The sequence below is a fragment of the Myxine glutinosa genome, chromosome 5, assembly GCF_964187855.1.
Source record: "Myxine glutinosa chromosome 5, kmMyxGlut1.1, whole genome shotgun sequence".
Taxonomy (NCBI): Eukaryota; Metazoa; Chordata; class Myxini; order Myxiniformes; family Myxinidae; genus Myxine; species Myxine glutinosa.
The window spans coordinates 11,938,406-12,001,146 of record NC_136265.1 but is presented as its reverse complement, the minus strand read 5'-3'; the positions used below and the strand labels follow the sequence as shown (position 1 = coordinate 12,001,146).

At 44.7% G+C, this 62,741-nt stretch overlaps 1 long non-coding RNA gene across 1 annotated transcript; it reads right to left on the bottom strand.

The window, feature by feature from the left end:
* Nucleotides 1–14,069: 14,069 nt before the first annotated feature.
* Nucleotides 14,070–21,260, bottom strand: LOC144891996 (uncharacterized). The gene is made up of 2 exons (XR_013623318.1): nucleotides 21,066–21,260; nucleotides 14,070–15,074 (listed from the first exon to the last, which is right to left on the bottom strand). It is a non-coding gene; the product is annotated as an uncharacterized LOC144891996 (long non-coding RNA).
* Between the last annotated feature and the right edge of the window lie 41,481 nt (nucleotides 21,261–62,741).

Genomic DNA, 62,741 nt, shown 5'->3' with positions numbered 1-62,741 from the left:
CCACAAACATTGCGGTCCATATGGTGTATCGATCCAAGCAGCAAGCAGCGAAAGTGCAGGCCCACAACTGCGGAGCCAGCACCTCTCTCTCCTCTCTCCTCTCTGCCACAAAGCCAGATCCTCGGAGGTGGGAGACAAAAGAAGCAGACAAGTGAGTAAGGTGTAAGGGCGCAAAAGTGCACGCAACACAAGGTAATGCACACTAGGGGCACATGGGAACCAGGTGAGACAGGTACGTTCCTACTGTACGCTCCCCCCCCCCCACCAGGTAACCTACATGGCCCCTCCCTTACCCCTTACTGTATCCACAAAACACAACACCTACCCATAAACATCTACTTTACAAATCAACAAACATCCCCTACTGTCTTCCCCGTTCCTCCCATAAACCAAATTCGTCTTCTCTCCCTCCTAACCAATCAAATTTGCCATTTTCAACTTTCATCAAATAGCGAATCTCTCAGAAATAGCATACATACACTCTCCCTTATTGCCATTACCAATTCATCATCAGTCCCTCCGAGGGAGGGAGAGATGGAACTCACCCACAATGTACTCATCCACGTCGTGATTGCGTCTCACCAATCCAACAGCAAATCATGCCTTCCTGCACGAAAACAATTAAAACACAGGCTATTTTAGCTGAGTCATCATCATCACACAGGTAAGTGGCTGCGTATGGTGCGACAGGTTCATCAATCCTAACTATTTCTTAAATGACTTTAACAACTTTACACTACCCGGGGTCTTTCTCCGGCCAAACATGGCCCTCTTACACTATGGGTTCTAAAAACCCAATTCCCATTGGCCAAACTGTGGTGCTTTTCAATTTGGGGGTCTCACTCCCCCGATTCATCTCCCGGTGCCCTCGCACAATTTCTGGGCTGTGGCGTGTACCTCTCCCAGTGGGTCTACCCACCCTGCACACCTCCACCACTGCAGTTGCCTCCGAGCTTACCCTGCTCCTTACCCTAACCTAACTACCTGGGGAAGGCCCTCTGGCGCTCTCCCCACTCGGTGCCCTCTCTGGCACTGGGCTACCCGGGTCCGTCCTCCGGATCCTCGGGCCCCATCCACAACTCTACCGGCTCCCAGAGCCCACCTGCGGCCTCACCTGGCCGACATCCTCACAGTGGTGGAGTGCCCCAACCAACTACACACACTAACAGGCTACACGCCCAGCCATTTCCACGACACTAATGCACCCATCCACAATACCATTCTGCAACCGCACCACAAATGCCAATATCCAACCACAATTTACCTATACCCTCTACCTAACACTTACACTACCCGCCCCGGGTACCCGTGAAAGGGGTCCACTCTTCCCCCCATCCACACCTTCGCAACCATGCACACCACTCCGTACCACTTACTCCAACTCTCTCCACACACCTTTACTTGCACACCTGTGCTCTCACACCTGGTGCCACCTGCACCCTTCTCTCCCCAAGCGCATTCGCGCTGATCCACAACACTCACTACTCACACACTGCTCCACACACCCTGCCCAGTTGCACACCTGTGCAATCACACCTATTCAATTCTCACACACACGGCATCATCTCAGCTAACTACTCCCTTCTGAAACTTGCGCTTCCCAGTCGTCCCTTTAAACTATTGCGCTCCCTCGTCCATTATCATCCATACTAATCTACCTGCGTCCCCCCTACAGGTATCAGTCACTAACTAAACTTAACGTTACCTAAGGTCATCTTCGCTAGATCCCCTATCCATATAACCTAACCCACCCGGGCTAGTTTTCACTGCCACACACCCCATAATCTATAGCGCATTTGCCCCACTTGGGAAGGGTGGCAGGGATGCCAGCCTTACCCACCGGGCCCATCGCTCACTACCAATTTTGCACATCAAATTTCAACAAATTAAAAATTTGGCCAATCACTACCCATCATCTGCCAATCACTACTGCCAATCCCTTGCCAATCATCAAATTTTGTTTTTCTCTAATTTTGGGTCCAAAACACTAACCTCATCACCCAGTCTACTCACTAATGCCTCTCGGTGCGCCAATTCCTGTCCAAAGCCCGGCTTCGTAAAGCCAAGCAATGACTGCGGGTTGTGTGGTGCCAGCGGCTGGATACGTCCCGCATTCGGTGCAGGGAAGGAGGTTTACCCGGGCCGAGATCCCACGCACCATCTCGGCGTGGAGCCATCCAATGTCCCGATCTCGACCTGCCGGCACCTCTTAACAAAACGTGGTCGCCATGACGACCCTTCCTATCCAGCCGCCCGCTCCGCCTAGTGGAGCACGGACGCGGCCGTTCAAAGCGAGGCCCAGCACGCACCGAGGGCCCGCTTCGGCTAAAAGTCGCTCTAACCTCTAACCCGTCTAACGTCGATGCTTCACCTGGACGCTTACACCCCGCAGCCCGTTCCTTGCTCACACATCCAGCCGTTCCCATGCTACCTTTCCTTACACACCCAGGTACACCCATTCCACTCACAGCCTTGGTCACACACCTGACCACCGAACACTTTGGCACACATTCGTTGGTAGCACACCTCACCAACACACCTCTTCGCACCCCCTCCTCTGTCACCTCCTCTGTGACAATCACAGGTGTGCTCTCATTCGCACACCCAACCACGTGCCTCACTACCAATTCCAGCGTGCATTCCCACTCACGCTCTACCATTCCAGGTGTGCATCCTTCCATCCCAGGTGTACATCCTCGCTCACCTGTCACAACCAACTCACGCTCCTTGTCACTCTCACTACTCTCACCTCCATTCTTGACCGCGCACTCACCCTTACTCTCGACAGCACACCCTTTCCTCATGCTCCTGTCCGTCACACACCTTTCTCGCGCACACTCTCCCGTTACACCCTCTGTAACACTCACCACAGGTGTGCATTCTTCCTTGCCTTTGACAGCGCACTCTTTCCTCATGCACCTGTCCGTCACACACCTTTCTCGCGCACACTCCTGCGCACACTCTCCCGTCACACCCTCTGTAACACTTACCACACCGCGCTTCCATGTACTCCCTCGCACACGCGCTACGACCGACTCACTCTCGCCAGCACCCTCACTCCTTGGCACGCACTTTTTCCTCACACACCCCAGAGTCGGACTTTCTTGCACACCTCCTTTTTCGCACACCAGACCTGTCGCACACTTCACCAACGGCCTCTCACGAACACCCGGGTCCATCTCGACCCCCAAGCTTCTTAAATCCCCTGGCGCATCATACGCACGACCATATTGGTCACCACTTACACCGGGTCCTCTTCCTCTTCGCTTCTCCTCCATCACCTGCGAATCCCTCATCCGGTTAATGAGCACACCATCACGATCCGAACACAGACTTTGGACCAATTCTTTTACTTCCTCTTTTATCTCTTTGTTATCCCCTCTCCATCGCTTCTTAATTTCGCTCACCCCTTCTTCCACTTCTTCTAATTTCTGCTTCACCTCTTTTATTCCCCGGTACGTCTCCTCAAGCTCATCCTCTAAGGCTACCTTGACCGTTTCCATGTGCGTCCTCACCTGCCGGTCCTTCGTCTCCATTACCTCTATCACCTCGTCCAGCCTCGTTGTCAGTCCCTCACGTACCATCTGACATTCCCTCTTCGTCGCTACCAAGTCATTTTTTAGGTCATTTTGTGTCGCTTTTAAACCTCCTAATACCGCAGTGTTCCTTTGAACCTGCTCCACTAACTCCGTCTGTCCCACCGTCAGCTGCTCCACCTCCTGCGTCAGGTCCTCTCTGCCCCCTTGTAACTTTACAGTCCCCTTTCTCACCTCCTTTTCCATGTGCTCCTTACAGTGCCTCACCTCCTCGCGCACTCCTCCGACCTCCTCACTCACTCCTCTTCTGATCTCCTCTCCCATCACTTGCATCTCCTGCCCAGATGCCACCCTCATCTGCTCCATTTCCTCCCTGTGAGCATCCAGTTTGGTTTCTACCCCCATTCTGACCCCCTCTATCTGCTGCCCCATTTGGTTAACTTCCCTTTCCGCTTGGTCCCTCATGTCCCTCAATTTGCCTTCCATCCTGTTTTCTAACCCCTCTAACCCATTTTTCACTTCTTTTATCCCGTTGTCTAACCCCTCAAATTTGTCGTCTAACTTCCCAAATTTCTTGTCTGAACCCTTAAAATTATTGTCTAACCCCTCAAATTTGTCGTCTAACTTCCCAAATTTCTTGTCTAAACCCTTAAAATTATTGTCTAACCCCTCACCGGTACCCCTCGCTTCGTCCCTCATTACCCCCATTTGCTCACTCTGAGCCTCTATCCGGTTCCCCATTACCCCCATTTGGTTTCCCATTACCCCCATTTTTGCTTCTAGCCTCTCCATAAGGGCCCCCATTTGCAGGAGGAAAAGGTTCGAATCCACCAGGGGCGCTGCCACGGTCGCGGGCGTGGGCGCCGTGGCCATGTGCGAGGCGCCATTTCGCGCGCCCGCCATGTCGGGCGCAACGACGCTAATTTGTGCGTCTGCTACCCTCGCTGCTTCGCTCTCCTCGCGTCCCTCTATTTGGTCCTGGACCGACCCTGCCTCACTCTCCTCTACCGGAACCCAGCTGTCTTGATCCGCCACAGCGCGACTTTCAAAATTCGGGTTTTTATTTTCGTAAAACAAATTCAAATTTCGCCTTTATAATTTCGAGCGCGTAAACGCGCTCCGGGTCCAATCTCACTCCTCGACACCAATTGTTACTGACACGACTTTGATGTTAGGGTGGGCCGAGCGGAATGGCCGCCGTGTCCGCACAAGTTACCCGATTATACTCGAACGTTGACGAGTCACGCTATGCTAAATCAATGATGGAAAAGACACAACGGCTGGGATTAAAAGGACACGACACCAGGGATACGGTTCTCAAGACCCCCGGAGGAGGTTATATTATGGCGGAAGGTTAGACTACAGAGATGAGAGGTACAGCATAGTAAGATAGGCACTTAGACACACTCTTATAATAGCCCCGACAGACGACAGATAAACAGGACAAAAACTGACTCACACGGGGATTGATGGCAAGGAAAGGCGGGTTGGTCGATGGCTCAAGGTGCACTCTTGGCTCAGGGACAAATCGACCCGGTCCGGTCCAATAGATGCGGGGAGGTATCGTCGCGCTGGGGGTGGCGTCCTTTGCTCTCCGTAGTTCAGGCGCATCTGACCTCACATCCGGTTAGTCGTCGCGTATATCCGGCGGGGAGTGACACGCCCTCGGCTCGTTAGCTCCGCCCCAGATGGAATCGGTCCGCCCTTGTTATTGGGTGCGGGGGGGTTACCAGGCTCCGCCCTTGACGAGGAGCTGACAGGGAGCCCCTTCGTGGTAACCCCGTCGGAGCGCATGGTCAATGGCGGCTAACCGAGCCGGTGTGAGGACGCACACTACCCCCGCGCCGCGCCGTTGTTGTAGTTGTTGTTGTAGTTGTTGTTTGGGGAAGAAGATGGGAGGAGGTATGGGAAGGTCCTAAACTCACTACTGGTGCCATATAATCACATTCTGGTGCAACGAAGAGTCAGAATTAATGGAAACGAGTCCTTAACTGACATAGACTAAGAATAACTAGCAAGATGTCCTATAGTTGTCTACGTGAGATGCGGTGGACCTGGGCACGACATTTAATGGGGGAAAAAGGGGAAGGTCGGTTCTACAGAGTGTTATTTACAGGCAATGGGACTAGGGAATGGGGGATTGGGGATAGTTGGGGAGTATTGGGGAAATAGGGGAGTATTTACAAGCGGATATTGAGGCCAAGTCCCATATCCGCAACATTGCACCCTTCTCTACCCTCGGGGCGTCCCGACCCGATAAATTTTTACCTATTTTAGTGTGGCACTCAGATGTAGTTCCCTCTACTATTAACTCTACCCTGAGTGCGACAGTTTTACAGATATTCACAAATGAGTAAATATGTCCCCCTGCGACATTGCACCCTTCTCCTCACAGAAACACACCCACAGGATAACCGAATCCAGAAAGAATTCGCAAACTAAACATACAGCCGGTAGGGAGCATTATTTACAAGACTACGCTGCTATTTACACTACGATCCAGGACCTGTTTTTGGAGGAACACATGCAGATGTTATGCATAGAGAGAGCACGCATGCCAGCATCGATACACCAACCCACGAGTGCTCTGTGGCCTACGGCCTTTAATAATGTGCAGAGCACCCCTTCCCAGCACCAAAAGCACCACCCCAAGCACCAATCGGTGCAGTCACCATTGTTCATTAAAATAAAAACAACAACCCCTAACCCTGCAGGTGTCTCTTGCTCTTCGTGTGGTGCACGTGGCCTTCTGGCTTCTTTCAAAAAAATAAAGAAAGGCGCCAACCGCGTCCATTTCCTTATTGTGGCCGTCAGGGTGCCAACTATTAGTGGTTCACCTGTTTGGCATAGGTGCCACGTTGACCCATAGGTCCTTCCACGGGTGGTGCTTGGCCGCAAAAGAACTGCGGTCCATTGTGGGTGGCCACAAACATTGCGGTCCATATGGTGTATCGATCCAAGCAGCAAGCAGCGAAAGTGCAGGCCCACAACTGCGGAGCCAGCACCTCTCTCTCCTCTCTCTCTCTGCCACAAAGCCAGATCCTCGGAGGTGGGAGACAAAAGAAGCAGACAAGTGAGTAAGGTGGTAAGGGCGCAAAAGTGCACGCAACACAAGGTAATGCACACTAGGGGCACATGGGAACCAGGTGAGACAGGTACGTTCCTACTGTACGCTCCCCCCCCCCACCAGGTAACCTACATGGCCCCTCCCTTACCCCTTACTGTATCCACAAAACACAACACTACCCATAAACATCTACTTTACAAATCAACAAACATCCCTACTGTCTTCCCCGTTCCTCCCATAAACCAAATTCGTCTTCTCTCCCTCCTAACCAATCAAATTTGCCATTTTCAACTTTCATCAAAATTTGCCATCTCCAACTCAACATCATAATTTGCCATTACCAATTCATCATCAGTCCCTCCGAGGGAGGGAGAGATGGAATCACCCCAATGTCTCATCCACGTCGTGATGCGTCTCACCAATCCAACAGCAATCCTCCTTCCTGCACAAAACAAAGAAAACACAGGTGTGGAGTCATCATCATCACCACAGGTAAGTGGCTGCGTATGGTGCGACAGGTTCATCAATCCTAACTATTTCTTAAATGACTTTAACAACTTTACACTACCCGGGGTCTTTCTCCGGCCAAACCATTGGCCCTCTTACACTATGGGTTCTAAAAACCAATTCCCATTGGCCAAACTGTGGTGCTTTTCAATTTGGGGTCTCACTCCCCCGATTCATCTCCCGGTGCCCTCGCACAATTTCTGGGCTGTGGCGTGTACCTCTCCCAGTGGGTCTACCCACCTGCACACCTCCACCACTGCAGTTGCCTCCGAGCTTACCTGCTCCTTACCCTAACCTAACTACCTGGGGAAGGCCCTCTGGCGCTCTCCCCACTCGGTGCCCTCTCTGGCACTGGGCTACCCGGGTCCGTCCTCCGGATCCTCGGGCCCCATCCACAACTCTACCGGCTCCCAGAGCCCACCTGCGGCCTCACCTGGCCGACATCCTCACAGTGGTGGAGTGCCCAACCAACTACACACACTAACAGGCTACACGCCCAGCCATTTCCACGACACTAATGCACCCATCCACAATACCATTCTGCAACCGCACCACAAATGCCAATATCCAACCACAATTTACCTATACCCTCTACCTAACACTTACACTACCCGCCCCGGGTACCCGTGAAAGGGGTCCACTCTTCCCCCATCCACACCTTCGCACCATGCACACCACTCCGTACCACTTACTCCAACTCTCTCCACACACCTTTACTTGCACACCTGTGCTCTCACACCTGGTGCCACCTGCACCCTTCTCTCCCCAAGCGCATTCGCGCTGATCCACAACACTCACTACTCACACACTGCTCCACACACCTGCCCAGTTGCACACCTGTGCAATCACACCTATTCAATTCTCACACACACGGCATCATCTCAGCTAACTACTCCCTTCTGAAACTTGCGCTTCCCAGTCGTCCCTTTAAACTATTGCGCTCCCTCGTCATTATCATCCATACTAATCTACCTGCGTCCCCCCTACAGGTATCAGTCACTAACTAAACTTAACGTTACCTAAGGTCATCTTCGCTAGATCCCTATCCATATAACCTAACCCACCCGGGCTAGTTTTCACTGCCACACACCCCATAATCTATAGCGCATTTGCCCCACTTGGGAAGGGTGGCAGGGATGCCAGCCTTACCCACCGGGCCCATCGCTCACTACCAATTTTGCACATCAAATTTCAACAAATTAAAAATTTGGCCAATCACTACCCATCATCTGCCAATCACTACTGCCAATCCCTTGCCAATCATCAAATTTTGTTTTTCTCTAATTTTGGGTCCAAAACACTAACCTCATCACCCAGTCTACTCACTAATGCCTCTCGGTGCGCCAATTCCTGTCCAAAGCCCGGCTTCGTAAAGCCAAGCAATGACTGCGGGTTGTGTGGTGCCAGCGGCTGGATACGTCCCGCATTCGGTGCAGGGAAGGAGGTTTACCCGGGCCGAGATCCCACGCACCATCTCGGCGTGGAGCCATCCAATGTCCCGATCTCGACCTGCCGGCACCTCTTAACAAAACGTGGTCGCCATGACGACCCTTCCTATCCAGCCGCCCGCTCCGCCTAGTGGAGCACGGACGCGGCCGTTCAAAGCGAGGCCCAGCACGCACCGAGGGCCCGCTTCGGCTAAAAGTCGCTCTAACCTCTAACCCGTCTAACGTCGATGCTTCACCTGGACGCTTACACCCCGCAGCCCGTTCCTTGCTCACACATCCAGCCGTTCCCATGCTACCTTTCCTTACACACCCAGGTACACCCATTCCACTCACAGCCTTGGTCACACACCTGACCACCGAACACTTTGGCACACATTCGTTGGTAGCACACCTCACCAACACACCTCTTCGCACCCCCTCCTCTGTCACCTCCTCTGTGACAATCACAGGTGTGCTCTCATTCGCACACCCAACCACGTGCCTCACTACCAATTCCAGCGTGCATTCCCACTCACGCTCTACCATTCCAGGTGTGCATCCTTCCATCCCAGGTGTACATCCTCGCTCACCTGTCACAACCAACTCACGCTCCTTGTCACTCTCACTACTCTCACCTCCATTCTTGACCGCGCACTCACCCTTACTCTCGACAGCACACCCTTTCCTCATGCTCCTGTCCGTCACACACCTTTCTCGCGCACACTCTCCCGTTACACCCTCTGTAACACTCACCACAGGTGTGCATTCTTCCTTGCCTTTGACAGCGCACTCTTTCCTCATGCACCTGTCCGTCACACACCTTTCTCGCGCACACTCCTGCGCACACTCTCCCGTCACACCCTCTGTAACACTTACCACACCGCGCTTCCATGTACTCCCTCGCACACGCGCTACGACCGACTCACTCTCGCCAGCACCCTCACTCCTTGGCACGCACTTTTTCCTCACACACCCCAGAGTCGGACTTTCTTGCACACCTCCTTTTTCGCACACCAGACCTGTCGCACACTTCACCAACGGCCTCTCACGAACACCCGGGTCCATCTCGACCCCCAAGCTTCTTAAATCCCCTGGCGCATCATACGCACGACCATATTGGTCACCACTTACACCGGGTCCTCTTCCTCTTCGCTTCTCCTCCATCACCTGCGAATCCCTCATCCGGTTAATGAGCACACCATCACGATCCGAACACAGACTTTGGACCAATTCTTTTACTTCCTCTTTTATCTCTTTGTTATCCCCTCTCCATCGCTTCTTAATTTCGCTCACCCCTTCTTCCACTTCTTCTAATTTCTGCTTCACCTCTTTTATTCCCCGGTACGTCTCCTCAAGCTCATCCTCTAAGGCTACCTTGACCGTTTCCATGTGCGTCCTCACCTGCCGGTCCTTCGTCTCCATTACCTCTATCACCTCGTCCAGCCTCGTTGTCAGTCCCTCACGTACCATCTGACATTCCCTCTTCGTCGCTACCAAGTCATTTTTTAGGTCATTTTGTGTCGCTTTTAAACCTCCTAATACCGCAGTGTTCCTTTGAACCTGCTCCACTAACTCCGTCTGTCCCACCGTCAGCTGCTCCACCTCCTGCGTCAGGTCCTCTCTGCCCCCTTGTAACTTTACAGTCCCCTTTCTCACCTCCTTTTCCATGTGCTCCTTACAGTGCCTCACCTCCTCGCGCACTCCTCCGACCTCCTCACTCACTCCTCTTCTGATCTCCTCTCCCATCACTTGCATCTCCTGCCCAGATGCCACCCTCATCTGCTCCATTTCCTCCCTGTGAGCATCCAGTTTGGTTTCTACCCCCATTCTGACCCCCTCTATCTGCTGCCCCATTTGGTTAACTTCCCTTTCCGCTTGGTCCCTCATGTCCCTCAATTTGCCTTCCATCCTGTTTTCTAACCCCTCTAACCCATTTTTCACTTCTTTTATCCCGTTGTCTAACCCCTCAAATTTGTCGTCTAACTTCCCAAATTTCTTGTCTGAACCCTTAAAATTATTGTCTAACCCCTCAAATTTGTCGTCTAACTTCCCAAATTTCTTGTCTAAACCCTTAAAATTATTGTCTAACCCCTCACCGGTACCCCTCGCTTCGTCCCTCATTACCCCCATTTGCTCACTCTGAGCCTCTATCCGGTTCCCCATTACCCCCATTTGGTTTCCCATTACCCCCATTTTTGCTTCTAGCCTCTCCATAAGGGCCCCCATTTGCAGGAGGAAAAGGTTCGAATCCACCAGGGGCGCTGCCACGGTCGCGGGCGTGGGCGCCGTGGCCATGTGCGAGGCGCCATTTCGCGCGCCCGCCATGTCGGGCGCAACGACGCTAATTTGTGCGTCTGCTACCCTCGCTGCTTCGCTCTCCTCGCGTCCCTCTATTTGGTCCTGGACCGACCCTGCCTCACTCTCCTCTACCGGAACCCAGCTGTCTTGATCCGCCACAGCGCGACTTTCAAAATTCGGGTTTTTATTTTCGTAAAACAAATTCAAATTTCGCCTTTATAATTTCGAGCGCGTAAACGCGCTCCGGGTCCAATCTCACTCCTCGACACCAATTGTTACTGACACGACTTTGATGTTAGGGTGGGCCGAGCGGAATGGCCGCCGTGTCCGCACAAGTTACCCGATTATACTCGAACGTTGACGAGTCGCGCTATGCTAAATCAATGATGGAAAAGACACAACGGCTGGGATTAAAAGGACACGACACCAGGGATACGGTTCTCAAGACCCCCGGAGGAGGTTATATTATGGCGGAAGGTTAGACTACAGAGATGAGAGGTACAGCATAGTAAGATAGGCACTTAGACACACTCTTATAATAGCCCCGACAGACGACAGATAAACAGGACAAAAACTGACTCACACGGGGATTGATGGCAAGGAAAGGCGGGTTGGTCGATGGCTCAAGGTGCACTCTTGGCTCAGGGACAAATCGACCCGGTCCGGTCCAATAGATGCGGGGAGGTATCGTCGCGCTGGGGGTGGCGTCCTTTGCTCTCCGTAGTTCAGGCGCATCTGACCTCACATCCGGTTAGTCGTCGCGTATATCCGGCGGGGAGTGACACGCCCTCGGCTCGTTAGCTCCGCCCCAGATGGAATCGGTCCGCCCTTGTTATTGGGTGCGGGGGGGTTACCAGGCTCCGCCCTTGACGAGGAGCTGACAGGGAGCCCCTTCGTGGTAACCCCGTCGGAGCGCATGGTCAATGGCGGCTAACCGAGCCGGTGTGAGGACGCACACTCCCCCCGCGCCGCGCCGTTGTTGTAGTTGTTGTTGTAGTTGTTGTTTGGGGAAGAAGATGGGAGGAGGTATGGGAAGGTCCTAAACTCACTACTGGTGCCATATAATCACATTCTGGTGCAACGAAGAGTCAGAATTAATGGAAACGAGTCCTTAACTGACATAGACTAAGAATAACTAGCAAGATGTCCTATAGTTGTCTACGTGAGATGCGGTGGACCTGGGCACGACATTTAATGGGGGAAAAAGGGGAAGGTCGGTTCTACAGAGTGTTATTTACAGGCAATGGGACTAGGGAATGGGGGATTGGGGATAGTTGGGGAGTATTGGGGAAATAGGGGAGTATTTACAAGCGGATATTGAGGCCAAGTCCCATATCCGCAACAATATATATATATATATATATATATATACACTACTGCTCAAAAGTTTGAGAAAACCTCAATTTTTCCAGTTTTTATTGAAATTTACGCAGTTTAATGTCCAGTCAATAACCTGAAATGGTACAAAGGTAAGCAGTAAACTGCTCGAGGTGAAAAAAAAAGTTTAGGTTCGCAAAAACGGGAAAGCAATGTAAATTGCACAGTTATATTGTAAAAAAAAAAAAGGCCTTCTTCAGGGAACAAGTAATGAGTTAACAACTTAAAGCTGTTCTGCAGCAATGTAAGTAAATTAAGCCTTGAAAGTTGATCCAAACAATTCCTACAGGTGTCCCAACCTCTGCTGATTACTTGGTTACAAACCCCCTGTCTGTATAAAAGCAGTATTGGAACAGACTGTTATTACACCCTCTGAAGCATTATTTGGACAATATTGCACTGCAGGAAGTAGTATATTTGAAACTGGAGTAAACTCTGACAGGAAGAGGTCTGGCAGACCCAAAGCCACAACAGAATCAGAAGACAAGTTTCTGAGAGTCAACAGCTTGCATGATAGGCGGCTCACAGGACAACAGCTTCAAGCACAGCTTAACACTGGTCGAAGTAAGCAAGTCTCAGTTTCAACTGTGAAGAGAAGACTTCGAGCTGCAGGTTTGACAGGTCGAGTGGCAGTAAGAAAGCCATTGCTAAGATGGCAAAATAAGAAAAAGAGGCTTGCCTGGACCATGAAGCACCGCCAGAGGACTATTGAAGACTGGAAGAAGGTCTTATGGACCGATGAATCAAAATTTGAAATCTTTGGTTCATCACGCAGGGTTTTTGTACACCATCAAGTAAGCGAAAGGATGGTTCCTCAGTGTGTGACACCAACTGTCAAACAGGGAGGAGGAAGCGTGATGGTCTGGGGCTCTTTTGCTGGATCCAGAGTCGGCGATTTGCACAGAGTGACTGGCACCCTGAACCAAAAGGGCTACCACAGCATTTTGCAGCGCCATGCAATACCCTCTGGTATACGCCTAGTTGGTCAGGGGTTCATCCTACAGCAAGATAATGACCCTAAACACACGTCCAGGCTATGTCAAAACTATCTTGGAGAAAAAGAACAAGTCGGTAGGCTTCAAGTCATGGAATGGCCAGCTAAGTCTCCAGACTTAAACCCCATCAAGCTGGTTTGGGATGAACTGGACAGAAGGGTGAAAGCAAAGCAACCTACAAGTGCAACACATTTGTGGGAACTTCTGCAACAGTGTTGGGAAGAACTTCCCGAACAATATTTGATTTCCATTGTAGAAAGAATGCCACGAGTGTGTTCGGTGGTTTTATCGGCAAAAGGTGGCTACTTTGCTGAGTAAAACCACCGTTTAGAGGCCATTTTTCCCCGCAAAGCGGGGGTTGGCCTTTTCGGGGACCGTGGTAGTTTTTTTGCTGTTTGTGGTGCTGTTTGTGGTGGCGTGGTAGTGGTAGTTTGCTGAGTCAAAGGTTTAAATTAAATTTTGTTTCAACAAAATGATTCTATGATTTCTTTTTTATCTCCAATTGTTTGTTTGTTCCATGCTTAATTTCAGAGTACATTGAGACATTAAACTGCGTAAATTTCAATAAAAACTGGAAAAATTGAGGTGTTCTAAAACTTTTGACCCCGGTAGTGTACAACTGTACATACATGCATATATATATATATATATATATATATATATATATATATATATATATATATATATATATATATATATATATATATATATATATATATATATATATATACACTGTATATATATATATATATATATATATATATACATACAGGGTACAGTGTGAGCCAGAAATATGGTCATTTATGAAATTCGTGTGAAGGAAATAAGTAAAATTATATTTAAAAAAAATTCATTCATGATATTGAAGTACACAACATGCATTTTTATTAGTTCAATTTTTTACTGATTTAGTTTTATTTTTTGCAGGCAGAACACAAGAGTGACCATGTGGAACTGGTCAGGTGAAGAACGCGCTTTCGCTAACAAAGCTTTTTACAAGAATAATGACAATGCAACTGCTGCACAACATCAATTCAAACTCAATATCAATGTTCAACATCATGGAAATGTGCCTTCTGTTCGTGCTATCAAGTTATGGGTTCAGAAGTTTGAGAGGACCGGTTCAACTTTCAAAGAGAAACTGCTGGGAGCACCCAAATCAGTAAGAACGGCACAAAACATTGAGCGTGTAAGGGAGTCAGTTTTGAGAAGTCCGCATCACTCCAGCCGAAAGCATGCATCAGCCTTAAGAATTTCTCACACGTCACTACGCCGCATATTGCATGAGGTTTTAAACTTTTATGCTTATAAAATTCAAACTGTCCAGGAATTAAGCCAGGATGATGAGATTGCCCGCAATAATTTTTGTGAGGGAATGCTTTCATTTTTGGAATGGAAATTAAAACTATAACATTGCTAACAATTTGTTAATGTCTGATGAAGCACATTTTCATCTGTGTGGTTATGTCAACAAGCAAAATACTCATTTTTGGGCAGCCGAAAACCCAAGAGAAATGCACATGAAACCGTTACACAGTCCCAAAGTCACAGTGTGGTGTGCACTTTCGTCTTTCGGCATCATAGGGCCTTCCTTCTTTGAGAACGATAACGGAAATGCCGTCACTGTTACTGCAGCTCGATATACCGATATGGTTTCTAACTTCCTCTCCAGAGAATTAAACATATTTGCAGAAGTGAGCCCAATGACGTGGTGTCAGCAAGATGGTGAACCTACCACACCGCCACAGTGTCCATGACTACTGTCAGGGTGCTCTTTCCAAAGCATGTCATTTCCAGAAACGGCGATATTCCATGGCCAGCGAGGTCACCCGATTTGACTGCACGTGATTCTTTCTTGTGGTCATATCTAAAGGACAAAGGATAAAGGACAAAGGACAAAGGTTTGTATGTTAACCGTCCACAAACTCTTCATGAACTTTGGGAAAACATCAGACGTTAAATCAATGATATTGATGTGGCTATGTTGCAGAACGTCATGAATAATTGGCGTCCAAGATTGGAGGAATGTGTCAGACGAAATGGTGCGCATCTCCTTGAGGTTCTTTTCCACAAATAAATCGCATGTTATGTACTTCACTTTCTTGTAAGAATTTGTTTTGAAATACAACTTTTTATTATCTTCACACGCGTGTTAAAATAAACCATATTTCTGGCTCACCCTGTATTATATATATAGTATATATGTATATATATATATATATATATATATATATATATATATATATATATATATATATATATATATATATATATATATATATATATATATATATATATATATATATATATATATATATATGTATATATGTCTTCCACAGCAGGTGCCTATTCCAAAGTATATATATATACACAGACTTGGCATTTAATATGGAATATTTTTTTTTTCTTGACTTGGGTTTACTTTCTGAACTCAGTATATCAATCTGGTGAGTTTATTTTACCCTTCAGTGATGTCTTTGTTGAAAGAACCATGTCACTGATTGTCTTTCGCAGCAAGAAGTCAATATCAGGATTATATCACAGGTGGCATGACAAAATGTAAGGACAGGTACATTTGACGATTGGCTTCATAATCGGGTATATAAGGGTTGTTGCATTCTGTATTAGTGGAAAACAACTGCTGCACGTCTACAAAAGTTATTGCCGCTTCCTCTGGAGATGGTCCATCAACTTGACAATGCTGTTTGTCATGGAGTGGTGGCTTTACGAAATTCTGGTATGAAACAGCGTGCTATTGCTCGGCAGTATGGCATGACTCAAGGTCAGGTGTCAAAGATCCTGAAACGAAATGCTCAGAGGCTCTTCTCAGAGGCTCGAAATGCTCAGAGGCTCAGAGGCTCCCTACTCCAATGCCGAGGCCAGGACGTCCAAGCAGAACCACAAGGAGAGATGATCGCCAGCTGCACCGGTGAGTCTGCAATGGCCATACCAAGTCAGCTAATCGGCTTAGGGCTGAGTGGCAGCAACTGACAAATATGCCTGTATCCAGAAGGCTAGTCAACCAACGACTGGTTCAAGCAGACTGTCGTGCCAGGCGTCCCCTGAGAAAGCCACACCTGACCAGACAACACCACCAGCGCCGATTGCAGTGGGCCAGAGAGCACCGTCAATGGCAGCCAGGACACTGGAATCACGTGACCTTCAGTGACGAGTCTAGATTTCTGGTCTATCGTCAAGATGGCCGCGTCCGAGTGCGCAGACAAGTGCATGAAGCCCACAACGAAGATTGTATAGTGCCAAGAGTCCAAACTGGAGGTGGTGGGGTGACCGTTTGGGCTGCTTTTCATGCAGGGGGCAAAACTGACCTGGTTGTTCTGAATAGAAACCTGAACCAGTTCAAGGACAGGGTCATTCTGGAAAAAACATTGCTTCCATTTGCTCGTGCAGCCTTTCGAGGAAACTTTGTCTTCCAAGATGACAATGCACGGCCTCATCGTGCTCGCATGATCCAACACTTTCTTGCTGACCGTGGTGTAGAGCATATGGAGTGGCCTGCCATGTCCCCGGATATGAATCCGATAGAGAACTTGTGGGCAGAATTAACGTGTCAAATCGACAACTTGGACCAGCAGCCTACCTCTGTGCGTGAATTGCAGCAGGCTATTGTCACTGCATGGCAAGCGATTCCTGTCCAAACCTTGGCAAATCTCGTGAACAGCATGCCTCGACGTGTACGTGCTCTCCTGAATGCTCGTGGGGGTTACACGAAGTACTGAACTGTAATTTTACTGTCCGTAATCCCAGTCATAATTTAGCTTTTGTTTTTGTTGAAATTTTTTTTGGCTAATGTGCAAAATAAAGAGATACTTCTGGAAAACGTACAGAAGTTTAACACAGTACTGTCCCTGATTTGATATCAGTTTACATCACTTTCAAGGATCAATTTATTTGCTTCGAAATGTCAAATGTGGTTTTTGTTTCTTTTAAAGGTCACATTAACAAAATCGAGAATAATTTCAACATAATTCCAATGAACTTTTGGTTCTAAGTCATCTTGAAAAGTAAGTTCACCCCCACAAGAAAAATATTCCATATTAAATGCCAAGTCTGTATATGGGAACGTACGCTGGATCAGCACGTCACTGCGTCCTTGGACGAATCCTCAGATCCTCAGCACCATCCCGACACAAACTACTGTGTGTGCTACGGAATGAGGCATGGAAGACACTTGTTCCACAATTGTCGCTTGGTAGTGCTTCTCGGCATTCAGTGTGATCAATGATGGAGACCGATGATGAAGTGATGAAAAGAGAGGCAAACCGATTAAAAGGGAGACGAACCGATAAAAAGAGAGGTGAACCGATAAAAAGAGAGGCGAACCGATAAAGAGAGGCAAACCAATAAAAAGAGAGGGGAACCGATAAAAAGAGAGGCGAACCGATAAAAAGAGAGGTGAATCGATGAAAAGAGAGGCGATCCGATAAAAAGAGAGGCGAACCGATGAAAAGAGAGGCGAACCAATGAAAAGAGAGGCAAACCAATAAAAAGAGAGGTGAACCGGTGAAAAGAGAGGCAAACCGATAAAAAGAGAAGCAAACCAATAAAAAGAGAGGCGAACCGATGAAAAGAGAGGTGAACCGATAAAAAGAGGGGGGGACCGATAAAAAGAGAAGTGAACCGATAAAAAGAGAGGTGAACCGATGAAAATAGAGGCAAACCGATAAAAAGAAAGGTGAACCAATAAAAAGAGGCGAACCGATTAAAAGAGAGGTGAACCGATGAAAAGAGAGGCGGACCGATAAAAAGAGAGGCAAACTGATAGAAAGAGAGGCAACCCGATGAAAAGAGAGGCGGACCGATAAAAAGAGAGGGTGACCAATAAAAAAGAGAGGCAAACCGATAAAAAGAGAGGGGAACCGATGAAAAGAGAGGCGGACCGATAAAAAGAGAGGGTGACCGATAAAAAGAGAGGCAAACCGATAAAAAGAAAGGGGAACCGATGAAAAGAGAGGCGAACCGATGAATATAGAGGGAGGGTGATAAAACGAGAGGGGGACCGATAAAAAGAGAGGTGAACATATGAAAAGAGAGGCGAACCGATAAAAAGAGAGGCGAACCGATGAATATAGAGGGGGACCGATAAAAAGAGAGGGGACCGATAAAAAGAGAGGTGAACATATGAAAAGAGAGGCGAACCGATAAAAAGAGAGGCGAACCGATGAATATAGAGGGGGGCCGATAAAAAGAGAGGGGACCGATAAAAAGAGAGGTGAACCGATGAAAAGGGAGGCGAACCGATAAAAAGAGAGGCGAACCGATGAAAATAGAGGGGGACCGATAAAAAGAGAGGCGAACCAATAAAAAGAGAGGCGAACCGGTAAAAAGAGAGGGGGGCCGATGAAAAGAGAGGCAAACCGATAAAAAGAGAGGCGAACCGATAAAAAGAAAGGTGAACCGATAAAAAGAGAGGTGAACCGATAAAAAGAGAGGCGAACCGATGATAAGAGAGAAAAACTGATAAAAAGGGAGGGGGGCGATAAAAAGAGAGGCGAACGATGAAAAGAGTGGTGAACCAATGAAAAGAGGGGCGAACCGATAAAAGGAGAGGCGAACCGACAAAAACAGAGGTGAACCGACAAAAAGAGAGGGGGACCGACAAAAAGAGAGGGTGACCGATAAAAAGAGAGGCAAACCGATAAAAAGAGAGGGGAACCGATGGAAAGAGAGGCGAACCGATGAATATAGAGGGAGGGTGATAAAAAGATAGGGGGGCCGATAAAAAGAGAGGTGAACATATGAAAAGAGAGGCGAACCGATAAAAAGAGAGGCGAACCGATGAATATAGAGGGGGACCGATAAAAAGAGAGGGGACCGATAAAAAGAGAGGTGAACCGATGAAAAGGGAGGCGAACCGATAAAAAGAGAGGCGAACCGATGAAAATAGAGGGGGACCAATAAAAAGAGAGGCGAACCAATGAAAAGAGAGGTGAACCGATAAAAAGAGAGGGGGGCCGATGAAAAGAGAGGTAAACCGATAAAAAGAGAGGCGAACCGATGAAAAGAGAGGCGAACCGATAAAAAGAGAGGGGGGCCGATGAAAAGAGGCAAACCGATAAAAAGAGAGGCGAACCGATGAAAAGAGAGGCGAACCGATAAAAAGAAAGGTGAACCGATAAAAAGAGAGGTGAACCGATAAAAAGAAAGGTGAACCGATAAAAAGAGAGGTGAACCGATAAAAAGAGAGGCAAACCGATGAAAAGAGAGAAAAACTGATAAAAAGAGAGGGGGGGCGATAAAAAGAGAGGCAAACGATAAAAAGAGAGGTGAACCGATAAAAAGAGAGGCAAACCGATGAAAAGAGAGAAAAACTGATAAAAAGAGAGGGGGGGCGATAAAAAGAGAGGCGAACGATAAAAAGAGAGGTGAACCGATAAAAAGAGAGGCGAACCGATGAAAAGAGAGAAAAACTGATAAAAAGAGAGGGGGGGTGATAAAAAGAGAGGCGAACGATGAAAAGAGTGGTGAACCAATGAAAAGAGGGGCGAACCGATAAAAACAGAGGTGAACCGACAAAAACAGAGGTGAACCGATAAAAAGAAAGGTGAACCGATAAAAAGAGAGGTGAACCGATAAAAAGAGAGGTGAACCAATAAAAAGAGAGGCGAACCGATGAAAAGAGAGAAAAACTGATAAAAAGAGAGGGGGGGTGATAAAAAGAGAGGCGAACGATGAAAAGAGTGGTGAACCAATGAAAAGAGGGGCGAACCGATAAAAACAGAGGTGAACCGACAAAAACAGAGGTGAACCGATAAAAAGAAAGGTGAACCGATAAAAAGAAAGGTGAACCGATAAAAAGAGAGGTGAACCGATAAAAAGAGAGGCGAACCGGTGAAAAGAGTGGCGAACCGGTGAAAAGAGAGGCGATCCAATGAAAAGAGAGGGGGGCCGATGAAAAGAGAGGCGAACCGATGAATATAGAGGGAGGGTGATAAAAAGATAGGGGGGCCGATAAAAAGAGAGGTGAACATATGAAAAGAGAGGCGAACCGATAAAAAGAGAGGCGAACCGATGAATATAGAGGGGGACCGATAAAAAGAGAGGGGACCGATAAAAAGAGAGGTGAACCGATGAAAAGGGAGGCGAACCGATAAAAAGAGAGGTGAACCGATAAAAAGAGAGGGGACCGATAAAAAGAGAGGTGAACCGATGAAAAGGGAGGCGAACCGATAAAAAGAGAGGTGAACCGATAAAAAGAGAGGCGAACCGATGATAAGAGAGAAAAACTGATAAAAAGAGAGGGGGGGCGATAAAAAGAGAGGCGAACCGACAAAAAGAGAGGGGGACCGACAAAAAGAGAGGCAAACCGATAAAAAGAGAGGCGAACCGATATAAAGAAAGGTGAACCGATAAAAAGAGAGGTGAACCGATAAAAAGAGAGGCGAACCGATGATAAGAGAGAAAAACTGATAAAAAGAGAGGGGGGGCGATAAAAAGAGAGGCGAACCGACAAAAAGAGAGGGGGACCGACAAAAAGAGAGGCGAACCGGTGAAAAGAGTGGCGAACCGGTGAAAAGAGAGGCGATCCAATGAAAAGAGAGGCGAACCGGTGAAAAGAGAGGCGATCCAATGAAAAGAGAGGCGAACCATGCATGGAATGTTTGAAGGACCTCTTCACCAATCATATCGATGTTGGTCATTCCAACAATCAGTTGAGGATTCGTTCGGATTTTCCTTCTCCGGTAATCGTGTGAACTCCACCAAATGATAGCAACTAAACACGTGTCGTGCCAAATAATCGCAAATGTACTTGTTGATTAAACCATTAAAACCAATCGATGAAGTAAGTACATTACCCGACGGTGGCAACCGTGAACTCCCACCTGGGTATTGTACTCACGTCGGAGATGTCGCTGTGTGCCGACTTTGGAGGAAGAAGAAGCCTCTGGTTTCTGTTCACGGTCTCTCGTGGCAGGTGAGCGCCATCCCAGCACCATTCAGGAAGGGATGGGGGGGAAGCTTCGCCACGGGGTATGACCTCGGGGCGATTTGCTTGGCTGCTTTGTGCCGCTAAGTGGATCCGATTGACGTCAGTAAAGCTAATTTATTCCCCGCAATGGGCAGAGACCCAAAACGAGGCAGCGGGGTGGGGAGACAGTTCGACATGTCACGACAATTCCTTCAATCCGAGAGCATATGTGGGGTGACACCTTCACTAGGGGACGTGGGGTATGTGTGGAGAGGACGACACCTTCACTCGACAACTCGGGGTCCACACGACACGGTGTTCACCCTGTGGTGCAGCATATGATCTGCAATGACCCAACCGTTATAGCTCGGCCGCTAAACCCCATTATTAGGGTGAATCGTTCACATCGGGATACACGCATGAAACTTGGCAGTTTTGCTTTTATATCGATGCTCTTTAAATTTAATCGATTAGCCATCTCGGATTTCGATATGGCGGCAATTTGTTTCAAAATGGCCATCATCTCCAACTTCTTTCCTGGAAGTCCTGGCAGTGTCCATATGTTTTATACCTCTCCCACTGCCCCCTTCCCACGCCCCCCCCCCAAAGCCCTCGCCCTCTCTCAGATCTCTCGATGTCTCCATGTCTCTCGGTCCCTGCTCTCAAATGTTGTGTTTGTGTCCTTCCCCCTCTCTCCCCATCTTGTCTACCGCTCCCTATGTTATATGTTTTATGTGTCGGTTTGTCTTTCTGTGTGATTAATGTTCGCTCTTTCACGAGCCTCGATATTGTATACAAAAAAAAAAAAAAAAAAAAAAAAAAAAAAAAAAAAAAAAATCTCACTATCTGCCATGATCTTTCCTGGGAAAACCACATTTCCAAGCTGGCCTCCAAAGCCAGTCGCCGACTGGGCATCCTCCGTCGTGCGAAGTCCTTCCTCGGCACACCTGAGCTCCTCACCACATACAAGGCTTTCATCCGCAGCTCAATGGAATACTGCTCTCCCCTCTGGGCCGGTGCTCCTGCCTCACACCTTGCTCGGCTTCACGCTGTTGAGGCCAAAGCTTTCAGAATCATTGGAATCTCCTGCGATGTAGTCAACACCGAGGGCCTTTCACTCACTCACCGCAGGCAGGTAGGTGGTCTTTCTGTCTTCTACCGACTCCTCTCCGGCCTTGCTCCCCCAGCTCTCTCTGTGCTCTGTCCCCCCAATATTCCTTCAGGTCGCACAAGATCTGCCTGCAATCCTCTTATGGTTAAACTGCCAAAGTCTAGGCTCTCTGCTCACCTTCACTCTTTCATTCCCCTTTTCTCCCGCCTCTGCAACAAACTCCCCCACTCCCTTCAATCCCACTCCTCCCTCCAGGTCTTTAAAACAGCTGTTCACCACCATCTCTTATCTTCCCCCATCGAAAACCTTGATCTTTTCTACCCCCGGTAATTCACCCCAGAGTCCTTGCAGTGTTCATATGTTTTATTCCTCTCCCACCTCCCCCCAAGTCCTCCCGATGTCCCTGCTCTCAAATGTTGTGTTTGTTGCCTTCCCCCTCTCTTTTGTGTCCTTCCCCCTCTCTCCCCATCTTGTCTGCCGCTCCCCTTGTTTTTTGTGTTTTGTGTGTCTGTTTGTCTTTTTGTGTGATTAATGTTAGCTCTTTCACGAGCCTCGATCTTGTATACAAAAAAAAAAAAAAAAAAAAAAATTGGTAAAATGTGCCATAAACTTTTTTATATTGAATTTAGCATGTATACGAGTATCAATTCAAAATCATAAAACTACATATTATCTATTAAGAGGTAGTTAAATGTCAATTTACATTCATACGTCCTAAATTCAATATTAAAAAGTTTATGGCACATTTTACCAATTTTGGTGTCCATTTTGAATTTTGAGTTGGCTAATTGATGAACGGCCTTTGTGTTAGCCGAGTAGCTATATATATATAGTTGGAGGACATCGTATCTGAGAGTATCATGGTCCTCGTGTTATGGTTTGTGTGTCAAATCCAGTTGACATTCTTTCACAATTACCTGCTGGGCTTCCCAGCCATACTGCTCACCTGTTTAACCTCGAAAGGGTCCTCTCCACCAATCACTGCACCTTCACTTCATTTTACTCTGCAAGTACTTGTTTCCCCAATTTTTATTTCTATTTCTACTTTGTAGACGGGAACTATTTTTTTCGAAAAGCGGGAAACCACGGACACCAAGACTAAACACTTAATGCATTTCGGGAACCATATTGAAAATTGAAAAAAATTGAAAATTTGGAAAAATAGGGAAAGCAATAGTTAATTAAACATTTGAAAATTAAATAATTGAAAAATCGAAAAATTGAAAAATTAATTAATTTTTAATATGTAATAATAAAATAGAAAATTAAATAATTCAAAAATGAAATATTTCAAAATTAAAAAATAATTAAACAATTGGAAATTAAAAAATTAAAAAATGGATAAAATAAAATAATTGGAAATTGAAAAATGATTAAACAATTGAAAATTAAATTTTAAAATAAAAACAACTAAAATTATTAAAAATTAAATGTTTAAACATCACTGACACCATGGACACCACGGACAGCATAGACACCATGGACACCACGGACATCCCTGACACCACGGACACTATGGACACAACTGCCACCACCGATACCAAGGACACCACCGACACAACTACCACCACCGACACAACTACCACCACCGACACCAACACCACCAGACACCAACACCACCCGGCACCAACACCACCCGACACCAACACCACCCGACACCAACACCACCCGACACCAACACCACCCGACACCAACACCACCCGACACCAACAACACCCGACACCAACACCACCCGACACCGACACTATCGATGGTTGGAGTGTCCTCTCTGAGTCTGGGAGGTTGTCTGGGAGGGTGGTGGTTCAATGGTTGGAGTCTGGGAGGTCGATGGTTCGATGGTTGGAGTCTGGGAGGTCGATGGTTCGATGGTTCGAGTGTCCTCTCTGAATCTAGGAGGTTGGTGGTTCGATGGTTGGAGTGTCCTCTCTGAGTCTGGGAGGTTGATGGTTCGATGGTTGGAGTGTCCTCTCTGAGTGTGGGAGGTCGGTGGTTCCATGGTTGGAGTGTCCTCTCTGAGTGTGGGAGGTCGATGGTTCCATGGTTGGAGTGTCCTCTCTCAATCTGGGAGGTTGATGGTTCCATGGTTGGAATCTGGGAGGTCGATGGGTCGATGGTTGGAGTGTCCTCTCTGAGTCTGGGAGGTTGGTGGTTCCATGGTTGGAGTCTGGGAGGTCAATGGTTCGATGGTTGGAGTGTCCTCTCTGAGTGTGGGAGGTCGCTGGTTCCATGGTTGGAGTGTCCTCTCTGAGTCTGGGAAGGTGATGGTTCCTTGGTTGGAGTCTGGGAGGGTTGGTGGTTCCATGGTTGGAATCTGGGAGGTCGATGGGTCGATGGTTGGAATGTCCTCTCTGAGTCTGGGAGGTTGATGGTTCCATGGTTGGAGTCTGGGAGGTCGATGGTTCGATGGTTGGAGTGTCCTCTCTGAGTGTGGGAGGTTGCTGGTTCCATGGTTGGAGTCTGGGAGGTCGATGGGTCGATGGTTGGAGTGTCCTCTCTGAGTGTGGGAGGTTGATGGTTCCATGGTTGGAGTGTCCTCTCTGAGTCTGGGAGGGTGATGGTTCCATGGTTGGAGTCTGGGAGGTTGGTGGTTCCATTGTTGGAATCTGGGAGGTCGATGGGTCGATGGTTGGAGTGTCCTCTCTGAGTCTGGGAGGTTGATGGTTCCATGGTTGGAGTCTGGGAGGTCGATGGTTCGATGGTTGGAGTGTCCTCTCTGAGTGTGGGAGGTTGATGGTTCCATGGTTGGAGTCTGGGAGGTCGATGGTTCGATGGTTGGAGTGCCCTCTCATAGTCTGGGAGGTTGATGGTTCCATGTTTGGAGTCTGGGAGGTCTATGGTTCCATGACTGGAGTCTGGGAGTGTCTATGGTTCCATGATTGGAGTCTGGGAGGTCTATGGTTCCATGATTGGAGTCTGGGAGGTCTCTGGTTCCATGGTTGGAATCTGGGAGGTTGATGGTTCCATGGTTGGAGTCTGGGAGGTTGGTGGTTCGATGGTTGGAGTGTCCTCTCTGAGTCTGGGCGGTTGATTGTTCCATGGTTAGAGTCTGGGAGGTCTATGGTTCCATGGTTGGAGTGTCCTTTCTGAGTCTGGGAGGTCGATGGGTCGATGGTTGGAGTGTCCTTTCTGAGTCTGGGAGGTCGGTGGTTCCATAGTTAGTCTGGGGGGTCTATGGTTCCATGGTTGGAGTGTCCTCTCTAAGTCTGGGATAGAGCACGGACCAACAACCATAGGTTGGTAAAAATAGCGCAGGCTTTAATGGGCCTATTGGAAAGGGAAGTGGGCATGTTATTATAATAGGACGATGTGGTGATCAATATGTCCCCGGCCAGGTCAATGGGATGTCGACCTTCCAGGGAGACCAGAAATCGTCCACGCCGCTTGTTAGGAAGGAAGGCGGTTTGTGGGTGTGGAACATGTGGTGGCGGTTTGTGGGTGTGGAACATGTGGTGGCGTTTTGTGGATGTGGACCATGTGGTGGCATTTGTGGATGTCGACCATGTGGTGGCGTTTTGTGGATGTGGACCATGTGGTGGCGGTTGGTGGATGTGGACCATGTGGTGGCATTTTGTGGTTGTGGAACATGTGGTGGCGTTTTGTGGATGTGGACCATGTGGTGGAGGTTTGTGGGTGTGGACCATGTGGTTGCAGTTTGTGGGTGTAGACCATGTGGTGGCGGTTTTTGGGTGTGGACCATGTGGTGGCAGTTTGTGGATGTGGACCATGTGGGAGCTGTTTGTGGGTGTGGACCATGTGGTGGCAGTTTGTGGATGTGGACCATGTGGTGGCTGTTTGGGGGTATGGACCATGTGGTGGAGGTTTGTGGGTGTGGACCATGTGGTGGCTGTATGTGGGTGTGGACCATGTGGTGGCGGTTTGTGGGTGTGGACCATGTGGTGGCATTTTGTGGATGTCGACCATGTGGTGGCGTTTTGTGGATGTGGACCATGTGGTGGCGGTTGGTGGATGTGGACCATGTGGTGGCATTTTGTGGTTGTGAAACATGTGGCGTTTTGTGGATGTGGACCATGTGGTGGAGGTTTGTGGGTGTGGACCATATGGTTGCAGTTTGTGGGTGTAGACCACGTGGTGGCAGTTTGTGGGTGTGGACCATGTGGTGGCAGTTTGTGGGTATGGACCATGTGGTGGAGGTTTGTGGGTGTGAACCATGTGGTGGCAGTTTGTGGATGTGGACCATGTGGTGGCTGTTTGGGGGTATGGACCATGTGGTGGAGGTTTGTGGATGTGGACCATGTGGTGGCTGTATGTGGGTGTGGACCATGTGGTGGCGGTTTGTGGGTGTGGACCATGTGGTGGCGGTTTGTGGGTGTGGACCAAGTGGTGAGTTGTGGGTGTGGACCCCTCATGAATCGTTATTAACATAACGTTTTCCCGCTTCTTCCTTTCACGTCACAATTCCAATCCCATCCATCTCGACTCTTTACCTCTCTAATACAAGTCATGAGCACTTCTGGAACAAATGGTGTCCGTGTTCCACTTCATGCCAGCCTTTGGAGATTGCTTCCTCCTCGTCTTCATATGTGGATATGGAGCAGAAGATCGTGCTCAAGAGACGCGGTCATCATGGGCAGACGGGGCACAGAGGTCACGTGAGCTTTGTCCCAGTGTGTCCACGTGCACGGGTACACGTGATCCGACCACGTGCAGAACCGAACCATTCCCTGTCCCCACATCTCAAGGTCATGTGCATTTTAACACAGAGTGGTCATGTGACCCATTTGGGATCCTTTCAGATAACTTACTCAATATATACTCCAGAAACATGATATCCGTCCATGTCGGAGTGATGCACAGGGTGACCCGATATCCGTGCCTATTCAGAATGATGCACAGGGTGACCCTATATCCGTGCCTATTCAGAATGATGCACAGGGTGACCCTATATCCGTGCATGTCTTGACAGATGGACAAGGTGACCCTATATCCGTGCCTGTTCGGAATGATGCACAGGGTGACCCTATATCCGTGCATGTCTTGACAGATGGACAAGGTGACCCTATATCCGTGCATGTTCGGAATGATGCACAGGGTGACCCTATATCCGTGCCTATTCGGAATGATGCACAGGGTGACCCGACATCCGTGCATGTCTTGACAGATGGACAAGGTGACCCTATATCCGTGCCGATTCGGAATGATGCACAGGGTGACCCTACATTCGTGCATGTCTTGACAGATGGACAAGGTGACCCTATATCCGTGCATGTTCGGAATGATGCACAGAGTGACCCTATGTCCGTGCATGGTCGAAATGATGCACATGGTGACCCTATGTCCGTGCATGTTCGGAATGATGCACAGGGTGACCCTATATCCGTGCATGTCTTGAATGATGCACAGGGTGACCCTATATCCGTGCATGTCTTGACTGATGCACAGGGTGACCCTATATCCGTGCATGTTTTGAATGATGCACAGGGTGACCCTATATCCGTGCATGTCTTGACTGATGCACAGGGTGACCCTATATCCGTGCATGTCTTGAATGATGCACAGGGTGACGCTATATCCGTGCATGTCTTGAATGATGCACAGGGTGACACTATATCCGTGCATGTCTTGAATGATGCACAGGGTGACCCTATATCCGCGCATGTCTTGACTGATGCACAGGGTGGCCCTATATCCGTGCATGTCTTGAATGATGCACAGGGTGACCCTATATCCGTGCATGTCTTGACTGATGCACAGGGTGACCCTATATCCGTGCATGTCTTGACTGATGCACAGGCTGACCCTATATCCGTGCATGTCTTGAATGATGCACAGGGTGACCCTATATCCGTGCATGTCTTGACTGATGCACAGGGTGGCCCTATATCCGTGCATGTCTTGAATGATGCACAGGGTGATCCTATATCCGTGCATGTCTTGTGTGATGCACAGGGTGCCCCTGTATCCGTGCATGTCTTGAATGATGCACAGGGTGACCCTATATCCGTGCATGCCTTGAATGATGCACAGGGTGACCCTATATCCGTGCATGTCTTGAATGATGCACAGGGTGACCCTACATCCGTGCATGTCTTGAATGATGCACAGGGTGACCCTATATCCGTGCATGTCTTGAATGATGCACAGGGTGACCCTATATACGTGCATGTCTTGAATGATGCACAGGGTGACCCTATATCCGTGCATGTCTTGATTGATGCACAGGGTGACCCTCCATACGTGCATGTCTTGAATGATGCACAGGGTGACCCTCTATCCGTGCATGCCTTGAATGATGCACAGGGTGACCCTATATACGTGCATGTCTTGAATGATGCACAGGGTGACCCTATATCCGTGCATGTCTTGAATGATGCACAGGGTGACCCTATATCCGTGCATGTCTTGAATGATGCACAGGGTGACCCTATATACGTGCATGTCTTGAATGATGCACAGGGTGACCCTATATCCGTGCATGTCTTGAATGATGCACAGGGTGACCCTATATCCGTGCATGTATTGAATGATGCACAGGGTGACCCTATATCCGTGCATGTCTTGAATGATGCACAGGGTGATCCTATATCCGTGCATGTCTTGTGTGATGCACAGGGTGCCCCTGTATCCGTGCATGTCTTGAATGATGCACAGGGTGACCCTATAATCCGTGCATGCCTTGCATGATGCACAGGGTGACCCTATATCCGTGCATGTCTTGAATGATGCACAGGGTGACCCTATATCCGTGCATGTCTTGAATGATGCACAGGGTGACCCTACATCCGTGCATGTCTTGAATGATGCACAGGGTGACCCTATATCCGTGCATGTCTTGAATGATGCACAGGGTGACCCTATATACGTGCATGTCTTGAATGATGCACAGGGTGACCCTATATCCGTGCATGTCTTGATTGATGCACAGGGTGACCCTCCATACGTGCATGTCTTGAATGATGCACAGGGTGACCCTATACCCGTGCATGTCTTGAATGATGCACAGGGTGACCCTATATACGTGCATGTCTTGAATGATGCACAGGGTGACCCTATATCCGTGCATGTCTTGACTGATGCACAGGGTGACCCTATATCCGTGCATGTCTTGAATGATGCACAGGGTGACCCTATATACGTGCATGTCTTGAATGATGCACAGGGTGACCCTATATACGTGCATGTCTTGACTGATGCACAGGGTGACCCTATATCCGTGCATGTCTTGAATGATGCACAGGGTGACCCTATATCCGTGCATGTCTTGAATGATGCACAGGGTGACCCTATATACGTGCATGTCTTGAATGATGCACAGGGTGACCCTATATCCGTGCATGTCTTGAATGATGCACAGGGTGACCCTATATCCGTGCATGTATTGAATGATGCACAGGGTGACCCTATATCCGTGCATGTCTTGAATGATGCACAGGGTGATCCTATATCCGTGCATGTCTTGTGTGATGCACAGGGTGCCCCTGTATCCGTGCATGTCTTGAATGATGCACAGGGTGACCCTATAATCCGTGCATGCCTTGCATGATGCACAGGGTGACCCTATATCCGTGCATGTCTTGAATGATGCACAGGGTGACCCTATATCCGTGCATGTCTTGAATGATGCACAGGGTGACCCTACATCCGTGCATGTCTTGAATGATGCACAGGGTGACCCTATATCCGTGCATGTCTTGAATGATGCACAGGGTGACCCTATATACGTACGTGCATGTCTTGAATGATGCACAGGGTGACCCTATATCCGTGCATGTCTTGATTGATGCACAGGGTGACCCTCCATACGTGCATGTCTTGAATGATGCACAGGGTGACCCTATATCCGTGCATGTCTTGAATGATTCACAGGGTGACCCTATATACGTGCATGTCTTGAATGATGCACAGGGTGACCCTATATCCGTGCATGTCTTGACTGATGCACAGGGTGACCCTATATCCGTGCATGTCTTGAATGATGCACAGGGTGACCCTATATACGTGCATGTCTTGAATGATGCACAGGGTGACCCTATATACGTGCATGTCTTGAATGATGCACAGGGTGACCCTATATCCGTGCATGTCTTGACTGATGCACAGGGTGACCCTATATCCGTGCATGTCTTGAATGATGCACAGGGTGACCCTATATCCGTGCATGTCTTGAATGATGCACAGGGTGACCCTATATACGTGCATGTCTTGAATGATGCACAGGGTGACCCTATATACGTGCATGTCTTGAATGATGCACAGGGTGACCCTATATCCGTGCATGTCTTGAATGATGCACAGGGTGACCCTATATACGTGCATGTCTTGACTGATGCACAGGGTGACCCTATATCCGTGCATGTCTTGAATGATGCACAGGGTGACCCTATATCCGTGCATGTCTTGAATGATGCACAGGGTGACCCTATATACGTGCATGTCTTGAATGATGCACAGGGTGACCCTATATCCGTGCATGTCTTGAATGATGCATAGGGTGACCCTCTATCCGTGCATGTCTTGAATGATGCACAGGGTGACCCTCTATCCGTGCATGTCTTGAATGATGCACAGGGTGACCCTCTATCCGTGCATGTCTTGAATGATGCACAGGGTGACCCTATATACGTGCATGTCTTGAATGATGCACAGGGTGACCCTCTATCCGTGCATGTCTTGAATGATGCACAGGGTGACCCTCTATCCGTGCATGTCTTGAATGATGCACAGGGTGACCCTATATACGTGCATTCCTTGAATGATGCACAGGGTGACCCTATATACGTGCATGTCTTGAATGATGCACAGGGTGACCCTATATCCGTGCATGTCTTGACTGATGCACAGGGTGACCCTATATCCGTGCATGTCTTGAATGATGCACAGGGTGACCCTATATCCGTGCATGTCTTGAATGATGCACAGGGTGACCCTATATACGTGCATGTCTTGAATGATGCACAGGGTGACCCTATATACGTGCATGTCTTGAATGATGCACAGGGTGACCCTATATCCGTGCATGTCTTGAATGATGCACAGGGTGACCCTATATACGTGCATGTCTTGACTGATGCACAGGGTGACCCTATATCCGTGCATGTCTTGAATGATGCACAGGGTGACCCTATATCCGTGCATGTCTTGAATGATGCACAGGGTGACCCTATATACGTGCATGTCTTGAATGATGCACAGGGTGACCCTATGTCCGTGCATGTCTTGAATGATGCACAGGGTGACCCTCTATCCGTGCATGTATTGAATGATGCACAGGGTGACCCTCCATCCGTGCATGTCTTGAATGATGCACAGGGTGACCCTCTATCCGTGCATGCCTTGAATGATACACAGGGTGACCCTATATCCGTGCATGCCTTGAATGATGCACAGGGTGACCCTCTATCCGTGCATGCCTTGAATGATGCACAGGGTGACCCTCTATCCGTGCATGCCTTGAATGATACACAGGGTGACCCTATATCCGTGCATGTCTTGAATGATGCACAGGGTGACGCTATCTATATACGTGCATGCCTTGAATGATGCACAGGGTGACCCTCTATCCGTGCATGTCTTGAATGATGCACAGGGTGACCCTCTATCCGTGCATGTCTTGAATGATGCACAGGGTGACCCTCTATCCGTGCATGTCTTGAATGATGCACAGGGTGACCCTATATACGTGCATGTCTTGAATGATGCACAGGGTGACCCTCTATCCGTGCATGTCTTGAATGATGCACAGGGTGACCCTCTATCCGTGCATGTCTTGAATGATGCACAGGGTGACCCTATATACGTGCATGCCTTGAATGATGCACAGGGTGACCCTATATACGTGCATGCCTTGAATGATGCACAGGGTGACCCTCTATCCGTGCATTTCTTGAATGATGCACAGGGTGACCCTCCATCCGTGCATGTCTTGAATGATGCACAGGGTGACCCTCTATCCGTGCATGTCTTGAATGATACACAGGGTGACCCTCTATCCGTGCATGCCTTGAATGATGCACGGGGTGACCCTATATCCGTGCATGCCTTGAATTATGCACAGGGTGACCCTCTATCCGTGCATGCCTTGAATGATGCACAGGGTGACCCTATATCCGTGCATGCCTTGAATGATGCACAGGGTGACCCTCTATCCGTGCATGTCCTGAATGATACACAGGGTGACCCTCTATCCGTGCATGCCTTGAATGATGCACGGGGTGACCCTATATCCGTGCATGCCTTGAATTATGCACAGGGTGACCCTCTATCCATGCATGCCTTGAATAATGCACAGGGTGACCCTCTATCCGTGCATGCCTTGAATGATGCACAGGGTGACCCTCTATCCGTGCATGCCTTGAATGATGCACAGGGTGACCCTATATCCGTGCATGCCTTGAATGATGCACAGGGTGACCCTATATCCGTGCATGCCTTGAATGATGCACAGGGTGACCCTCTATCCGCGCATGTCTTGAATGATGCACAGGGTGACCCTATATCCGTGCATGCCTTGAATGATGCACAGGGTGACCCTCTATCCGTGCATGTCTTGAATGATGCACAGGGTGACCCTATATACGTGCATGCCTTGAATGATGCACAGGGTGACCCTCTATCCGTGCATGTCTTGAATGATGCACAGGGTGACCCTCTATCCGTGCATGTCTTGAATGATGCACAGGGTGACCCTATATATGTGCATGCCTTGAATGATGCACAGGGTGACCCTCTATCCGTGCATGTCTTGAATGATGCACAGGGTGACCCTCCATCCGTGCATGTCTTGAATGATGCACAGGGTGACCCTCTATCCGTGCATGTCTTGAATGATACACAGGGTGACCCTCTATCCGTGCATGCCTTGAATGATGCACGGGGTGACCCTATATCCGTGCATGCCTTGAATTTTGCACAGGGTGACCCTCTATCCGTGCATGCCTTGAATGATGCACAGGGTGACCCTATATCCGTGCATGCCTTGAATGATGCACAGGGTGACCCTCTATCCGTGCATGTCTTGAATGATACACAGGGTGACCCTCTATCCGTGCATGCCTTGAATGATACACAGGGTGACCCTCTATCCGTGCATGCCTTGAATGATGCACGGGGTGACCCTATATCCGTGCATGCCTTGAATTATGCACAGGGTGACCCTCTATCCGTGCATTCCTTGAATGATGCACAGGGTGACCCTCTATCCGTGCATGCCTTGAATGATGCACAGGGTGACCCTCTATCCGTGCATGCCTTGAATGATGCACAGGGTGACCCTATATCCGTGCATGCCTTGAATGATGCACAGGGTGACCCTATATCCGTGCATGCCTTGAATGATGCACAGGGTGACCCTCTATCCGCGCATGTCTTGAATGATGCACAGGGTGACCCTATATCCGTGCATGCCTTGAATGATGCACAGGGTGACCCTCTATCCGTGCATGTCTTGAATGATGCACAGGGTGACCCTATATCCGTGCATGCCTTGAATGATGCACAGGGTGTGTCCGGCGTTTCGTTTCTTGGAGCCAAAAATGATGAAAACTTTTGTCAAGTTTGGACTTCAAATCCCTCCAGGATTGCATGGAAACGGCTACTCCGTGCCCCAGGTTTTCCCCAACGATCACTTTCACTTTCTCCACAAAGTCGGTGAATCTTTCCTGGGATTTGGCGGGAGTTGCTGGGAATAGCAGGAGGGAAGCGCACGGGGAGGACGGGGTCTATGATTTGAGTACGAGGGGGACCTAGATTCATGTCCCCCCCTTGAACCCTCCCACTGACCCCCTTCCTCGCCCGTCTTTGTGATGATATCCCGACTCTGGCCGCGGCTCAAGGCTCAGGCTGATCAAACAAAGTAGAGGAGCCAACCGGGCGCCCGGGCGAGGCCCCATGGGGGCTCGACAAGCGTCGCTGATTGGCTAGGGCCAGCGGTTTCTCCCTATATATCCCGCTGGGAGCTCTGGCCGGTCGATTCTCCACTAACAACACATCAAACCGTCCACCTCGCACCTCTCTCTGCCTCCAGTCTGGCTCCGTGGTCTCTGCCTGACTCCACACGAGCCGGTCCAGTTGTCCTTTCTGATTCCATAACTACCACGTGGCCCAGAGGACCCTGTAGCCGCACAGAGGGAAGACGCGTCGCGCCATGAAAGATCCACGACTACAGGGTAAAGCACTCTGTGACCGTGAACCCCTGACTCGATCTCAGTCCAAAACGCAGTTGGAGTCCCGCGGCTCTGAGCGCTTCGCCCTCATGAGTTCGGCCGCTGGGGGTGCCGAGCGCTCCTGCTATCGCTGCGTTTTGCCATTCGGGTTGGTCGCCATGCTCGTGGGGGCCGTGGATTCGGTGGTGGCCCTCACTTTGGGACCACCTACATCATCGGGCGCGGTGCTGGGCCTCCTGCTGCTGTTCCTGGGGGTTGCGCTGCTGCTGTCCGGCTTCGGCTGCTGCCTGCTGCAGCGCTGGAGGAAAGTGCGGCGACTCCGGGAGAGTCTCGTCCCGCTGGACGACGGCGGGGAAGCGGAAGCGGTAAAAACTGGCGGCCATGTGGTCTGACGATGGTGGACCTCAAGGTCTCACTCTGTCTAACAGTGTTCACTTTCTTATTGCTGTCTTCTTGTGGGAGCAAGGATCCAAATCCCAGTCAGGAGCGGACACACCACCCTGGGCTCCAGGAGGCCTCGCCAGGGACCGCGGCCATTGGGCTGGTGGACATAAATTTGGTGCGAACATCCACCGACCCAAATGCAGCGATGTCTAATATCAGGGACTCGGTTGAGCTGCAAACACAGCGAGCAGAAGAGCATCTGCTTCCCATGAGACCCCGTTTGCTAACTCCAGCGGGTTTGATTACCTACATGATGTTAACTCGATATTCGTTGTCTCGATGTTAACTCGATAAACGTTGCCTCGATGTTAACTCGATATACGTTGTCTAGATGTTAACTCGATATACGTTGTCTAGATGTTAACGCGATATACGTTGTCCAGATGTTAACTCGATATACGTTGTCAAGATGTTAACTCGATATACGTTGTCTAGGGACCAAGACATTGGGCACGGACACACAAGGATGATTCAGAACCCGACTTGCGTCGGATGGGTCAGGGTCGATGTTCTCGGTCATAAATGACCCATTGACCATCGCTGGGTATCTGGAGTCCAAGGGGTATTTTTGGTGCGTGTGTGAGTCTGAGGAGGCACATCGCCGGTCGCCACGGAGCAGGACCTCTAATAATGGAGAATCCCTGGAACCGCCGCCGGCCCACGGGCCGCAAGTTGTTGCGATTCGAGAAGCACGACCGAGGTCTCTGGACGTTGTTGTGACATTACTGATCAGGTGCAGCCCATGAGTTTGGGAGTTTACCTGCACGTCCTTTCGTGCATGCAGTTCACCTGCACGTCCGTCCGTCCGTTCGTGCTTTGCGGATTACAGGACGAACTCAAAAGAGTCGATCGTTGCACCATTTGCAGCAGTCTAATTGTCTTGCTGGTTTGCGATTGTGACGCAATATCGCTGTGCCTTATATAGGATGTACATTTAACCCTAATGACCCCTCATACTCCTCATGCCCCTCATACCTCCTCCTCTTTCTCCTTTGTTCATCCAACGAACAATCGCTATTATTCGCGTCCTGTTCTAACGCTGTATTTCTATTTTATTATTTAATACCTGTGCTGTTAACCAAGGCTCGTTATTCATTGTTACTATTGCTATTTATTTACCACTCATCGAGTCCCGATCTATATTACGCGGTGTACGTTTCTGTGACGTCATTGATTGAATTTAAACTTTGCGCGTGCGCACGTCACGCTGCCGATGCGACTCGTTCAAAGTTTTATTCCTAATTTTACTCTCATCGATTAATCACACTTTTGGTTCATTGATTTGGAAAGTATCCCTCCTGCAATGCATATTCTACCACAAGTCTCGTCTCGTGGTAAAACAATTACTTGCTTTTGGTAATTACTCAACAACAAGTTTCTGATGAGAAGTTTTAAAAAACTTTTGGAAAGTTTTTTAAAAAAAATTTATTTTATTTTTATTTTTTTTACAGAATAGTTGTCTGTATCGTTACATGCAATAAGTTCATTGAATATTGATGCATTGAACGATTGTAATTCTGACAAACATTAAACACTGAGGATAAAGCGATTCTGAGTTTGTGCATAAAACGCATCATTATTCTTTCCTCTTTCCAGCTGTTGCTTTCCAGATGTGAACCATTACAAACTACAACGACATTCGGTAGAGCGCATACCTCCGCCAGGTGAACAGTTTACGTTTTGGATCCACCGATAGACCAGATCGGGATTCGGACCTGAACCAAAATGGAATCAGCTTGTTCTTGTCACCTATGACCGAACCAACTCATCCACCAAGTTTTCTGCGAATCCGTCCACAACCTTTTGACTTTCAGATATCGTCCTGCATATATATATATATATATATATATATATATATATATATAATTAAATTAATATTTCAGATATCGTTTTTGGCTTCATCTCTCAATGGTGAAGAATCACTTCGAAAAATTAACAATTCTCGGATCTGGATTTTCACCAAAATCTAATCAATTTGTCCATCTCACACACCCAAACTGTCCACCAAACTTTGTGATAATCCAGCCATAACTTTTTCAGATATCGTGCTATATATTGTTTTTAGCCCTATCTCTCAATGGTGAAGAATCACTTTAAAAAAAAAAAAAGATCTGATCTGGATCCGGATTTTCAAGAAAACAGAACCAACACTTCGTCGTCACACACACAATTTGCCCACGAAGTTTCGTCCGAATCCGTCCATTACTTTTTGATATATCTTGCTATATATCGTTTTTGGCCCAATTACTCAATGGTGAAGAATCACCTTAAAATTCTCGTATCCGGATCCAGATCCAGATCTTCACCAAAATCGAATCAATTTGTCTCTATCACATATCCAACCTCTCCACCAAATTTCGTCGGAATCCGTCCATTACTTTTGACATATCGTGCTATATATTGTTTTTATTCCCATCTCTCCATGATGCAGAATCAATTATAAAAATTGAAAACCTCTCGGATTCGGATTTTCAACAAAATCTAATTGTGTCCGCCTTGTCACATACCAAACCTGTCCACAAAAAAATTGTCCGAATCCGTCCGCAACTTTTTGATATATCTTGTTATATATCGTTTTTGGCCCGATCACTCAATGGTGAAGATGAAGTATCCGGATCCAGATCCTTAAATTCTTAACCTTAAAATTCTCGTATCCGGATCCAGATCCAGATCTTCATCAAATTCGAATCAATATGTCCCTATCACATATCCAACCTCTCCACCAAACTTTGTCATAATCCAGCCATAACTTTTTGAGATATCGTGCTATATATTGTTTTTAGCCCTATCTCTCAATGGTGAAGAATCACTTTAAAAAAAAAAAAGATCTGATCTGGATCCGGATTTTCAACAAAATAGAACCAACTCTTCCTTGTCACACACACAATTTGCCCACGAAGTTTCGTCCGAATCCTTCCACAACTTTTTGATATATCTTGCTATATATCGTTTTTGGCCCAATTACTCAATGGTGCAGAATCACCTTAAAATTCTCGTATCCGGATCCAGATCCAGATCTTCACCAAAATCGAATCAATTTGTCTCTATCACATATCCAACCCCTCTCCACCAAATTTCGTCCGAATCCGTCCATTACCTTTTGACATATCGTGCTATATATTGTTTTTAGCCCCATCTCTCCATGATGCAGAATCAATTATAAAAATTTAAAACCTCTCGGATTCGGATTTTCAACAAAATAGAATTGTGTCCGCCTTGTCACATACCAAACCTGTCCACAAAAAAATTGTCCGAATCTGTCTGCATCCGTCCATTACATTTTGACATATCGTGCTATATATTGTTTTTAGCCCTATCTCTCCATGGTGAAGAATCAATGATAAAAATTTTAAACCTCTCGGATTCGGATTTTCAACAAAATCTAATTGGCTCCTCCTTGTCACACACCAAACATATCCACAAAAAATTTGTCCGAATCTGTCTGCATCCGTCCATTACATTTTGACATATCGTGCTATATATTGTTTTTATTCCCATCTCTCAATGGTGAAGAATCAATTGTAAAAATTGAAAACCTCTCGGATCCGAATTTTCAACAAAATCTAATTGTCTCATCCTTGTCACACACCAAACCTGTCCACAAAGATTTTGTCCGAATCCGTCCGCAACTTTTTGATATATCTTGTTATATATCGTTTTTGGCCCAATCACTCAATGGTGAAGATGAAGTAGCCGGATCCAGATCCTTAAATTCTTAACCTTAAAATTCTCGTATCTGGATCCAGATCCAGATCTTCACCAAAATCGAATCAATTTGTCCCTATCACATACCCAACCTCTCCACCAAATTTCGTCTGAATCCGTCCATAATTTTTGAGATATCCTTTTCACAGATAAAAAGACAGACACACACACACACACACACACACACACACACACACACACACACACACACACACACACACACACACACACACACACACACACACACACACTGACACCCTTTTTTATTGTTATAAATTTTATTTATTGCTTTCATGATTGATTATTGTGTTCAACTCTATCAAGCTCACAATTTCACTTGTTTCTTGGAATGGTGTGTTGATCCTCTCGTTCTCCGGTTATTGTACATCTGCTCCAGGTACTCCTCCCACAATCTTCTCTGTCAAATACAATAATTTCTCTTTCCCATTCTCCTAAATTCCCTTCCCTTTTGCCAATTTTAACAGACAGGGGTGAACACATAAACTCGGTCCACCTAAGGTTGCAGGGGTTAAAAAAAAAAAAAAACTCCCACGGGGGTGCAGCATCTCGGAGGACCTTAAGCTGGCTCTCCTGTCGGTTTTCATTCGTGCAGGAAATGAAAAAAAAAAATACCTGGACTAAACCAATCTGTCCACCTGGCAGTATAAAACATGCAAGGCGTGCATCATATGGTGTCTGATTGGTGTCCAGCTTTGCTTCGCACGGTCTTACAGCAGAGCATCCGGACGGAGGGAAGCACGTGACGCATGTGACGTATTTGACGCTCCGGGGGGAATTGCGGATACCCCGTCATTGGAGGAGCTCGATCCGCAATGAGTTTAACTTGGCACGCAAAGTCCCGCTGGGCAGGAAAGAGCCATCTCGTTGTTAAGTTGGGAAGCAAATAGTTTTCCCTTTCATCCATTGCTGCTGTGCAAGCTGCACCTCAAAATCTGTTTGGGAACCATCTATGTAATACATACAGGTACAGCACCATGTTTAGATAGCGGGTTACGTTGAGATTAAAATTGGCAAAAGGGAAGGGAATTTAGGAGAATGGGAAAGAGAAAGTATTGTATATGACAGAGGAGATTGTGGGAGGAGTACCTGGAGCAGATGTACAATAACCGGAGAACGAGAGGATCAACACACCATTCCAAGAAACAAGTGAAATTGTAAGGAGCTTGATCGAGTAAATAAAATTTATAATAATAAAAAAGGGTGTCAGTGTGTGTGTGTCGGTGTGTCTCCCCCATAACTCTAAAACCATGAAACCGAGCGGCCCGAAACTATGGATGCATACGAAGGGAACTCCGAAGGAGTGCACGGATGAAAATTAGGTGTTTGGGTAAATTTAAACACCCCTTTTGAAGATAATTTAGGGGGTGCTCAACACAAAAAAAAAAAAAAAGCAGCACACCGTCTTGGTGTCACATGTCCGGGTTCCTAAGCCGCCATTTTGTTCGAGCTGCTCAAAAATGCTTTTGACTTGGAACCACGATGACCCCTCACCGACTAATTAAAGTATATAATCGAAATCTGGCTGGAAAGGCTGTCATCCCTCCTTCTCCTCAGCCATCTTAATTCATACCTCAATAGGATAAGGTGTCACCCTGCTGGGACCTGAGATACTTGTAGGAAACCCAAATATTTGAACCCTGTTTTTAAAATTCCTTCAACATGACGGACCCAGATTGAATCCATTTCAAAGTATTAAGGAGGTGGAGATTGGCTTGTCGGATCTGTCGAACATTGTCGCTCATTTGAACCAGAAGCATTCCCGTCTCTGCACGGCAGGTCTGAGATTTTAAAAAGGAGAGCGGGAAATTAATATAGTGTTATGGATTACATAAAGGCTCCTTCGTTCACTGCTGTTAGGTCTGGGCACGTGGCGCATATCGAGTCTCGTGGCTCTGAGGATGACATAAAACTTAAAAAGCAGAAGAATATGATCACTCCTTCTCCATATTCAGCGAAACGACAGGTGTAATTTGCTTGCAACAGGTGGTATTTTGAGAGACCTGCAGTGCAGCTCCACGGTGTTCACACACGTCGGATTAACAATGGTGCCCGAGGAGCACAGGCCGGAAGCCCTTCATCTTGGGAAAGTTAACATTGTAAAGTTAACTCCTCCCCCCCACCCCCACCACCATCCTCCTGGGTATATTCCATTACCAATCATCTTGCTATTGCTTGCCAAGCCAGCCGTCCCTTATCCGTTGGAATGCTGGCTTGAGTGCTTAAGCCGCTTGGCGAGCGCTCTTCAAGCTTATTGTTAATGGAACACTCCAGATCCCTCCTCCTGCTCCCTCTCCTACCTCTCCCCTCTCACGCTTCCTCTAAAACCTTTAAAATCTTTATTTTATTTCAATTCAAGTATAAACTTCAACACTGTAGAACACAAATCGCCTTTTTAACACTTTCAAAACCCTTCCGTTTAACAGTACTTGGACAAAATATTACGGCATTTTACGTCATCGGGACCAATCAAATTTGCCGCTTGTAGACCCCACCCATGTCCTTGTTTCTCAAGACAGTGCGGGGTGATGTGTTCTATGAACCCTCTAGTTAGTATCTATATAATAATAGCGTAAGGACTCGACTTTGTTATCCCTTTTACGCCGCACCCAGTGACCCGATGCCCACGGCACTAATGGATTTACGATCTACGAACCGCGCTCTTTGTTTATCACATACAGCCATACTCGAAAAATCTGAATTAGCCGACGTTGGGGCCCAAAAGCATCCGATTAACTGCCGATACGACGCCATCTTACGACGCCATCTTATTGGCGTCTGCTGGGTGAAGGCCAAGCAAGCCGTCCGCTGATTGGACAGTCGAAGGCGACAGCAAGCCGTCCACTGAGTGGACAATCCCAAAGTGGTGCTATGCCGATTCCTATTACGAATCCATTCATTTTTCAAAAGTATATCGTAGCGTTGTCATTTAAGTAGATTGCAATAAATACGTTGTTCATATATGCACTCTACATTCTCATCTTTCTTCCTAACTCTTACTCGGACAAGCAAATACCCTATGCCATCCATAATGGTACACTCTACCCATACACCACATCTTCCCTTCCGTGGATGTTCCACGGGTTTCGGCTAGTTAGTATGAGTTGTCGTGCTGGGAGTGGTAGTGCTTGGAGTGGCAATAGTCATTATCCCTCTCGAGTTTTTCTATTCATCGGGAATGCCAAACAACATTAATTTTCTCAACCAAATATGAAGAGGCATGCTAACTGCGGTGTAAGGGATAGTGAAGTGATGTTCTGGGAATGAGACCTTCTTCAAATCAAGAGAACTGAGGATGACAGGTAGATGCGAGTGCGTGCAAGTGTGAGTGGCAGAGTTAGTGTAAATGTGAGTGTGAGTGCGTCGTTAATAAAATAATTATATTAAATGAGTGTAAATGTGAGTGTGAGTGTGTATGTGAGTGTAATAAATGATGGTTTATTAAATAATATTACATTTTCTACTGTCTAGTCCTCAATACCTGTCCTACCATTGTTTATGAAATAATGATATTGCATTTTCTATTCTCTAATCCTCGATACCTGTCCTGTCAATGTTTATTAAATAATGATATTGTGGCGGACACAAAAGCCCACTGGCGTGGTGACATCATTCCGCGCACCAAGTGGGCGGTGGCCACGCCCGAGGGGTAGGCGTGGCCTCATGATATACACCGGGCGCGCAGCCCGGAGCGCGCCAGTGTTACAGTGAGCTCCTGAAATAAAGACGCTTATAAGTTACCGCTTGTCCGCTTCCTCCTTGCTCGCAAGCAGCGCGCGTAACGCCGCGCTTTACTGGTGACCCCCTCGACGTTGGATCTGCCGGAGCGATCCTTCCACACGCGACGCCATTGCCATGGCCAACTTCATCAAACTTCCCGAATTTTGGGAGGCTCAGGCCGAAGTCTGGTTCGTCCAGGCCGAAGCCCAATTTCAGCTTCGGCGCCTCACCGGCGATGACGCGCGCTATTGCCACGTCGTCGCCTCCCTCGGGCCCGGCACGGCCGCTCGAGTTGTGTCCGTCCTTCGCCACCCACTGGACGGCCACAAGTACGAGGCACTCAAGCGGCTACTCCTAGCCACGTTCGGCCTCACGGACGACGCACGGGCCGACCGCCTCCTGGATCTCCCCGAGCTCGGTGACACGCGCCCGTCGGTCCGAATGGACCATATGCTGTCACTGTTGGGCGACGAAGCCCCCGGTTCTCTATTCCGGGCGCTTTTCCATCGCCAACTTCCAGCGCAGGTTCGCCTCGCGTTGGCCGGGACCGGGCTAACGGAACCCCGAGCATTGGCAGCCGAGGCGGACAAGTACTTCGCCGCTTCGGACACGCGGGCGAGAGTCGGCGTGGCCGTCGCGGCCCTCGTGGCTGATGCTGCTAATGCTGCTGATGCTGCTGATCCACAGCATCAGCTTATACAGCATACGCAGCATGCTGATACGCACCTCGTGACCGCCGCCACGCTCCGCCCACTGCCGCGGCGAAAACCGCCACCGCGGGGAAACCCGCCAACTCCACCGCCTGGCGGAGCCAGCCGCGCTCCTCCAGCTCCACCACCTGGTGCTGGTTCCACGCCAAGTTCGGCCACGAAGCTCGGCAGTGTCATCCGCCATGCTCCTTCAACAGGTCGGGAAACGCCCGGGCCGGCGCTCAATAGTGGCGATGAGCGCCGGCCGTTCGAGCAGCCTGCTGTTCATAACGGACACCTTCTCCTGGCGCCGTTACCTGTGCGACACGGGAGCGCAGGTGAGTGTCGTTCCCGCCGGCACGTCAGACAAGCACGCCGCGGGTGGGGGCCCCGCGCTGCTTGCCGCGAACGGGACGCCCATCCGTACGTACGGAAAACGCTGCCTCTCTCTGCGGTTCGGAGGGCAGGTTTTCCGATGGACGTTCGTCACTGCCGATGTGCCCATGGCACTGCTTGGCGCGGACTTCCTGTGCGCTAATGGGCTCCTGGTCGACGTCAAGCGCAGACGTCTTGTCCAGGCCGAGACGTTCAGCTCGCTCGCTTGTGCGTTGCCCAGCTCGGCGAGCAGCTCAACGAGCGGCTTGCCAAGCGGCTTGCCGAACGGTTCGGTTCCGGCCACGTTGGTCTGTACGCTTCTGGCAGCGGACGCGTTCACCCGCCCCCTCGCCGGCTTCCCGGCCCTCACGCGGCCCACCTTCTCGGCGGGGGCCGTCAAGCACGGGGTGGCCCATCACATCCCCACCGTCGGGCCACCGGTCTACGCCCGGGCACGCCGCCTCGAGCCGACGAAGCTGGCGGTGGCAAAAGCGGCGTTCGCTACCCTGGAGCGACTTGGCATCGTTCGGCGCTCAGAGAGCGCTTGGGCGTCGCCGCTGCACATCGTGCCGAAGCCCGGCGGGGGATGGCGACCGTGTGGGGACTATCGCCGTCTCAATGACGCCACGACTCCTGACCGCTACCCCGTCCCCCACATTCAGGACTTTTCCGCCCGTTTGGCGGGCATGTCCTTCTTCTCAAAGGTGGACCTCATACGCGGCTACCATCAGGTCCCCGTCAGGCCGGAGGACGTCCCGAAGACGGCGGTCATCATGCCATTCGGACTCTTTGAGTTCCTGCGCATGCCCTTCGGTCTGAAGAATGCGGCTCAGGCGTTCCAGCGACTGATGGACAGCGTCCTGCGCGACTTGGATTTTGTCTACGTCTACCTGGACGATATCCTCGTCGCCAGCGCGTCCCGCGAAGAGCACCTACGCCACCTCCGCACGCTCTTCGAACGCCTGGGCCAGCATGGGCTGATTGTGAACCCCGCAAAGTGCCGGTTTGGCGCCGCCATAATCGATTTTCTGGGGCACCGTGTCACCAGGCACGGAGCCGTCCCCCTGCCGGCCAAGGTGGAGGCGGTGAAGGGGTTTCCGCGCCCCCGCATGATCAGAGGGCTGCAGGAGTTCCTGGGCATGGTGAACTTTTACCATCGGTTCCTGCCCCGTATCGCCCAGCTCCTGCGCCCCCTGCACGAAGCTCTCCGAGGTAAGCCGGGCAAAGGCGACGTTACCTGGACCGAGCAGATGGACACGGCGTTCACGGGCGCGAAGCTCGCCTTGGCTAACGCCACCATGCTCGCTCACCCGGCGCCCGATGCACCGATCGCCCTCACCACCGATGCCTCGGACTACGCGGTGGGCGCGGTGCACGAGCAATGGGTGCGTGGAGCTTGGCAACCGCTGGCGTTCTTTAGCCGGCAGCTTCGCCCGCCCGAACGCCGTTACAGTACCTTCGACCGCGAGTTGCTCGGGCTTCACTTGGTGGTCAGGCACTTCCGCCATCTGCTTGAGGGCCGTGCGTTCACTGCCTTCGTCGACCACAAGCCGCTGATCTTCACGATGGGCAAGGTCACCGAGCCGTGGTCGGCCCGGCAGCAGCGTCACCTCTCGGCCGTGTCCGAGTACACGACGGACATCCAGCACGTCGCGGGGAAGGACAACCCGGTGGCGGATTGCCTTTCCCGGGCCGTCGCCCACGCAGTCCACCTCGGCATCGACTATGCCCGGATGGCAACGGACCAGGCCGCTGACCCCGACGTCCAGGCCTTGCGGACCACCATCACGGGCCTCCGCGTCACCGAGGTGCCGTTCGACGGCGCGGGCGCGGCCCTCTTGTGCGACGTCTCCCTCGGGCGTCCTCGCCCCATCGTGCCCGCGGGCTGGCAGCGCCAGGTGTTTGACGCCATCCACGGCCTGTCCCACCCGGGCGCGAGGGCCTCCCAAAGGCTGATCGCCGACAAGTTCGTCTGGCATGGCCTCCGGAAGGCCGTCCGCGGCTGGGCCAGGATGTGCCTCGCGTGCCAGCGCGCCAAGGTGCACCGGCACACCCAGGCCCCGTTGGCCCCGTTCACTGTGCCGGAACGCCGGTTTGACCACGTCCACGTGGACCTGGTGGGGCCTCTGCCCCCCTCGCGGGGTTTCACCTACGTCCTCACCATGGTGGACCGCACCACCCGGAGGCCGGAGGCCGTGCCCTTGGCGTCGACAACGGCGGCCGATGTCGCGCAGGCTTTCATCGCCACCTGGGTCACCCGGTTCGGCGCCCCCTCAGACATCTCGTCCGACCGCGGCCCCCAGTTCACCTCGGAGCTCTGGGGGGCGGTCGCGCAGGGGCTCGGGGTCCGGCTGCACCGAACCACGGCCTACCACCCCCAGGCTAACGGCCTGTGTGAGCGATTTCACCGCTCATTGAAGGCCACGCTCCGGGTCACCCTCTGCGACGGCGGCTGGGTCGACAGGCTCCCCTGGGTCCTGCTGGGCCTCCGGATGGCGCCCAAGGAGGACCTGCGCGCATCCGCGGCGGAGTTGGTCTTCGGGCAACCGCTGCGGGTGCCTGGTCGAGTTCCTCCCCGACTCCACGGCACCATGGTCCGCGGCACAGCAGCGCTCCGCTCTGCAAGAGACCGCCCAGAGGTTCGTCCCGGTGCCAACGGCATGCCACGGGCACCCACCGACGCACGTCGCCCCGGAGCTTCGCACGGCGGAGTACGTCTTTGTCCGCCACGATGCCCACCGGACACCACTGCGGCCCCCGTACGACGGGCCTTTCCGCGTGCTGGAGACCGGGGCGAAGCACTTCACCCTGGACATCGGCGGTACTTCTGACCGCGTTTCGGTGGACCGCCTCAAGCCGGCCCACCTCGACGTGGACCATCCACCGCCAGTGGCCTGACCCCCACGTCGGGGCCGCCCCCCTGCGGGCGGACCCCCGGCACCGCCCAGCCCCGCCGCCACGCCGCTCCCCGGTCCTGCACCCATCCCAGGGGCAGCCAGGGGCATCCCACCTGGCATCCCTGCACCCCGGACGCCGCCGATCGCCAGGGGGCGCTTCGGCCGGGTCATTCGTCTGCCCCGCAAACTGGCCCTCCAGGTGCGCGGGAATTCTGGGGGGGCGCGTGTGGCGGACACAAAAGCCCACTGGCGTGGTGACATCATTCCGCGCACCAAGTGGGCGGTGGCCACGCCCGAGGGGTAGGCGTGGCCTCATGATATACACCGGGCGCGCAGCCCGGAGCGCGCCAGTGTTACAGTGAGCTCCTGAAATAAAGACGCTTATAAGTTACCGCTTGTCCGCTTCCTCCTTGCTCGCAAGCAGCGCGCGTAACGCCGCGCTTTAATATTACATTTTGTACTCTCTAATCCTCGACACCTGTCCTGTCATTGTTTATTAAATAATGATATTACATTTTCTACTCTCTGATACTCGATACCTGTCCTATCAGTGTTTACTAAATAATGATGTCACATTTTCTACTCTCCAATCCTCGATACCTGTCCTATCAGTGTTTATAAAATAATGATGTTACATTTTCTACTCCCTAATCTCTGATACTCGATACCTGTCCCATCATTGTTTATAAAATAATGATATCACATTTTCTACTCCCTAATCCTCGATACCTGTCCAATAAATGTTTATTAAATAATTATATTACATTTTCTCCTCTCTAATCCTCGATACTTGTCCTATCATTGTTTGTGAAATAGTATTACATTTTCGATTCTCTAATCCTCGATACCTGTCCTATCATTGTTTATTAAATAATGATATGACATTTAATACTCTCTAATCCCCGATATCTGTCCTGTCATTGTTTATTAAATAATGATATGACATTTTATACTCTCTAATCCTCGATACCTGTCCTATCATTGTTTATTAAATAATGATATGACATTTTATACTCTTTAATCCCCGATAGCTGTCCTGTCATTGTTGATCAAATAATTATATGACATTTTATACTCTCTAATCCCCGATACCTGTCCTGTCATTGTTGATCAAATAATTATATGACAATATTCTACTCTCTAATCCTTGATACCTGTCCTATCCTTGTTTATGAAATAATATTACATTTTCGATTCTCTAATCCTCAATACCTGTCCCATCATTGTTTATTAAATAATGATACAACAGTTTCTACTCTCTAATCCTCGACACGTGTCCTATCAGTGTTTATTAAATAATGATATTACATTTTATACTCTCTCGTCCTCAATACCTGTCCTGTCATTGTTTATTAAATAATGATATGAGATTTTATACTCTCTAATCCTCGATACCTGTCCTGTCATTGTTTATTAAATAATTATATGACAATATTCAACTCTCTGATCTCTGATACTCGATACCTGTCCTATCATTGTTATTAAATTATGATATTACATTTTCTACTGTGTCGTCCTCGATACCTGTCCTATCATTGTTTATTAAATAATGATATGACATTTTATACTCTCTAATCTCTGATACTCGATACCTGTCCTATCATTGTTTATTAAATAATGATATGACATTTAATACTCTCTAATCCTCGATACCTGTCCTGTCATTGTTTATTAAATAATGATATGACATTTTATACTCTCTAATCCTCGATACCTGTCCTGTCATTGTTTATTAAATGATGATATGACATTTTATACTCTCTAATCCTCGACACCTGTCCTGTCATTGTTTATTAAATAATGATATGACATTTTATACTCTCTAATCCTCGATACCTGTCCTATCATTGTTTATGAAATAATGATATTGCATTTTCTACTCTCTAATCCTCAATACCTGTCCTATCAGTGTTTATTAAATCATGATATTACACTTTCTACTGTCTAGTCCCCGAAACCTGTCCTATCATTGTTTATTAAATAATGATATGACATTTTCTACTCTCTAATCTCTGATACTCGATACCTGTCCTATCATTGTTATTAAATTATGATATTTCATTTTCCACTGTCTAGTCCTCGATACCTGTCCTGTCATTGTTTATTAAATAATTATATGACAATATTCAACTCTCTAATCCTCGATACCTGTCCTATCATTGTATATTAAATAATTATATGACAATATTCAACTCTCTAATCCTCGATACCTGTCCTATCATTGTTTATTAAATAATTATATGACAATATTCAACTCTCTAATCCTCGATACCTGTCCTATCATTATTATTAAATTATGATATAACATTTTCTACTCTCTAATCCCCGATACCTGTCCTGTCATTGTATATTAAATAATTATATGACAATATTCTACTTTCTAATCCTTGATACCTGACCTATGATTGTTTATCAAAAATGATATTACATTTTCTACTCTCTTCTCCTCGATACCTGTCCTATCATTGTTATTAAATTATGATATTACATTTTCTACTCTCTGCTCTCTGATACTCGATACCTGTCCTATCATTGTTATTAAATTATGATATTACATTTTCTACTGTCTAGTCCTCGATACCTGTCGTATCATTGTTTATAAAAAAAATGATATGACATTTTATACTCTCTAATCTCTGATACTCGATACCTGTCCTATCATTGTTTATTAAATAATGATATGACATTTAATACTCTCTAATCCTCGATACCTGTCCTGTCATTGTTTATTAAATAATGATATGACATTTTATACTCTCTAATCCTCGATACCTGTCCTGTCATTGTTTATTAAATGATGATATGACATTTTATACTCTCTAATCCTCGACACCTGTCCTGTCATTGTTTATTAAATAATGATATGACATTTTATACTCTCTAATCCTCGATACCTGTCCTATCATTGTTTATGAAATAATGATATTGCATTTTCTACTCTCTAATCCTCAATACCTGTCCTATCAGTGTTTATTAAATCATGATATTACACTTTCTACTGTCTAGTCCCCGAAACCTGTCCTATCATTGTTTATTAAATAATGATATGACATTTTCTACTCTCTAATCTCTGATACTCGATACCTGTCCTATCATTGTTATTAAATTATGATATTTCATTTTCCACTGTCTAGTCCTCGATACCTGTCCTGTCATTGTTTATTAAATAATTATATGACAATATTCAACTCTCTAATCCTCGATACCTGTCCTATCATTGTATATTAAATAATTATATGACAATATTCAACTCTCTAATCCTCGATACCTGTCCTATCATTGTTTATTAAATAATTATATGACAATATTCAACTCTCTAATCCTCGATACCTGTCCTATCATTATTATTAAATTATGATATAACATTTTCTACTCTCTAATCTCTGATACTCGATACCTTACTATCATTGTTATTAAATTATGATATTACATTTTCTACTCTCTAATCCTTGATACCTGTCCTATCATTGTTATTAAATTATGATATTACATTTTCTACTGTCTGGTCCTCGATACCTGTCCCATCATTACCTTCGCAAAAGCGGAAGGTTATGTTTTGATCGCTGTGTATTTATTTGTATGTCTGTGTGTGTGTGTGTGTGTGTGTATGTTATTCGCATAACTCAAAAAGTATTCAACCGAATTGCATGAAATTTGGTGGGATGATTGGTTATTATACGGGACACATTTGATTAGATTTTGGGAGCAATCGGGTCAAAGGTCAAGGTCAAGGTCACGAAAAGGTCAAAATCGTATTTTAGTACAGTACAGAACAGTAGCTGCGGCGAAGGTATGCGCTCTACCGAGTGCCCGTTCTAGTTGTTTATGAAATAATGATATTACATTTTCTACTCTCTGATCCTCGATACCTGTCCTATCAGTGTTTACTAAATAATGATGTTACATTTTCTACTCTCCAATCCTCGATACCTGTCCTATCATTGTTATTAAATTATGATATTAAATTTTCTACTCTCTAATGCTTGATACCTGTCCTATCATTGTTTATTAAATAATGATGTTACATTTTCTACTCCCTAATCTCTGATCCTCGATAACTGTCCCATCATTGTTTATAAAATAATGATATCACATTTTCTACTCCCTAATCCTCGATACCTGTCCTATCATTGTTTATTAAATAATGATATAACATTTTCTACTCTCTAATCCTCGATACCTGTTATATCATTGTTTGTAAAATAATGATATTACATTTTCGATTCTCTAATGATTGATACCTGTCCTATCATTGTTTATTAAATAATGATGTTACATTTTCTACTCCCTAATCTCTGATCCTCGATAACTGTCCCATCATTGTTTATAAAATAATGAAATCACATTTTCTACTCCCTAATCCTCGATACCTGTCCTATCATTGTTTATTAAATAATGATATAACATTTTCTACTCTCTAATCCTCGATACCTGTTATATCATTGTTTGTAAAATAATGATATTACATTTTCGATTCTCTAATCCTCGATACCTGTCCTATAATTGTTTATTAAATAATTATATTAAATTTTCTCCTCTCTAATCCTCGATACCTGCCCTATCATTGTTTGTAAAATAGTATTACATTTTCGATTCTCCTATCATCGATACCTGTCCTATCATTGTTTATTAAATAATGATATGACAATTTATACTCTCTAATCCTCGATACCTGTTATATCATTGTTTGTAAAATAATGATATTACATTTTCGATTCTCTAATCCTCGATACCTGTCCTATAATTGTTTATTAAATAATTATATTAAATTTTCTCCTCTCTAATCCTCGATACCTGCCCTATCATTGTTTGTTAAATAATGATATGACATTTTATACTCTCTAATCCCCGATACCTGTCCCATCATTGTTTATTAAATAATTATATGACAATATTCTACTCTCTAATCCTTGATACCTGTCCTATCATTGTTTATGAAATAATATTACATTTTCGATCTCTAATCCTCGATACTTGTCCCATCATTGTTTGTTAAATAATGATATTACATTTTATCCTCTCTCGTCCTCGATACCTGTCCTATCATTGTTTGTTAAATAATGATATGACATTTTATACTCTCTAATCCCCGATACCTGTCCCATCATTGTTTATTAAATAATTATATGACAATATTCTACTCTCTAATCCTTGATACCTGTCCTATCATTGTTTATGAAATAATATTACATTTTCGATCTCTAATCCTCGATACTTGTCCCATCATTGTTTGTTAAATAATGATATTACATTTTATCCTCTCTCGTCCTCGATACCTGTCCTATCATTGTTTGTTAAATAATGATATGACATTTTATACTCTCTAATCCTCGATACCTGTCCTGTCATTGTTTATTAAATAATTATATGACAATATTCTACTTTCTAATCCTCCTAATAATACCTCCTAATAATAGGAGATAGGAGAATGTCCTAATAATTTCTAATCCTCGATACCTGACCTATGATTGTTTATCAAAAATGATATTACATTTTCTACTCTCTTCTCCTCGATACCTGCCCTATCATTGTTATTAAATTATGATATTACATTTTCTACTCTCTGGTCTCTGATACTCGATACCTGTCCTATCATTGTTATGAAATGATGATATTACATTTTCTACTCTCTAATCTCTGATACTTGATACCTGTCCTATCATTGTTATTAAATTATGATATTACATTTTCTACTGTCTAGTCCTCGATACCTGTCCTATCATTGTTTATTAAATAATGATATGACAATATTCTTCTCTCTAATCCTTGATACCTGTCCTATCATTGCTTATTAAACTAGAATGGGCACTCGGTAGAGCGCATACCTTCGCCGCAGCTACTTTTGTTGCCAAAATAAAAGACTACAAGATCTGTGTAGCAAAGCATTTTGGCATTCGTTTCATACAAATTGGACACAAATTGACCGCGCTATGGTAAAAAGACGATTTTGACCTTTTCATGACCTTGACCTTGACCTTTGACCCGATCGATTCCAAAATCTAATCAAATGGTTCCCGGATAATAACCTATCATCCCACCAAATTTCATGCGAATCGGTTGAATACTTTTTGAGTTATGCGAATAACATACACACACACACACACACACAGACATACAAATAAATACACAGCGATCAAAACATAACCTTCCGCTTTTGCGAAGGTAATAATGATGTTATATTTTATACTCCCTAATCTCTGATACTCGATAACTGTCCCATCATTGTTTCTAAAATAATGATATCACATTTTCTACTCCCTAATCCTCGATACCTGTCCTATCATTGTTTGTTAAATAGTATTACATTTTCGATTCTCCAATCCTCGATACCTGTCCTATCATTGTTTATTAAATAATGATATGACAATTTATACTCTCTAATCCCCGATACCTGTCCTGTCATTGTTTATTAAATAATTATATGACAATTTATACTCTCTAATCCCCGATACCTGTCCTATCATTGTTTATTAAATAATGATGTTACATTTTCTACTCCCTAATCTCTGATCCTCGATAACTGTCCCATCATTGTTTATAAAATAATGAAATCACATTTTCTACTCCCTAATCCTCGATACCTGTCCTATCATTGTTTATTAAATAATGATATAACATTTTCTACTCTCTAATCCTCGATACCTGTTATATCATTGTTTGTAAAATAATGATATTACATTTTCGATTCTCTAATCCTCGATACCTGTCCTATAATTGTTTATTAAATAATTATATTAAATTTTCTCCTCTCTAATCCTCGATACCTGCCCTATCATTGTTTGTAAAATAGTATTACATTTTCGATTCTCCTATCATCGATACCTGTCCTATCATTGTTTATTAAATAATGATATGACAATTTATACTCTCTAATCCTCGATACCTGTTATATCATTGTTTGTAAAATAATGATATTACATTTTCGATTCTCTAATCCTCGATACCTGTCCTATAATTATTGTTTATTAAATAATTATATTAAATTTTCTCCTCTCGAATCCTCGATACCTGCCCTATCATTGTTTGTTAAATAATGATATGACATTTTATACTCTCTAATCCCCGATACCTGTCCCATCATTGTTTATTAAATAATTATATGACAATATTCTACTCTCTAATCCTTGATACCTGTCCTATCATTGTTTATGAAATAATATTACATTTTCGATCTCTAATCCTCGATACTTGTCCCATCATTGTTTGTTAAATAATGATATTACATTTTATCCTCTCTCGTCCTCGATACCTGTCCTATCATTGTTTGTTAAATAATGATATGACATTTTATACTCTCTAATCCTCGATACCTTTCCTGTCATTGTTTATTAAATAATTATATGACAATATTCTACTTTCTAATCCTCCTAATAATACCTCCTAATAATAGGAGATAGGAGAATGTCCTAATAATTTCTAATCCTCGATACCTGACCTATGATTGTTTATCAAAAATGATATTACATTTTCTACTCTCTTCTCCTCGATACCTGCCCTATCATTGTTATTAAATTATGATATTACATTTTCTACTCTCTGGTCTCTGATACTCGATACCTGTCCTATCATTGTTATGAAATGATGATATTACATTTTCTACTCTCTAATCTCTGATACTTGATACCTGTCCTATCATTGTTATTAAATTATGATATTACATTTTCGACTGTCTAGTCCTCGATACCTGTCCTATCATTGTTTATTAAATAATGATATGACAATATTCTTCTCTCTAATCCTTGATACCTGTCCTATCATTGCTTATTAAATAATGATGTTATATTTTATACTCCCTAATCTCTGATACTCGATAACTGTCCCATCATTGTTTCTAAAATAATGATATCACATTTTCTACTCCCTAATCCTCGATACCTGTCCTATCATTGTTTGTTAAATAGTATTACATTTTCGATTCTCCAATCCTCGATACCTGTCCTATCATTGTTTATTAAATAATGATATGACAATTTATACTCTCTAATCCCCGATACCTGTCCTGTCATTGTTTATTAAATAATTATATGACAATATTCTTCTCTCTAATCCTTGATACCTGTCCTATCATTGTTTATAAAATAATTATGATATTACATTTTCTCCTCTCTAATCCTCGATACCTGTCCTGTCATTGTTTGTTAAATAGTATTACATTTTCGATTCTCCAATCCTCGATACCTGTCCTATCATTGTTTATTAAATAATGATATGACAATTTATACTCTCTAATCCCCAATACCTGTCCCATCATTGTTTATTAAATAATGATATTACATTTTATACTCTCTTGTCCTCAATACCTGTCCTATCATTGTTTATTAAATAATTATATGACAATATTCTATTTTCTAATCCTCGATACCTGACCTATGATTGTTTATCAAAAATGATATTACATTTTCTACTCGCTTCTCCTCGATACCTGTCCTATCATTGTTATTAAATTATGATATTACATTTTCTACTCTCTGGTCTCTGATACTCGATACCTGTCCTATCATTGTTATTAAATTATGATATTACATTTTCTACTCTCTAATCTCTGATACTCGATACCTGTCCTATCATTGTTATTAAATTATGATATTACATTTTCTACTGTCTAGTCCTCGATACCTGTCCTATCATTGTTCATTAAATAATGATATGACATTTTCTACTCTCTAATCTCTGATACTCGATACCTGTCCTATCATTGTTTATTAAATAATGATATGACATTTTATACTCTCTAATCCTCGATACCTGTCCTGTCATTGTTCATTAAATAATGATATGACATTTTCGACTCTCTAATCTCTGATACTCGATACCTGTCCTATCATTGTTTATTAAATAATGATACGACATTTTATACTCTCTAATCCTCGATACCTGTCCTGTCATTGTTTATTAAATAATGATATGACAATATTCTTCTCTCTAATCCTCGATACCTGTCCTGCCATTGTTTATTAAATAATGATATGACAATATTCTTCTCTCTAATCCTTGATACCTGTCCTATCATTGTTTATTAAATAATGATGTTCCATTTTCTACTCCCTAATCTCTGATACTCGATAACTGTCCCATCATTGTTTCTAAAATAATGATATCACATTTTCTACTCTCTAATCCTAGATACCTGTCCTATAATTGTTTATTAAATAATTATATTACATTTTCTCCTCTCTAATCCTCGATACCTGTCCTATCATTGTTTGTTAAATAGTATAACATTTTCGATTCTCCAATCCTCGATACCTGTCCTATCATTGTTTATTAAATAATGATATGACAATTTATACTCTCTAATCCCCGATACCTGTCCTGTCATTGTTTATTAAATAATTATATTACATTTTATACTCTCTCGTCCTCGATACCTGTCCTATCATTGTTTATTCAATAATGATATGACATTTTATACTCTCTAATCCCCGATACCTGTCCTGTCATTGTATATTAAATAATTATATGACAATATTCTACTTTCTAATCCTTGATACCTGACCTATGATTGTTTATCAAAAATGATATTACATTTTCTACTCTCTTCTCCTCGATACCTGTCCTATCATTGTTATTAAATTATGATATTACATTTTCTACTCTCTGCTCTCTGATACTCGATACCTGTCCTATCATTGTTATTAAATTATGATATTACATTTTCTACTGTCTAGTCCTCGATACCTGTCGTATCATTGTTCATTAAATAATGATATGACATTTTCTACTCTCTAATCCTCGATACCTGTCCTGTCATTGTTCATTAAATAATGATATGACATTTTCTACTCTCTAATCTCTGATACTCGATACCTGTCCTATCATTGTTTATTAAATAATGATACGACATTTTATACTCTCTAATCCTCGATACCTGTCCTGTCATTGTTTATTAAATAATGATATGACAATATTCTTCTCTCTAATCCTCGATACCTGTCCTGCCATTGTTTATTAAATAATGATATGACAATATTCTTCTCTCGAATCTTTGATACCTGTCCTATCATTGTTTATTAAATAATGATGTTGCATTTTCTACTCCCTAATCTCTGATACTCGATAACTGTCCCATCATTGTTTCTAAAATAATGATATCACATTTTCTACTCCGTAATCCTCGATACCTGTCCTATCATTGTTTATTAAATAAATGATATAACATTTTCTACTCTCTAATCCTCGATACCTGTTCTATCATTGTTTATAAAATAATGATATTACATTTTCGATTCTCTCATCCTCGATACCTGTCCTATAATTGTTTATTAAATAATTATATTACATTTTCTCCTCTCTAATCCTCGATACCTGTCCTATCATTGTTTGTTAAATAGTATTACATTTTCGATTCTCCAATCCTCGATACCTGTCCTGTCATTGTTTATTGAATAATGATATGACAATTTATACTCTCTAATCCCCGATACCTGTCCTGTCATTGTTTATTAAATAATTATATGACAATATTCTACTCTCTAATCCTTGATACCTGTCCTATCATTGTTTATGAAATAATATTACATTTTCGATTCTCTAATCCTCGATACCTGTCCCATCATTGTTTATTAAATCATGATATTACATTTTATACTCTCTCGTCCTCGATACCTGTCCTATCATTGTTTATTAAATAATGATATAACATTTTCTACTCTCTAATCCTCGATACCTGTTATATCATTGTTTATAAAATAATGATATTACATTTTCGATTCTCTAATCCTCGATACCTGTCCTATAATTGTTTATGAAATAATTATATTACATTTTCTCCTCTCTAATCCTCGATACCTGTCCTGTCATTGTTTGTTATTACATTTTCGATTCTCCAATCCTCGATACCTGTCCTATCATTGCTTATTAAATAATGATATGACAATTTATACTCTCTAATCCCCGATACCTGTCCCATCATTGTTTGTTAAATAGTATTACATTTTCGATTCTCCAATCCTCGAAACCTGTCCTATCATTGTTTATTAAATAATGATATGACATTTAATACTCTCTAATCCTCGATACCTGTCCTGTCATTATTTATTAAATAATGATATGACATTTTCTACTCTCTAATCCTCGATACCTGTCCTGTCATTGTTTATTAAATAATGATATGACATTTTATACTCTCTAATCTCTGATACTCGATACCTGTCCTATCATTGTTTATTAAATAATGATATGACATTTAATACTCTCTAATCCTCGATACCTGTCCTGTCATTGTTTATTAAATAATGATATGACATTTTCTACTCTCTAATCCTCGATACCTCTCCTGTCATTGTTTATTAAATGATGATATGACATTTTATACTCTCTAATCCTCGACACCTGTCCTGTCATTGTTTATTAAATAATGATATGACATTTTATACTCTCTAATCCTCGATACCTGTCCTATCATTGTTTATGAAATAATGATATTGCATTTTCTACTCTCTAATCCTCAATACCTGTCCTATCAGTGTTTATTAAATCATGATATTACACTTTCTACTGTCTAGTCCCCGAAACCTGTCCTATCATTGTTTATTAAATAATGATATGACATTTTCGACTCTCTAATCTCTGATACTCGATACCTGTCCTATCATTGTTATTAAATTATGATATTTCATTTTCCACTGTCTAGTCCTCGATACCTGTCCTGTCATTGTTTATTAAATAATTATATGACAATATTCAACTCTCTAATCCTCGATACCTGTCCTATCATTGTATATTAAATAATTATATGACAATATTCAACTCTCTAATCCTCGATACCTGTCCTATCATTGTTTATTAAATAATTATATGACAATATTCAACTCTCTAATCCTCGATACCTGTCCTATCATTATTATTAAATTATGATATAACATTTTCTACTCTCTAATCTCTGATACTCGATACCTTACTATCATTGTTATTAAATTATGATATTACATTTTCTACTCTCTAATCCTTGATACCTGTCCTATCATTGTTATTAAATTATGATATTACATTTTCTACTGTCTGGTCCTCGATACCTGTCCCATCATTGTTTATGAAATAATGATATTACATTTTCTACTCTCTGATCCTCGATACCTGTCCTATCAGTGTTTACTAAATAATGATGTTACATTTTCTACTCTCCAATCCTCGATACCTGTCCTATCATTGTTATTAAATTATGATATTACATTTTCTACTCTCTAATGCTTGATACCTGTCCTATCATTGTTTATTAAATAATGATGTTACATTTTCTACTCCCTAATCTCTGATCCTCGATAACTGTCCCATCATTGTTTATAAAATAATGATATCACATTTTCTACTCCCTAATCCTCGATACCTGTCCTATCATTGTTTATTAAATAATGATATAACATTTTCTACTCTCTAATCCTCGATACCTGTTATATCATTGTTTGTAAAATAATGATATTACATTTTCGATTCTCTAATGATTGATACCTGTCCTATCATTGTTTATTAAATAATGATGTTACATTTTCTACTCCCTAATCTCTGATCCTCGATAACTGTCCCATCATTGTTTATAAAATAATGAAATCACATTTTCTACTCCCTAATCCTCGATACCTGTCCTATCATTGTTTATTAAATAATGATATAACATTTTCTACTCTCTAATCCTCGATACCTGTTATATCATTGTTTGTAAAATAATGATATTACATTTTCGATTCTCTAATCCTCGATACCTGTCCTATAATTGTTTATTAAATAATTATATTAAATTTTCTCCTCTCTAATCCTCGATACCTGCCCTATCATTGTTTGTAAAATAGTATTACATTTTCGATTCTCCTATCATCGATACCTGTCCTATCATTGTTTATTAAATAATGATATGACAATTTATACTCTCTAATCCTCGATACCTGTTATATCATTGTTTGTAAAATAATGATATTACATTTTCGATTCTCTAATCCTCGATACCTGTCCTATAATTGTTTATTAAATAATTATATTAAATTTTCTCCTCTCTAATCCTCGATACCTGCCCTATCATTGTTTGTTAAATAATGATATGACATTTTATACTCTCTAATCCCCGATACCTGTCCCATCATTGTTTATTAAATAATTATATGACAATATTCTACTCTCTAATCCTTGATACCTGTCCTATCATTGTTTATGAAATAATATTACATTTTCGATCTCTAATCCTCGATACTTGTCCCATCATTGTTTGTTAAATAATGATATTACATTTTATCCTCTCTCGTCCTCGATACCTGTCCTATCATTGTTTGTTAAATAATGATATGACATTTTATACTCTCTAATCCCCGATACTTGTCCCATCATTGTTTATTAAATAATTATATGACAATATTCTACTCTCTAATCCTTGATACCTGTCCTATCATTGTTTATGAAATAATATTACATTTTCGATCTCTAATCCTCGATACTTGTCCCATCATTGTTTGTTAAATAATGATATTACATTTTATCCTCTCTCGTCCTCGATACCTGTCCTATCATTGTTTGTTAAATAATGATATGACATTTTATACTCTCTAATCCTCGATACCTGTCCTGTCATTGTTTATTAAATAATTATATGACAATATTCTACTTTCTAATCCTCCTAATAATACCTCCTAATAATAGGAGATAGGAGAATGTCCTAATAATTTCTAATCCTCGATACCTGACCTATGATTGTTTATCAAAAATGATATTACATTTTCTACTCTCTTCTCCTCGATACCTGCCCTATCATTGTTATTAAATTATGATATTACATTTTCTACTCTCTGGTCTCTGATACTCGATACCTGTCCTATCATTGTTATGAAATGATGATATTACATTTTCTACTCTCTAATCTCTGATACTTGATACCTGTCCTATCATTGTTATTAAATTATGATATTACATTTTCTACTGTCTAGTCCTCGATACCTGTCCTATCATTGTTTATTAAATAAATGATATGACAATATTCTTCTCTCTAATCCTTGATACCTGTCCTATCATTGCTTATTAAATAATGATGTTATATTTTATACTCCCTAATCTCTGATACTCGATAACTGTCCCATCATTGTTTCTAAAATAATGATATCACATTTTCTACTCCCTAATCCTCGATACCTGTCCTATCATTGTTTGTTAAATAGTATTACATTTTCGATTCTCCAATCCTCGATACCTGTCCTATCATTGTTTATTAAATAATGATATGACAATTTATACTCTCTAATCCCCGATACCTGTCCTGTCATTGTTTATTAAATAATTATATGACAATTTATACTCTCTAATCCCCGATACCTGTCCTATCATTGTTTATTAAATAATGATGTTACATTTTCTACTCCCTAATCTCTGATCCTCGATAACTGTCCCATCATTGTTTATAAAATAATGAAATCACATTTTCTACTCCCTAATCCTCGATACCTGTCCTATCATTGTTTATTAAATAATGATATAACATTTTCTACTCTCTAATCCTCGATACCTGTTATATCATTGTTTGTAAAATAATGATATTACATTTTCGATTCTCTAATCCTCGATACCTGTCCTATAATTGTTTATTAAATAATTATATTAAATTTTCTCCTCTCTAATCCTCGATACCTGCCCAATCATTGTTTGTAAAATAGTATTACATTTTCGATTCTCCTATCATCGATACCTGTCCTATCATTGTTTATTAAATAATGATATGACAATTTATACTCTCTAATCCTCGATACCTGTTATATCATTGTTTGTAAAATAATGATATTACATTTTCGATTCTCTAATCCTCGATACCTGTCCTATAATTGTTTATTAAATAATTATATTAAATTTTCTCCTCTCTAATCCTCGATACCTGCCCTATCATTGTTTGTTAAATAATGATATGACATTTTATACTCTCTAATCCCCGATACCTGTCCCATCATTGTTTATTAAATAATTATATGACAATATTCTACTCTCTAATCCTTGATACCTGTCCTATCATTGTTTATGAAATAATATTACATTTTCGATCTCTAATCCTCGATACTTGTCCCATCATTGTTTGTTAAATAATGATATTACATTTTATCCTCTCTCGTCCTCGATACCTGTCCTATCATTGTTTGTTAAATAATGATATGACATTTTATACTCTCTAATCCCCGATACCTGTCCCATCATTGTTTATTAAATAATTATATGACAATATTCTACTCTCTAATCCTTGATACCTGTCCTATCATTGTTTATGAAATAATATTACATTTTCGATCTCTAATCCTCGATACTTGTCCCATCATTGTTTGTTAAATAATATTACATTTTATCCTCTCTCGTCCTCGATACCTGTCCTACTATCATTGTTTGTTAAATAATGATATGACATTTTATACTCTCTAATCCTCGATACCTGTCCTGTCATTGTTTATTAAATAATTATATGACAATATTCTACTTTCTAATCCTCCTAATAATACCTCCTAATAATAGGAGATAGGAGAATGTCCTAATAATTTCTAATCCTCGATACCTGACCTATGATTGTTTATCAAAAATGATATTACATTTTCTACTCTCTTCTCCTCGATACCTGCCCTATCATTGTTATTAAATTATGATATTACATTTTCTACTCTCTGGTCTCTGATACTCGATACCTGTCCTATCATTGTTATGAAATGATGATATTACATTTTCTACTCTCTAATCTCTGATACTTGATACCTGTCCTATCATTGTTATTAAATTATGATATTACATTTTCTACTGTCTAGTCCTCGATACCTGTCCTATCATTGTTTATTAAATAATGATATGACAATATTCTTCTCTCTAATCCTTGATACCTGTCCTATCATTGCTTATTAAATAATGATGTTATATTTTATACTCCCTAATCTCTGATACTCGATAACTGTCCCATCATTGTTTCTAAAATAATGATATCACATTTTCTACTCCCTAATCCTCGATACCTGTCCTATCATTGTTTGTTAAATAGTATTACATTTTCGATTCTCCAATCCTCGATACCTGTCCTATCATTGTTTATTAAATAATGATATGACAATTTATACTCTCTAATCCCCGATACCTGTCCTGTCATTGTTTATTAAATAATTATATGACAATATTCTTCTCTCTAATCCTTGATACCTGTCCTATCATTGTTTATAAAATAATGATATTACATTTTCTCCTCTCTAATCCTCGATACCTGTCCTGTCATTGTTTGTTAAATAGTATTACATTTTCGATTCTCCAATCCTCGATACCTGTCCTATCATTGTTTATTAAATAATGATATGACAATTTATACTCTCTAATCCCCGATACCTGTCCCATCATTGTTTATTAAATAATGATATTACATTTTATACTCTCTTGTCCTCAATACCTGTCCTATCATTGTTTATTAAATAATTATATGACAATATTCTATTTTCTAATCCTCGATACCTGACCTATGATTGTTTATCAAAAATGATATTACATTTTCTACTCGCTTCTCCTCGATACCTGTCCTATCATTGTTATTAAATTATGATATTACA